The sequence below is a fragment of the Rutidosis leptorrhynchoides genome, chromosome 1 (genome assembly GCF_046630445.1).
Source record: "Rutidosis leptorrhynchoides isolate AG116_Rl617_1_P2 chromosome 1, CSIRO_AGI_Rlap_v1, whole genome shotgun sequence".
In the NCBI taxonomy this organism is placed as follows: Eukaryota; Viridiplantae; Streptophyta; class Magnoliopsida; order Asterales; family Asteraceae; genus Rutidosis; species Rutidosis leptorrhynchoides.
The window spans coordinates 618,681,465-618,753,553 of record NC_092333.1 but is presented as its reverse complement, the minus strand read 5'-3'; the positions used below and the strand labels follow the sequence as shown (position 1 = coordinate 618,753,553).

The 72,089-nt window shown below is 33.8% G+C and overlaps 1 protein-coding gene across 1 annotated transcript; it reads right to left on the bottom strand.

The window, feature by feature from the left end:
* Window positions 1-53,175: 53,175 nt before the first annotated feature.
* Window positions 53,176-57,193, bottom strand: LOC139885543 (uncharacterized). Its single transcript, XM_071869299.1, has 16 exons — window positions 57,034-57,193; window positions 56,905-56,933; window positions 56,663-56,774; window positions 56,478-56,575; window positions 56,222-56,318; window positions 55,873-55,962; window positions 55,712-55,774; window positions 55,252-55,326; window positions 55,102-55,167; window positions 54,959-55,036; window positions 54,419-54,529; window positions 54,249-54,326; window positions 54,032-54,151; window positions 53,736-53,779; window positions 53,615-53,669; window positions 53,176-53,397 (listed from the first exon to the last, which is right to left on the bottom strand). Exons 1-16 carry the CDS (start codon window positions 57,067-57,069, stop codon window positions 53,389-53,391), a joined length of 1,161 nt encoding a protein of 386 aa, XP_071725400.1. The 5' UTR covers window positions 57,070-57,193; the 3' UTR covers window positions 53,176-53,388.
* Window positions 57,194-72,089: the final 14,896 nt, after the last annotated feature.

Here is a 72,089-nt window from a genome sequence, read left to right as displayed (position 1 = left end):
TGCATATCACTCGTTTACTGAGCAACTTCATCTTAATCTCATCATTTCCACATGCCCGATCAAACACCCACTTTCAAATCATCATTCAATCCTCCCCATCATAATATTAGCTAAAACCATTGTTTCTGTTTTCGTGTTGTGATGAAACCACCTTCTTTATCTCGAATACCATCTATAACCATTCAAACCACCACCATCTTCTTTTTTCATCACCACAATTCTTCATCTTCAAACACCTCACAACCTCCATCGATAACCACCACATAGAGCACCACATTAAGCTAATGCTATTGTGCCTACTACTTGTCGTGTTACTGCAGCTACATGCTGTCCAAATAACAGTCACCATACGTCACCCAAACCGTCTCCATCATCACCTTAATCACCACCAGAGAATCATCACAACCCACCATAATAACACCCACTTTAACTAGCTTTTACTTTGCTAAATCTATATAAACCAAACACCATAGAAGCTACTTGTTCTCTCATGTTTTTGTTTACTTCTTTCATGTATCTGTTTCGAACGAACCATTCGATTCACCACCCAAGGACACCTTCGGCTCAAACCCATCTTCTTCCCACAACACCCATGTCCATCACATTGGAACCCATGTGAACCACTTCAAACAGTGATCCATCACCACCTTCACCTTCACCATGACCACCGCTGTCTACCGAGTACCACCATCTTTAACACCACCACTCTTGAACTCTCACCATAAGCTTCCACCAATCGGCTCATCCACCACAACCGTCACCCGTCATCACAACCTCACTATGAACAACCAATAACCCCATAACCACCATGAATCACCCTACACTTACAACCATCACCATACGCTTATTTTTTGTTTGTGAACCCACAACCCATTCAACACCCACAACCACTATACAATTATCACGAACCATCATCTTCACCATCTTGTTTAACCACCTGCGACTCACCTCTCTCTCTCTTGCTCTCTCTTTTCGTGAACCTGTCATCACTAGACCACCATTTGCAACATCACCAACCTTCACAATTTCAAACCCATTTAGAACACCACCCAAAACAGTTTTCTTAGGATATCACTATTTCTGTTTCGAACCCACAACAATCGGCAACCACTGCTCGATATCTTTTTGTTATAATTACCATACCCGCCACCCATTCATCTCTCCTTTTTCTCTCTTAAGTATGATCATGAACCACCTTCTCCTTCAGACACCAACTACCTACATCACCCAACACCACCCTCGGATTTTCACCCATCAACACCATCAGGTTACTTGTTTTTCTTATTTTGGTTCGACAAACCTCAACACATCTGCAACCTTCTGTTCCTGTCTGATCATAACCGCCCTAAACTGCAGCCTGCTGCTATACTTCATTATGTTTTCTGTTCGATATTTACACCGACACCATCAACACCTATTCTCTATTTCCGCCATTGAACTACTTGTTACTGCTATTGTTGTGTTTCCGTTCCGGTTATAAACGATAAGGATATGTTATTATAGCGAAAAGATGTGATCATGATGATTTAATAGCAAATATATTATGATTAATGTTGGTGAGCTGTAAAGATAAAGATGATGTAGACGGATATTTTGTTTATGTTTTCCTGCCGATCGAAGGGTATCCAAAACAAACCCACATACGTTTTATAAATCAAATTTTGGTGGGCTGACTTAATTGGCCGATTATTGTTATTGGGCTGAGAAACCAGACTTGTTAACGAAGTTAGTATCCCAACTTAAAACGCGTTGTATGAGAGTTAAATAAATTACAGTTCTAAATTAGAACAGAAATGTGCAAGTGGTCGAATGGTTAGGAGATGATTCGAGTGAGAGGGAGGTCTAGGGTTCGAGTCCCATCCACAGCAATTCTTTTTACTCAAGGATTTAAAGGGGTATACATATTTATAATTTTATTTTTATTATTATTATTATTATTATTATTATTATTATTATTATTATTATTATTTTTAACATTTTCATTATTATCATTATTACTAAAAGAATCATTATTATTAGAATTACATAAATATTTATTATTAGTATCATTATTTTAAAAATTATTATTATCTTTATCATTAGTAGTAAATTTATTATTTAATTATTACTATCATCATTATTATTGATATTATCATCAAACACAACTTTTATTACTAATGATGTAAAAATATATTTTTAGTAACAATACATATGAATTAGTTATATTAACAATCTTTAAATAAATATTCATACATATATAATCAATTAAGTATTTTAAAAATATATAGATATAAAATTTTACGAATAATAAACATTTTCAAATATATGTATATATACAAATTAAATATATAATATATAAAGTTACGATACTTAAAATTGTTTGGCTACGTGTATGTGATCTAATATCTATATGTATATATATGAACAATATAGGTTCGTGAATTCGAGACCAACCTTTTACGTGTTCAATGATGTTATATGTATTTTTACTACAAAATACATTAGGTGAGTATATAGTCCCTTTTTGAACTTTAAATATTTTTGGGATGAGAATACATGCACTGTTTTTATAAATGATTTACGTTATGGACACAAGTAACTGAAAAATATATTCTACGTTGAGTTGTACCACTGGCATACTTCCCTGTAGCTTGGTAACTATTATTTACAGCGGTATTGTAAACGCGAATCCTGTTGATAGATCTATCGGGCCTGACAACCCCAACCGGACTGGACGACCAGTATTCAACGGTTGCACAGTACTTCGTTTCGTGACTACACTTGGTACAGTGTAGTAAGATTTCATAATAAAGGGAATATGCGACGTGATTAAATGTTAAGTATGGTTACCAAGTGCTCAACCACTTAGAATATTTTTATTAAAATGTTTACATATGAAATCTTGTGGTCCATAGTTATAACGCTGCTAGCATCAAACCTATATATCTCACCAACTTTATGTTGACATTTTAAAGCATGTTTATTCTCAGGTACGAATTAAGTCTTCCGCTGTGCATTAGCTCATACTAAAGGCATTACTTGGAGTCGATCATCGCAATGGAACCAAATGTTGAAGACTTTGTCCAGATGGATAAGGACGGGTCTTTACAGACATCCTCTTAATAACTTTCCAAATCTTGTCCACGCCTCATATAGAGTTTCATTTGGCTTTTGTGTGAACGTAACAATTTCTCCTTGAAGTCTCACGGCTTTAGATGCCGGAAAGAATTGTTTAAGAATTTTTTCAACTAAAACATCTCATGTATCAATCGCCCCTTCGGGTAACGATTCTAACCAATCTTTGGCTTCTCCCTTTAAAGTCCAGGGAAAAAACATGAGATAGATCTGTTCATCCTCAACTTCTCTGATTTTGAATAGAGTACAGATCCTATTAAAGGTTCGAAGATGTTCATTTGGATCTTCTTTTGGCGTACCACTATATTGGCATTGATTAGTTACCATGTGTAGGATTTGTCTTTTGATTTCATAACCTGCTGCATTAATGTCTGGTTTAATAATGGCGTGTCCTTGGCCCGTGCGTGTGGCTCTCATTCGATCTTCCATACTTAGAGGTTCCGTTACTTCCATAATTGAAATTGTTGTATACGAATCACTAGAGGATTCTGATTTAATGGTTTCTTCCTCGACAATCTCTGGATGAGTAATTTGTGGTTTCGGAAGAATGATTATTGGTTCAGGATCTCTGAATTGTCCTTGAATATCCTATGGGTTCTCAATTGTGAGGTCGGGTTCAAAAAATGGATTATCAGAAATTTGAATTGGAGTACTTGGTCGACTAGATAACGATTCTAAAGAAAAATCAACGGCGACAATGTTGGCTAGATGTCTTGATCGAGTTACAGGTGGTGAACGTATGAAAGGTGGTGAACATTTTGCTCGGTGCATTCACTGAATATCCTATTAGTTATAAAAGATAAAAAATTATATAAGCTATCAAATTAATAGACTTTTCTGATTTTGCCCACGTTTCGAATAGCCAATAGATGCAGCAAGTAGCCAGGACCCTTTAAATCGGAAGCCCACAACTCGCCACTAACAAATCCAACTATTACTAAGAATCAGAAAATTTTGGATGTCTATCAATTTAACCGCTTAAAATAATTTTTTGTTTTGAAATTTTAGAGAATAAATAGAAAATTCTATGTCCTAAAAACTAGAGCATCGAGAAATAAGAAAGAAAAAGAGTGCGTCGAAAAACGTCGAAAAATAAAAGGTCGAAAAATAAAAATAAGAAAGAAAAACGTCAAAACTTAAAAGTCTAAAAACTAAATCTAAAAAGTTGCGCCTAAAGGTATTAAAGCTTAAAAGGAAATCAATATCCAAAACGGCAATAACTTAAAAGGCATTAAAATATATAAACGGCGTCGCGAAATTCTAAAGCGTCTAAATCTTAATCTAAAGAAAAAGCACTTAAGGGATTTTACGGCAAATCCTAAAAACTAGAAATATAAAAATAACTACGGCAAAATACTAAGTTTAAAACTAATTACGAACGATAAAAAAATACAAATTACGAAATAAACGATTAAAAGAAAATACAAATTATTACTAAAATGATAAAAATACAAATTTTATAAAAATATTATTTTTATATTATATTTTATAAAAGTATTAAACTATATAATTAATAATAATACTTAAACTTAAAATTACAAATTATTATTAAAACTAAATACTAGTTAATTAATAATAAAAAAAATTAAACCCTAATTATTAAATAATAATAAAAATAATTAAACCCTACTCCGTAATAAATGCGTCCGAGGTATGTGGCCTGCCAAATTATCTCATGCGATCGCATGGAGATATAGTCTTGGTTTCATGCGGTCGCATAAACTAGGAGTCCAGCAATATTTTGGGCTTTTAATAGGCTCGGCTCAATTTTCTATTTATTAATTATTTTATTTCAGTTTTCTCTTCTTTTTTTTAGATTTTAAATTTTATAAAATAATAGATAGCTAAATTTTATAAAAATAAACTTGTATTCTAAAAACTTAAAATAAAAATACTTTTATAAACAAAATCTTTAAAATATAACTCTTTTTTTTAATTTATATATTTAAATTTAAAACTTATATAAAATTATATATTAAAAAAAATAGATTACACACTTAAAAAAAATTATTTTTTTTACGAATATAGTGTTTCGCTCTTGGCTCCCCGGCAGCGGCGCCAAAAATACTTGATGTGTGCAGCAGCGTATACGAAATAATTATATTTTTATTACGAAATACTATTAAATACGATACAATTTTACACAAGTTATTTATTTATTTATTGAATGAGATATACCTAAACCTTGCTACAACACTTATAGGCAGTGTACCTAATCGTAGAGTAGTGTAGTTTTTAGTAAGTCCGGTTGGTTCCACAGGGAGCTAGTGATATGTACTATATTTTTAACAACTATATATAATATATATATATATATATATATATATATATATATATATATATATATATATATATATATATATAAGTAGTAATAATATTATATAAAAGGGGAGTTTTACCGTTTAATGACCGGTTTGTCGATTTTAAATAAAGCGTAAAGATAAATGACGATAATATAAATGACAGAATTTAAATTGCGATAAAGTAAATTGCAGTAATTAAAATGACAGTAAATAAAGGTACGATGAAATATGAAATAAAAGTATTATGCTTATTTAAACTTCCGTAATTATGATGTTTGACGTTTTGATTTTAATTAATTGTTACCCGGGTTAATTGTCCTTTGTCCTAGTTTATTTGATACCTATCTGGTTTTTGTCCATAATAGTCCATCGGTCATAATTATAAAATGCTCGTCAAATTAACCTTATTCCCGAAGTCAAATATTCCAACTAATTAGGGATTCGAACTGTAACAAGGTTTTAATACTTTGTTTAATGATTACACCAGGTTATCGACTGCGCGTAATCCAAGGTTTTAATACTTTGTTAACAATTACACCAATTATCCTTATATGTAATCCACCCCTTTTTTAATGAGATATGAATATTAATTTACCCACTTGATCAGAATGAATAATCAATTATCCAATCCGAATATTTAATTAAATGATCGTAAAAGATGTCGTATAAACGTCACTAAATAGAACATACATAATCATTTTAATAATTATTAGATTAACTAATTTGAAGATAGGTTCGACAGATTCTAATGAGTTGTCATTCGATTAGACAATACCCCCTATCTATTAATAGTCAATAGTCCAATGTCCACAAATGTCGGTCTTTTGTCCAAACCTTAATCATGGTACAAAATCTAATAACCCCGTCTTAATATTTAGTCTAACATCACGATTACTTTGGCTCAAATAAGCATAATAATAACTTAGTTACGAGACATTAAATTAAAAAGGAAGAACATAGCTTACAGTGGTGGTTAATCGCGTAGCGTTACACGGACAGAGTTCCGACTTAAAACTCGTAAAACATTCTTAAAATAACCTTATTATTATTAATTTAAAATTAAAATTATATTATAAATATATATATATATATATATATATATATATATATATATATATATATATATATATATATATATATATATATATATTTACGTTACATAGAAAGGAAAAGAAAAGGATATATATTACTCGTCCAATTCGCTGCCTTTTATAGATGTGAGCTGAGTTTGGGAGCCATGCGATCGCATGGGTTCCCTTTGTTATTTCCATGCGATCGCATGGACAGGCTGTCCAGCTCCAAATGGTTCCAAAACGTGGGCTGCTGCGTATTATTTAATATTTATAATATAATATATATAATTATATATAATTAATTATATATTATATTATATTCTTGTACTCCGTTGACTTATAATTTTAGCTCCGTTGACTCGCGCGTTGATGCTCGGTTCATGTCCCGGTTCTGGATTTTCGAACGTCCTTTCGTACTATTTAATATCTTGTACTTTGCATTTCGCGGCTCGTACTCTTGTAACTTTTAGACGTTTCTTATCAATAAATTGAACCACTTGGATTGTACTTTGTACTTTTTAGCGTTTTGGTCATTTGCGTCTTCAATTCGTCGAATCTGTCTTTTATCTTCGCACTTATTTATTTAAACGAATATTACATAAAAATAGAACAATTATAACTAAAAACTTTACATATTGGAAGGATATTGTGCCTAAATATATGTTCATTTGGAGCACTATCAAATATCCCCACACTTGAACGTTGCTTGTCCTCAAGTAATACAGAACTTGAAATTAAATCACACTTCACTCGAATCACTTTTTTTTATTCTCACACTTTATACATCAGTGATTTTGATACGGCGGTATGAACAATGAAAGTAACGATGTGATTTACAGTCCCACATGACTATAAAAATTTAGATCCTTTAAGGAAATTGGATCTTTATGAAAACATTTGGTCTTTTGAAAATTCATTCTAGCTTTTACCCTAGATAAGTTTTCTGGAATAACCCTTCACCGGTGTTTGCAAAATGTTTTTGTGGGTTTTGTGGGTTTCAGATTTTAAAATTTTAGTTCAAAACTTGCGGTTTTGTGTCATCCACTTGCTAACCTTGTATTAGGAAAGCAACACGTCCAGTATACTTGTTCCGTATATTACCTTTCGATAAACTACCGTCCGGTTGTAAAGGAAAACATTGAACAAGCAACTGTTAAGGCAATGTCCCGTGACATGCTTTTGATTATGGTCTATAACGTGTCAGATGCAATTACTATCCTTTGTAGGAGCAATAGTAAAGATCACCCTTTAGTTTTTCGGTCTGGCACAAGGTCCTGTCTTCGACCATGCTATGCAACCACCGTTCTTACGGTTGACACCCGATTTGGTTCAGGTGACCTAATGAATTTCGGTGAATTCTTAGGATTTTACGTTCAATGGTAATGAACGCATTGAAAATGGGTTTTCAGAAAACAAATCGGTTTTAATTTGATCAAAATATTTTCTCGTTCAAGCTCGAGTTTAGATATCATCGAATTTCATGAGTTTGTAATTCTCAATCTTTAAAGTCAATATCAAGGATTGAGTAATATCAGACTTAAAAGCTGATTTTTGATCTTTAAGGAGATTATCCTTTCTGGAGGTCTGATTCATTAGTCTTATCAAGCTAATTTGCACGCCCTCCCCATTTTACGAGACATATCCTCTCATGGTTAGGATAAGTCTGACCACTTGGAGACCTTGTTTGATGTTGAGGTCCGTGGATTTCCTGCTGATTTTAGAGATGACTTTTCTAGATTTTTCGTCAACCTACAGTTGGTCTGGACGACAACTTCCTGACCTAAATCAAGAAGCGCGTGTCTTTTTCGGAAGACTTTACTTCCTTTTAATGATGGAATTGATTCATCGTGCAGATCCAACTTTCTTTCAAATCTATTACAGTAAATTAGGTAAAACTGATTAAAATCGTCCAAAACAAAAGTACCTATAATAATCTTGTACAAACATATGTGAAATGTGTTTTAAAGAAATTGGTAAATTCTTCCCACACTTAGCTTTTATTTATTTTTTTCTTTGCCTTTTTATTCTCCTCTATTCCATTTTAAATGAATTCTAACGTTTTGGGTTGTTTCTCTATTTATGTTCTCTCCGAGGTAATAATAATTTCTGCATTAACACCTAGTTTTATCGTTCATAAATATGTATAAACATGATTTTGAATTCATTTAGTTGAAATTTTTTCAAATTTTCACAAAATTTGGCAATTAAACTAAGTGTAATCCCTAGAGAATTTATAACCCTTCCCCACACTTGAGATCATGCAATGCCCTCATTTGCATGAAGTCAGACTATAATTATAAATTCATGAGGGTGATTAGTGTAGAAAAGTGATTAAAAATACCCAGTTTGTAATTACTAAGGTCGTCGAATGATAGATGGCGCGCCTCATCGTTCATTCCTTTTGTTGTAATTTCACATATGTTTTGCGTCTTATCGTCAAAATTAGTAGTTTTTGCTGAACTTAATGCCAGTCTTTGAAAGTGCGCTGTTTTACCCCGTTTTGTACATAAGATAAACTACAAACATACATAATATTTTTATTATATATATATATATATATATATATATATATATATATATATATATATATATATATATATATATATATATATATATATATATATATATTTATAAAACCTTTATTTATTAAAACAATTTAAATGAATAATTTTTTAAAATTTTGTTTCCTTTTACTTTTGGTAGTTTCGGTATGTTTACCTAGTCCGTCCCTCGACAAAATTTAAAATTTGTCGTTTTTAAAGCGATTGTTTTAAAAGCAAAGATTTTTGGGTTTTTTAAATTTTTTTTGTATACTTTAGATCAATAATTTAAAAATAATGATAACAAAATTTGTCGCCCCTCCCTCGGGTAAAGCAATTTCGGTTTCATGACCTAGTCTTCAACTTACGATGAATTTTAGAAATCATTTTTTAAACTTAATGAAATAAAGTAAATTTTGTTTTTAAATTCACACAAAACTTAAATTTAAAAATGCATATTAATTTTATTTAAAACCTACAAAACAAAAATAATTCAGAATGGGGGAAGAAAACTAGTTCTTTAGTGTCTGCTAGTGAAAAAGACCAATCGGATTCCATTCTCGGAACTACACGAGAACAGAACAACTAACTCTAGACAGCATTTTCTTTTTAGAACATCTGAATCTCCCCACACTTAGGTAGCTGTGGTGTCGAAATTGTGATTAACCTCATCGTCAATTTCTTTTGGACCATAATCAACTTGCATATCTATGACTTTTGCTTTAAGCCATTGGTCGGATTCCTGTGTAATATCCACAAATTCAACTAGTTTTGCCTTTTTTTTAGGCGATAGATTAGATACTAACCGGTTACATAACTTAACGTTTCCCTTAATTCTAGCATTGCGAATCCGTTTAATAAGTTTCTTCATTGAACTGTTAATAACGGAGTCATTTAATTTAGTATCAACAACGGGGTTCTTTGTTATCAAGTCATCATTAGGTGTTATTTCATTTTCCCCACACTTAGGCGTTTTATTATTGTTAAGCACTGCTGTTGGAGTTGGTAAAACAACATGGTTCTTACCAATTGGTTCAACGGTTTTGGTTGGTGGAGATTTAGACTTTGGACTCACAAAAGTGATCGATTTTTCATCATCACTAAGTGTCATTCTACCCTCTCTTACATTAAATAACGCCCCGGTGGACGCTAAGAATGGTCGACCTAAAATTAGAGGAATGTTTGGGTCCTCTTCTATGTCAATGACAATAAATTCGACTAGAAAGGTTAAATTACCTACTTGAACGGGTAGGTTGTCAGCAATTCCAACTGGGTGCCTAATAGTTTGATCAAAGAGTCGAACACTCATCTCTGTTGGACTTAACTCACCTACTCCTAGTCTCTTATATAATGAAAGAGGCATAACACTCACACTTGCACCTAAATCTGCTAGTGCATCATACATGACACAATCACTAAGTAGACAAGGAACAATAATGTAACGACCCGACTTCGTTTTACCAAAAATACGCCCTAAAAAAAAATCTGGGACAGTACATCTGGACGGCGTCCAGTTATCTGGACGGCGTCCAGCAGAGAAGACCAGGACGGCGTCCAAGCCATTTAGACGGCGTCCAATTGAACTAAAAGTTCCTGATCAGTGTTTCAAATTCACGCGAGCGTAAAACCCGCTTCCCGACACTTTTAAACGAAACAACTTTCACAACACCTCATATTAAGTAAAACTAAGAGATTTCCGCAATGAAAATAAGTTTTACAACACCGGGCCTACAATGACCCGTTTTACAAATAAAGTAGCGATTTCGACCCATTTATTGAAATGTCCCGTTCTTATTGATTAAAAACGTTCCATATTAATTGATTTCGTTGCGAGGTTTTGACCTCTATATGAGACGTTTTTCAAAGACTGCATTCATTTTTAAAACAAACCATAACCTTTATTTCATAAATAAAGGTTTAAAAAGCTTTACGTAGATTATCAAATAATGATAATCTAAAATATCCTGTTTACACACGACCATTACATAATGGTTTACAATACAAATATGTTACATCGAAATCAGTTTCTTGAATGCAGTTTTTACACAATATCATACAAACATGGACTCCAAATCTTGTCCTTATTTTAGTATGCAACAGCGGAAGCTCTTAGTATTCACCTGAGAATAAACATGCTTTAAACGTCAACAAAAATGTTGGTGAGTTATAGGTTTAACCTATATATATCAAATCGTAACAATAGACCACAAGATTTCATATTTCAATACACATCCCATACATAGAGATAAAAATCATTCATATGGTGAACACCTGGTAACCGACATTAACAAGATGCATAAATAAGAATATCCCCATCATTCCGGGACACCCTTCGGATATGATATAAATTTTGAAGTACTAAAGCATCCGGTACTTTGGATGGGGTTTGTTAGGCCCAATAGATCTATCTTTAGGATTCGCTTCAATTAGGGTGTCTGTTCCCTAATTCTTAGATTACCAGAATTAATAAAAAGGGGCATATTCGATTTCGATAATTCAACCATAGAATGTAGTTTCACGTACTTGTGTCTATTTTGTAAATCATTTATAAAACCTGCATGTATTCTCATCCCAAAAATATTAGATTTTAAAAGTGGGACTATAACTCACTTTCACAGATTTTTACTTCGTCAGGAAGTAAGACTTGGCCACTGGTTGATTCACGAACCTATAACAATATATACATATATATCAAAGTATGTTCAAAATATATTTACAACACTTTTAATATATTTTGATGTTTTAAGTTTATTAAGTCAGCTGTCCTCGTTAGTAACCTACAACTAGTTGTCCACAGTTAGATGTACAGAAATAAATCGATAAATATTATCTTGAATCAATCCACGACCCAGTGTATACGTATCTCAGTATTGATCACAACTCAAACTATATATATTTTGGAATCAACCTCAACCCTGTATAGCTAACTCCAACATTCACATATAGAGTGTCTATGGTTGTTCCGAAATATATATAGATGTGTCGACATGATAGGTCGAAACATTGTATACGTGTCTATGGTATCTCAAGATTACATAATATACAATACAAGTTGATTAAGTTATGGTTGGAATATATTTGTTACCAATTTTCACGTAGCTAAAATGAGAAAAATTATCCAATCTTGTTTTACCCATAACTTCTTCATTTTAAATCCGTTTTGAGTGAATCAAATTGCTATGGTTTCATATTGAACTCTATTTTATGAATATAAATAGAAAAAGTATAGGTTTATAGTCGGAAAAATAAGTTACAAGTCATTTTTATAAAGGTAGTCATTTCAGTCGAAAGAACGACGTCTAGATGACTATTTTAGAAAACATACTTCCACTTTGAGTTTAACCATAATTTTTGGATATAGTTTCATATTCATAATAAAAATCATTTTCTCAGAATAACAACTTTTAAATCAAAGTTTATCATAGTTTTTAATTAACTAACCCAAAACAGCCCGCGGTGTTACTACGACGGCGTAAATCCGGTTTTACGGTGTTTTTCGTGTTTCCAGGTTTTAAATCATTAAGTTAGCATATCATATAGATATAGAACATGTGTTTAGTTGATTTTAAAATTCAAGTTAGAAGGATTAACTTTTGTTTGCGAACAAGTTTAGAATTAACTAAACTATGTTCTAGTGATTACAAGTTTAAACCTTCGAATAAGATAGCTTTATATGTATGAATCGAATGATGTTATGAACATCATTACTACCTTAAGTTCCTTGGATAAACCTACTGGAAAATAGAAAAATGGATCTAGCTTCAACGGATCCTTGGATGGCTCGAAGTTCTTGAAGCAGAATCATGACACGAAAACAAGTTCAAGTAAGATCATCACTTGAAATAAGATTGTTATAGTTATAGAAATTGAACCAAAGTTTGAATATGATTATTACCTTGTATTAGAATGATAACCAACTGTAAGAAACAAAGATTTCTTGAGGTTGGATGATCACCTTACAAGATTGGAAGTGAGCTAGCAAACTTGAAAGTATTCTTGATTTTATGTAACTAGAACTTGTAGAATATATGAAGAACACTTAGAACTTGAAGATAGAACTTGAGAGAGATCAATTAGATGAAGAAAATTGAAGAATGAAAGTGTTTGTAGGTGTTTTTGGTCGTTGGTGTATGGATTAGATATAAAGGATATGTAATTTTGTTTTCATGTAAATAAGTCATGAATGATTACTCATATTTTTGTAATTTTATGAGATATTTCATGCTAGTTGCCAAATGATGGTTCCCACATGTGTTAGGTGACTCACATGGGCTGCTAAGAGCTGATCATTGGAGTGTATATACCAATAGTACATACATCTAAAAGCTGTGTATTGTACGAGTACGAATACGGGTAGAATTGTTAATGAAACTGAACGAGGATGTAATTGTAAGAATTTTTGTTAAGTAGAAGTATTTTGATAAGTGTATTGAAGTCTTTCAAAAGTGTATAAATACATATTAAAACACTACATGTATATACATTTTAACTGAGTCGTTAAGTCATCGTTAGTCGTTACATGTAAGTGTTGTTTTGAAACCTTTAGGTTAACGATCTTGTTAAATGTTGTTAACCCAATGTTTATAATATCAAATGAGATTTTAAATTATTATATTAGCATGATATTATCATGTATGAATATCTCTTAATATCTCTTAATGATATGTTTACTTATCATAGTATCATGTTAACTATATATATATATATATCCATATATATGTCATCATATAGTTTTTACAAGTTTTAACGTTCGTGAATCACCGGTCAACTTGGGTGGTCAATTGTCTATATGAAACATATTTCAATTAATCAAGTCTTAACAAGTTTGATTGCTTAACATGTTGGAAACATTTAATCATGTAAATATCAATCTCAATTAATATATATAAACATGGAAAAGTTCGGGTCACTTCAGTACCTACCCGTTAAATAAATTTCGTCCCGAAATTTTAAGCTGTTGAAGGTGTTGACGAATCTTCTGGAAATAGATGCGGGTATTTCTTCTTCATCTGATCTTCACGCTCCCAGGTGAACTCGGGTCCTCTACGAGCATTCCATCGAACCTTAACAATTGGTATCTTGTTTTGCTTAAGTCTTTTAACCTTACGATCCATTATTTCGACGGGTTCTTCGATGAATTGGAGTTTTTCGTTGATTTGGATTTCATCTAACGGAATAGTGAGATCTTCTTTAGCAAAACATTTCTTCAAATTCGAGACGTGGAAAGTGTTATGTACAGCCGCGAGTTGTTGAGGTAACTCAAGTCGGTAAGCTACTGGTCCGACACGATCAATAATCTTGAATGGTCCAATATACCTTGGATTTAATTTCCCTCGTTTACCAAATCGAACAACGCCTTTCCAAGGTGCAACTTTAAGCATGACCATCTCTCCAATTTCAAATTCTATATCTTTTCTTTTAATGTCAGCGTAGCTCTTTTGTCGACTTTGGGCAGTTTTCAACCGTTGTTGAATTTGGATGATCTTCTCGGTAGTTTCTTGTATAATCTCCGGACCCGTAATCTGTCTATCCCCCACTTCACTCCAACAAATCGGAGACCTGCACTTTCTACCATAAAGTGCTTCAAACGGCGCCATCTCAATGCTTGAATGGTAGCTGTTGTTGTAGGAAAATTCTGCTAACGGTAGATGTCGATCCCAACTATTTCCGAAATCAATAACACATGCTCGTAGCATGTCTTCAAGCGTTTGTATCGTCCTTTCGCTCTGCCCATCAGTTTGTGGATGATAGGCAGTACTCATGTCTAGACGAGTTCCTAATGCTTGCTGTAATGTCTGCCAGAATCTTGAAATAAATCTGCAATCCCTATCAGAGATAATAGAGATTGGTATTCCATGTCTGGAGACAACTTCCTTCAAATACAGTCGTGCTAACTTCTCCATCTTGTCATCTTCTCTTATTGGCAAGAAGTGTGCTGATTTGGTGAGACGATCAACTATTACCCAAATAGTATCAAAACCACTTGCAGTCCTTGGCAATTTAGTGATGAAATCCATGGTAATGTTTTCCCATTTCCATTCTGGGATTTCGGGTTGTTGAAGTAGACCTGATGGTTTCTGATGCTCAGCTTTGACCTTAGAACACGTCAAACATTCTCCTACGTATTTAGCAACATCGGCTTTCATACCCGGCCACCAAAAATGTTTCTTGAGATCCTTGTACATCTTCCCCGTTCCAGGATGTATTGAGTATCTGGTTTTATGAGCTTCTCTAAGTACCATTTCTCTCATATCTCCAAATTTTGGTACCCAAATCCTTTCAGCCCTATACCGGGTTCCGTCTTCCCGAATATTAAGATGCTGCTCCGATCCTTTGGGTATTTCATCCTTTAAATTTCCCTCTTTTAAAACTCCTTGTTGCGCCTCCTTTATTTGAGTAGTAAGGTTATTATGAATCATTATATTCATAGATTTTACTCGAATGGGTTCTCTGTCCTTCCTGCTCAAGGCATCGGCTACCACATTTGCCTTCCCCGGGTGGTAACGAATCTCAAAGTCGTAATCATTCAACAATTCAATCCACCTACACTGCCTCATATTCAGTTGTTTCTGATTAAATATGTGTTGAAGACTTTTGTGGTCGGTATATATAATACTTTTGACCCCATATAAGTAGTGCCTCCAAGTCTTTAATGCAAAAACAACCGCGCCTAATTCCAAATCATGCGTCGTATAATTTTGCTCGTGAATCTTTAATTGTCTAGACGCATAAGCAATCACCTTCGTTCGTTGCATTAATACACAACCGAGACCTTGCTTTGATGCGTCACAATAAATCACAAAATCATCATTCCCTTTAGGCAATGACAATATAGGTGCCGTAGTTAGCTTTTTCTTCAATAACTGAAACGCTTTCTCTTGTTCATCCTTCCATTCAAATTTCTTCCCTTTATGCGTTAATGCAGTCAAGGGTTTTGCTATTCTGGAAAAGTCTTGGATGAACCTTCTGTAGTAACCAGCAAGTCCTAAAAACTGGCGTATGTGTTTCGGAGTTTTCGGGATTTCCCACTTTTCAACAGTTTCTATCTTTGCCGGATCCACCTTAATACCTTTTTTGTTCACTATGTGACCGAGGAATTGAACTTCTTCCAACCAAAATTCACAATTTGAAAATTTAGCGTACAATTCTTCCTTCCTCAATACTTCTAACACCTTTCTCAAATGTTCACCGTGTTCTTGGTCATTCTTTGAGTAAATAAGTATGTCATCAATGAAAACAATGACAAACTTGTCAAGGTATGGTCCACACACTCGGTTCATAAGGTCCATGAACACAGCTGGTGCATTAGTTAAACCAAACGGCATGACCATAAACTCGTAATGACCGTAACGTGTTCTGAAAGCAGTCTTTGGAATATCATCTTCTTTCACCCGCATTTGATGATACCCGGAACGTAAGTCAATCTTTGAATAAACAGACGAGCCTTGTAGTTGATCAAATAAGTCGTCGATTCTAGGTAGTGGGTAGCGGTTCTTGATGGTAAGTTTGTTCAACTCTCGGTAGTCGATACACAACCTGAATGTACCATCTTTCTTCTTGACAAACAAAACAGGAGCTCCCCATGGTGATGTGCTTGGTCGAATGAAACCACGCTCTAAAAGTTCTTGTAATTGACTTTGCAGTTCTTTCATCTCGCTGGGTGCGAGTCTGTAAGGATCATGAGCTATTGGTGCAGCTCCTGGTACAAGATCTATTTGAAATTCAACGGATCGATGTGGGGGTAATCCAGGTAATTCTTTCGGAAATACATCTGGAAATTCTTTTGCGACGGGAACATCATTGATGCTCTTTTCTTCAGTTTGTACTTTCTCGACGTGTGCTAGAACAGCATAGCAACCTTTTCTTATTAGTTTTTGTGCCTTCAAATTACTAATAAGATGTAGCTTTGTGTTGCCCTTTTCTCCGTACACCATTAAGGGTTTTCCTTTTTCTCGTATAATGCGAATTTCATTTTTATAACAAACGATCTCTGCTTTCACTTCTTTCAACCAGTCCATACCGATTATCACATCAAAACTCCCTAACTCTACTGGTATCAAATCAATCTTAAATGTTTCGCTAACCAGTTTAATTTCTCGATTCCGACATATATTATCTGCTGAAATTAATTTACCATTTGCTAATTCGAGTAAAAATTTACTATCCAAAGGAGTTAATGGACAACTTAATTTAGCACAAAAATCTCTACTCATATAGCTTCTATCCGCACCCGAATCAAATAAAACGTAAGCAGATTTATTGTCAATAATAAACGTACCCGTAACAAGCTCCGGGTCTTCTTGTGCCTCTGCCGCATTAATATTGAAAACTCTTCCGCGGCCTTGTCCATTCGTGTTCTCCTGGTTCGGGCAATTTCTAATAATGTGGCCCGGTTTTCCACATTTATAACAAACTACATTGGCATAACTTGCTCCGACACTACTTGCTCCGCCATTACTCGTTCCGACACCATTTGTTCCTTTCGTTCTATTAACCCCTGGTCCGTAGACCTCACACTTTGCCGCACTATGTCCATTTCTTTTACACTTGTTGCAAAATTTGGTGCAGAACCCCGAGTGATACTTTTCACACCTTTGGCATAGCTGCTTCTGATTGTTATTGTTGTTGCGGTTATTATTGTTGTTGGGATGATTGTTGTAGTTGTTGTTGTTGTTGTTGTTGTTGTTGTTGTTGTTGGGCCGTTTGTTGTAGTTGCGATTGATGTTGCGATTGTTGGGATAATTGTTGCGATTATTGTTGTAATTGTTGTTGTTGTTGTATTGGTGATTCTTATCACCGTTTTCCTCCCACTTTCTTTTGACTTGCTTCACATTGGCCTCTTCAGCAGTCTGTTCTTTAATTCTTTCTTCAATCTGGTTCACTAGTTTGTGAGCCATTCTACATGCCTGTTGTATGGAGGCGGGCTCGTGTGAACTTATATCTTCTTGGATTCTTTCCGGTAATCCTTTCACAAACACGTCGATCTTCTCTTCCTCATCTTCGAATGCTCCCGGACACAATAGGCACAATTCTGTGAATCGTCTTTCGTACGTGGTAATATCAAATCCTTGGGTTCGTAACCCTCTAAGTTCTGTCTTGAGCTTATTGACCTCGGTTCTGGGACGGTACTTCTCGTTCATCAAGTGCTTGAATGCTGACCACGGTAGTGCGTACGCATCGTCTTGTCCCACTTGCTCTAGATAGGTATTCCACCATGTTAATGCAGAACCTGTGAAGGTATGCGTAGCGTACTTCACTTTGTCCTCTTCAGTACACTTACTTATGGCAAACACCGATTCGACCTTCTCGGTCCACCGTTTCAATCCGATCGGTCCTTCGGTTCCATCAAATTCCAAAGGTTTGCAGGCAGTGAATTCTTTGTAGGTGCATCCTACACGATTTCCTGTACTGCTAGATCCAAGGTTATTGTTGGTATGTAGCGCAACCTGTACTGCGGCTATGTTTGAAGCTAGAAAAGTACGGAATTCCTCTTCATTCATATTCACAGTGTGTCGAGTAGTCGGTGCCATTTCCTTCAAAATAGTCAAATGGAACAAGTTAATCATACAGAATATTAAGAGTAGTTAATAGTATTTCGTAGCATAATATGAACTCATTTATAAAAGCTTTTTCTTCATATTAGCGTTTTATAAGTTTAAATTCGGGTAGTACCTACCCGTTAAGTTCATACTTAGTAGCTAATATACAATTCAACTACTACAATTCTATATGAAAAACTGATTATAATAATAATTCGCGTTCAAACTTTTACACAATATTTTACAAACTTACAATACCGCTTATTTTACATATAGCATGAAATATAGCACACAATAAATTTGATACAAGATGGTTGTGAAGATAACTCTAGCTAGTACACAAGTCGTTCAGCAAAGGCAATAAAGACACGTAATTCATACGTCCAGAAACAAGTCATGCATTCTGGTTTTACTAGGATTACTTCCCATCCTTGGTCTTGTGGAACATAACCGTTATGGCCGTTGATAAGACAGCGTGTTGTAACGTTGTCAAAAGGACGAGGGTTACGTAATGTCCAACAGTCCCGTAACAATCTAAAAACCTCATTTCTTACCCCAATTACCGACTCCGTCACTTGTGGGAACGTTTTGTTTAATAGTTGTAGGCCGATGTTCTTGTTCTCACTTTGGTGAGAAGCGAACATTACTAATCCGTAAGCATAACATGCTTCTTTATGTTGCATGTTAGCCGCTTTTTCTAAATCACGAAGTCCAATATTCGGATGTATTGAGTCAAAATAATTTCTTAACCCATTGCGTAAAATAGCATTTGGGTTCCCCGCAATATATGCGTCAAAGTAAACACATCGTAACTTATGGATTTCCCAATGTGATATCCCCCATCTTTCGAACGAAAGCCTTTTATAAACCAAGGCATTCTTGGAACGTTCTTTTAATGTCTTACAAACTGATCTCGCCTTAAATAGTTGTGCCGAAGAATTCTGACCGACTCTAGACAAGATTTCATCAATCATGTCTCCGGGTAGGTCTCTTAAAATATTGGGTTGTCTATTCATTTTGTGTTTTTATACTGTAAAATAGACAAGAGTTAGATTCATAAAAAAAAAATACTTATTAATACAAGCAATTTTTACATATATCATAAAGCATAAGCACACTATATTACATATATTACACCACACGAATACAACTATCTTATTCCGACTCGCTTGTTTCTTCTTCTTCGGTTTTGGTTCGTTTTGCCATGTTTCTAGGGATATATGATGTTCCCCTAATACGAGCCGTCTTTTTCCACATTGGTTTAGAAAAACCTGGTGGTTTAGAGGTTCCCGGGTTATTGTTACAACTTAAGGACTTCGGGGGTTGACGATACATATAAAGTTCATCGGGGTTGGAATTAGATTTCTCTATTTTTATGCCCTTTCCCTTATTATTTTCTTTTGCCTTTTTAAATTCAGTTGGGGTAATTTCTATAACATCATCGGAATTCTCGTCGGAATCCGATTCATCGGAGAATTGGTAATCCTCCCAATATTTTGCTTCCTTGGCGGAAACACCATTGACCATAATTAGCCTTGGTCGGTTGGTTGAGGATTTTCTTTTACTTAACCGTTTTATTATTTCCCCCACCGGTTCTATTTCTTCATCCGGTTCCGATTCTTCTTCAGGTTCCGATTCTTCTTCCGGTTCCGACTCTTCTTCCGGTTCCTCTTCGGGAACTTGTGAATCAGTCCACGAATCATTCCAATTTACATTTGACTCTTCATTATTATTAGGTGAGTCAATGGGACTTGTTCTAGAGGTAGACATCTATCACATAATATCAAACGCGTTAAGAGATTAATATATCACATAATATTCACATGTTAAAAATATATAGTTTCCAACAAAATTTGTTAAGCAATCATTTTTTAAGTAAACACGGTCGAAGTCCAGACTCACTAATGCATCCTAACAAACTCGATAAGACACACTAATGCAAAATTCTGGTTCTCTAAGACCAACGCTCGGATACCAACTGAAATGTCCCGTTCTTATTGATTAAAAACGTTCCATATTAATTGATTTCGTTGCGAGGTTTTGACCTCTATATGAGACGTTTTTCAAAGACTGCATTCATTTTTAAAACAAACCATAACCTTTATTTCATAAATAAAGGTTTAAAAAGCTTTACGTAGATTATCAAATAATGATAATCTAAAATATCCTGTTTACACACGACCATTACATAATGGTTTACAATACAAATATGTTACATCGAAATCAGTTTCTTGAATGCAGTTTTTACACAATATTATACAAACATGGACTCCAAATCTTGTCCTTAATTTAGTATGCAACAGCGGAAGCTCTTAGTATTCACCTGAGAATAAACATGCTTTAAACGTCAACAAAAATGTTGGTGAGTTATAGGTTTAACCTATATATATCAAATCGTAACAATAGACCACAAGATTTCATATTTCAATACACATCCCATACATAGAGATAAAAATCATTCATATGGTGAACACCTGGTAACCGACATTAACAAGATGCATAAATAAGAATATCCCCATCATTCCGGGACACCCTTCGGATATGATATAAATTTCGAAGTACTAAAGCATCCAGTACTTTGGATGGGGTTTGTTAGGCCCAATAGATCTATCTTTGGGATTCGCGTCAATTAGGGTGTCTGTTCCCTAATTCTTAGATTACCAGACTTAATAAAAAGGGGCATATTCGATTTCGATAATTCAACCATAGAATGTAGTTTCATGTACTTGTGTCTATTTTGTAAATCATTTATAAAACCTGCATGTATTCTCATCCCAAAAATATTAGATTTTAAAAGTGGGACTATAACTCACTTTCACAGATTTTTACTTCGTCGGGAAGTAAGACTTGGCCACTGGTTGATTCACGAACCTATAACAATATATACATATATATCAAAGTATGTTCAAAATATATTTACAACACTTTTAATATATTTTGATGTTTTAAGTTTATTAAGTCAGCTGTCCTCGTTAGTAACCTACAACTAGTTGTCCACAGTTAGATGTACAGAAATAAATCGATAAATATTATCTTGAATCAATCCACGACCCAATGTATACGTATCTCAGTATTGATCACAACTCAAACTATATATATTTTGGAATCAACCTCAACCCTGTATAGCTAACTCCAACATTCACATATAGAGTGTCTATGGTTGTTCCGAAATATATATAGATGTGTCGACATGATAGGTCGAAACATTGTATACGTGTCTATGGTATCTCAAGATTACATAATATACAATACAAGTTGATTAAGTTATGGTTGGAATATATTTGTTACCAATTTTCACGTAGCTAAAATGAGAAAAATTATCCAATCTTGTTTTACCCATAACTTCTTCATTTTAAATCCGTTTTGAGTGAATCAAATTGCTATGGTTTCATATTGAACTCTATTTTATGAATATAAATAGAAAAAGTATAGGTTTATAGTCGGAAAAATAAGTTACAAGTCATTTTTATAAAGGTAGTCATTTCAGTCGAAAGAACGACGTCTAGATGACTATTTTAGAAAACATACTTCCACTTTGAGTTTAACCATAATTTTTGGATATAGTTTCATATTCATAATAAAAATCATTTTCTCAGAATAACAACTTTTAAATCAAAGTTTATCATAGTTTTTAATTAACTAACCCAAAACAGCCCGCGGTGTTACTACGACGGCGTAAATCCGGTTTTACGGTGTTTTTCGTGTTTCCAGGTTTTAAATCATTAAGTTAGCATATCATATAGATATAGAACATGTGTTTAGTTGATTTTAAAATTCAAGTTAGAAGGATTAACTTTTGTTTGCGAACAAGTTTAGAATTAACTAAACTATGTTCTAGTGATTACAAGTTTAAACCTTCGAATAAGATAGCTTTATATGTATGAATCGAATGATGTTATGAACATCATTACTACCTTAAGTTCCTTGGATAAACCTACTGGAAAATAGAAAAATGGATCTAGCTTCAACGGATCCTTGGATGGCTCGAAGTTCTTGAAGCAGAATCATGACACGAAAACAAGTTCAAGTAAGATCATCACTTGAAATAAGATTGTTATAGTTATAGAAATTGAACCAAAGTTTGAATATGATTATTACCTTGTATTAGAATGATAACCAACTGTAAGAAACAAAGATTTCTTGAGGTTGGATGATCACCTTACAAGATTGGAAGTGAGCTAGCAAACTTGAAAGTATTCTTGATTTTATGTAACTAGAACTTGTAGAATATATGAAGAACACTTAGAACTTGAAGATAGAACTTGAGAGAGATCAATTAGATGAAGAAAATTGAAGAATGAAAGTGTTTGTAGGTGTTTTTGGTCGTTGGTGTATGGATTAGATATAAAGGATATGTAATTTTGTTTTCATGTAAATAAGTCATGAATGATTACTCATATTTTTGTAATTTTATGAGATATTTCATGCTAGTTGCCAAATGATGGTTCCCACATGTGTTAGGTGACTCACATGGGCTGCTAAGAGCTGATCATTGGAGTGTATATACCAATAGTACATACATCTAAAAGCTGTGTATTGTACGAGTACGAATACGGGTAGAATTGTTAATGAAACTGAACGAGGATGTAATTGTAAGAATTTTTGTTAAGTAGAAGTATTTTGATAAGTGTATTGAAGTCTTTCAAAAGTGTATAAATACATATTAAAACACTACATGTATATACATTTTAACTGAGTCGTTAAGTCATCGTTAGTCGTTACATGTAAGTGTTGTTTTGAAACCTTTAGGTTAACGATCTTGTTAAATGTTGTTAACCCAATGTTTATAATATCAAATGAGATTTTAAATTATTATATTAGCATGATATTATCATGTATGAATATCTCTTAATATCTCTTAATGATATGTTTACTTATCATAGTATCATGTTAACTATATATATATATATCCATATATATGTCATCATATAGTTTTTACAAGTTTTAACGTTCGTGAATCACCGGTCAACTTGGGTGGTCAATTGTCTATATGAAACATATTTCAATTAATCAAGTCTTAACAAGTTTGATTGCTTAACATGTTGGAAACATTTAATCATGTAAATATCAATCTCAATTAATATATATAAACATGGAAAAGTTCGGGTCACTTCAGTACCTACCCGTTAAATAAATTTCGTCCCGAAATTTTAAGCTGTTGAAGGTGTTGACGAATCTTCTGGAAATAGATGCGGGTATTTCTTCTTCATCTGATCTTCATGCTCCCAGGTGAACTCGGGTCCTCTACGAGCATTCCATCGAACCTTAACAATTGGTATCTTGTTTTGCTTAAGTCTTTTAACCTCACGATCCATTATTTCGACGGGTTCTTCGATGAATTGGAGTTTTTCGTTGATTTGGATTTCATCTAACAGAATAGTGAGATCTTCTTTAGCAAAACATTTCTTCAAATTCGAGACGTGGAAAGTGTTATGTACAGCCGCGAGTTGTTGAGGTAACTCAAGTCGGTAAGCTACTGGTCCAACACGATCAATAATCTTGAATGGTCCAATATACCTTGGATTTAATTTCCCTCGTTTACCAAATCGAACAACGCCTTTCCAAGGTGCAACTTTAAGCATGACCATCTCTCCAATTTCAAATTCTATATCTTTTCTTTTAATGTCAGCGTAGCTCTTTTGTCGACTTTGGGCAGTTTTCAACCGTTGTTGAATTTGGATGATCTCCTCGGTAGTTTCTTGTATAATCTCCGGACCCGTAAAAGGTACACGTCGCGTAACGTAAAAGGCTAGTTTTCTAAACGTACGAAAGTGCGGTCGAAAAATCGAAAGTGGTACATGAGTCGTGAGACCACGACCGTGTCATTTTTGTAAAAATTATATTTTTACCATGAGCGTAAATATAATATAATATTTAATTAATTCTAAAGATTAAATATATTATATATTAAATAATATAAATAATTACAATGTGTGTCAATTACGTTACAAAGTGTTTTACAAAGTGTCGGTAAGGGAAAGTCAAGCATGGTGAGCTGGTCATAATGTTCGCATAACCGGGGTTGGTGACAAATGTTTATAAAGCTAGCTCGTTCATTCTGTGTCTGATTCATTCATATAACTCTCGATCTTTCTCTAACTCTCTCTATATAAATTTATATTAGTATTATTATTATTAATAAGATCATTATTATTATTAGTCTTAATATTAATATTAGTAGTATTAGTGTTAGTATTATTGTATTATACATAAAATACTACGACGGAGTGTTGCTCGAGTGATCCAAAATGAGTTTTCAAAACTGAGTTTCGAGTGGGATAAAGCTAAGGAAATTATGGGTTATAGCTATGGAGGTTATGGGTATGGTTCGGGGATATAGATCGTGAGGTCAACCTAGTGTTTATCGTCTCCGTTGCGTCTACGTACCTTTCCTGCAATATTGAACCTCAATATTGATACGTGAGCACTCATAACTTAACTTTTATTTACTAATAGTGTATCCCTGACTAGTGCTCGAGAATATAGGATTGTGCATGCTTGTATATTTGATATTGCCCTTAGCTAAGTTATGTTGAATCTTAAAGGTTGTTATACTAGGGATGAGATAAGGTATAAGATATGCATGTCATTGGAAAGCTAGGGAAAAATTAATAACTTTTCCTTTAGATGCCAAAGGGATCTGATGAACGGATTAGAAATTATAGCCAATTGAAATTTTGTAAAAATGATTATTATTATCGTCGTTAATATCGTTGTTCCAATTTTTTTATCCAATTGTTAATATTATTATTATTATAATTATTATTATTATCATCATTATCATTATCATTATCATTATTATTATTATTATTATTATTATTATTATTATTATTATTATTATTATTATTATTATTATTATTATTATTAGCAATAAAAGTATTATCATTAAGAATTGTTATTTTTATATTTATTATCGTTCTTATTATTTTTAACATTACTAGTATTATTAAAAATATCGTTAAAACTATCATTTTATCAAAAACTATCATTTTAATAGAAATCTCATTATTACTATAAATAATATTATTACTATCATTTTAAATAAAAATTATTACTTTAAAGTAATAATAAAAATTATCGTAAATATTAAAGATATCTTAAATTGAATTATCATTTTACCATATTATTATTTGTTTTCTATTAATAAAATAATAATAATTACTATTACAAAATAATATGACTTTTAATGCTATTTAATCAAATAAAATGTAATACGAATATTATAATTACCTCAATAGAATCTATTACAATATTTTTATAATATTAAATGAACTTTATAAATTTTATTACTTAAGATATATAAAAGTATACTTTAATATAAAATTGCATTTATTAAATAAATAAATTATTTACTCTATTAAATCTTTTAAAAATATTTTAAAAATATAAAACGACGATATTTAAAAATTATATAATAATCATTTTTAAAATTTTGGAAATCATTTTGAGTCAAACTAATTTTTGTCGAACTTTGCATATTAGACTCGAGCATTAGGATTGTGGTACACTATGGCTTAACTTAATGTATTAGACAAATATTGACAAATACTTAAATATATATAAATAATTTAGGTTCGTGAATCCAAGGCCAACCTTACACCTGTTCAATGATGTTATATGTATTTTTACTACAAAATACAGTATGGTGAGTTTCATTTGCCTTTTTACCCTTTATATATTTTTGGGCTGAGAATACATGCGCAACTTTTATAACTGTTTTACGGAATAGACACAAGTAATCGAAACTACATTCGATGGTTGAATGATCGAATTTGGATATACCCCGTTTAGTTTGGTAGCCTAAGAATTAGGGAACGTACACCCTAATTGACGCGAATCCTAAAGATAGATCTATCGGGCCCAACAAGCCCCATCCAAAGTACCGGATGCTTTAGTACTTCGAAATTATATCATGTCCGAAGGAGGATCCCGGAATGATGGGGATATTCTTATATACAAATTGTGAATGTCGGTTACCAGGTGTTCAATCCATATGAATGATATTTTTGTCTCTATGCATGGGACGTATGTTTATGAGAAATGGAAATATGAAATCTTGTGGTCTATTAAAATTATGAAATGATTATTTATGTTAAACTAATGAACTCACCAACCTTTTGGTTGACACTTGAAAACATGTTTATTCTCAGGTTTGAAAGAGATCTTCCGCTGTGCATTAGCTCATTTTAAAGATATTACTTGGAGTCATTCATGACATATTTCAAAAGACGTTGCATTCGAGTCGTTGAAGTTCATTAAAGATTATTATTAAGTAAATGACAGATTAGGTCATTTATAGTTTGGATATTATGAAATGGTATGCATACATGTCAACTTTCGATGTAATGAAAGATTGTCTTTTAAAAATGAATGCAATGTTTGTAAAATGTATCATTTAGAGGTCAAGTACCTCGCGATGAAATCATATGTTATTGTATTCGTCCCTATGGATTGGGTCGGGTCGTCTCATGTGGTATCAGAGCGGTGGTCTTAGCGAACCAGGTCTTGCATTAGTGTGTCTTACTGTTAGTTGTTAAGATGCATTAGTGAGTCTGGACTTCGACCGTGTCTGCATGTCAAAAGTTTTGCTTATCATTTTGTGTCGGAAATCATCTACTTATCATCCTTAGGAAATTATCTGCTTATCATCTTAAGTCTAGACGCGTTTTCCTGCATTTATTGCATAACAGCGTATAGACGAAATTCACATCTTAGCATATCTGCTAATTAATATCTTAGCGTATTTATTATTGTGAAATTTGACTGGCATTTTTCAAAGATTCTCCGAAATCTATGGGATTTTGGTATTATATATACATATGTAAATTATGTATTGAGGAATACCAAATCTAAATTCTACAATCTATTTTATACCAAAATTCTTTCTCTGATCATACGAGATGGATTCCGCATCTAGTTCGAACTCCTCAGATTTCGACAGCTATGTCGATATGGATTTCCATTCGAGTTCCGAAAATAGTGTGACCGGAATGGATCAACCAATCAGTCATCATCTATTCTGGATGAAATGGGGATGGGTTTGTAGCCTCCTCAATTATTGGAGACAAGAAGAAGGTGATCGTTTCCATCCACCAAATTGCCCTATTGGCGATGAACCTGAAGCACTTACCGGCGAACCTGTTCGTGAAACCATTTTATCTCTCATTTCCAGAGTATCTCGTCACGATTATATATTACATAAAATTCTAAATTTTATTTACCCGCTTGTCCCAACCGACAATCATCCCGGTATACTAGCAGAAGTTAACGAACTTCGTGCTCGCGTGACAGCTTTAGAGCTTATGGTGCAAGGATTACAAACACCATCAGCAGCACCAGCAGCATAATCAGTACCACCAGTAGCATCAACATCGCAAACCCCGATACCCTAAACATCAGCAGCATCACACGCCTCAACATCATAATCTGTATCTCGGATATCAACATCACACGCACCATAGATACCAAGGAGTACTAACAACAACAAACGATGAAGTATTGATTCATAACTTCATCGGAAGAACATTCTACGGCGATTATGTAATCTCTAAAGTCTTAGAGATTATCTATTTCCACCCTAACCCTAAATTAGATGAGTGAACCAAAATGATTCAAGGAAGAATCAAAACCCTAACAAGGATGGTGCGCGATTTACAAATTAGACTTGTTATACAAGCATCGCTAGCAGTTACCGGAAGTATCATCAGCAGCAACAGTACCGTTAGCATCACCGGTATAGTCAGTAACGTCAGCATCGTCAGAATCAACAACACTTATGACATCACATATTCCGTCAGTTCAAGAATCACTGTGGAAACCATTACGAATTAATAACGAGGATATTGTATCAACGAGTCATGAAGTATTACCTCAGTTCCTCCAAAGAATTTATATGTATATCCTATATATACATATATAAAATTTTTTTTTACCATAAGAAATCTTTTCGTACTAAGCTATTTTGTATGGAACTTAACTATCCGGTTAATTCATATTACTAATATGCTATGATGTACATTCTTCGTTAACAATTTAATCATTGCTAACCACAATCTCTGCTTCAGCTCAATGAATTTTATTTCATAATAAATCAAGTGTATCATTCAATAACATGTTTGATTTTACACTTTCATCTTCGATGCACTCGAAACTTCCTAGAAAACATCAATCGTACATTGCAAAGTTAGCAAGAATTATCCCAGCGTCAACATCATTCACTGAGGAATATCAATAAAAATAAATATTAAAGTATTGATTACATTAGTGAAATACTCCGCAAAGATTATGTAATCTCTAATGTTTTAGAGAAACATTCATTTCTAATTCAATCTGAAAATCAAATGAGCTTAGTATGATATTAACTCATTGAATCTGTACTACATCTGAAGAAAATATACCCACATATATTTTCATAAAGATTGTAATGAGAATTCTTGTTCAAAATATTATTTGTGAAAATTTTTTAACGGGTAGGTAATACCCGAGAGATATATAAAATCACAATTAATCATCAACTAAACCAATATACATTCTTCTATAGAAATCAAAACAACCATACTCATTCGAATCTAATTACATATTCTGATTTTGGGAATTTCAGAATTCAACTCGAGATACAACCAAAATCATCACTCTTAGATCTTTACATTTTTCAAAGCTATACTTTGACTTCAAAAATGTGATAGCACATCACTTTTAATCGTAACACACAAGATGGATATGAAAAATCATTCGGGATTTAGGACGATTTCATCATTTGGATATTGACTATGACAATCTGCAATTAAAACCCTTCAAAATTCTAGAAGACACTTCAAATAATAAACAATTGAGATGATGATCCAACCACACGTTACCCGAAGTTTTGTACCTGAAAAACTCTCGAAACCAAAGTTATAATCTAACATGTACATGCGTCGAATTCTTTATCATTTATTAGCAAAAACAACATTTCGATTTCTTTTCAAAGTAGCCAATTTTGTCACAGCTCCAGCAAGTCAACTACAATTTTTCAGTCGGACCAGTCTTATTATAACCCCGATAGATACGTTGCCCTTTCGTCATTATTACTGGGGAACCTTTCATATTCCACCATATTACCACCAGCGTTTAATCATCTAAAACATGATTCTTCTGAACCCACCTCGGATTGATAACTAGAGATTCATATATTATAGCATTAAATGCAGAGGAAACATAAAAATGGTAGATGGTTTAAACGGTCAAAAGTTTGATGATAAAAGATAGTGAGTTGGTAAAGCTCAGAAAAAGAAAGGATTTGGTACTGAAAAACGGATTGAGCAAAGTATGAAGGAAGCCGTGGACAAATCACAGAGACTGAATCTGCCTTCAAAGGATCCAAATGATTCAGTGCCTGCTGAACTCGTTAGCATACGCCTTACTTCTTATTCTAAACCTTCACAGACAGATATTCTTCATCATCATCATATCTTAAATATTATAAGATATCTTCGTATCTTCCATTATACATATTCTCCATATCTTTGGAGATATTTTCACAACTATTCTTATCAAGTATCATTTATCTCTCCGTAATATCTACAACATAAAAGAAACTGTGTTAGTTTCTAAATTCTTAAAAATTTGAATATGAATGTTTTTGAAGTAGTGTTGGGAACTGGTGCATGGGTTAGTATAATATAATGACACTTGATCAACGTCATTATATTACAGTAATTCATGCTGAGTTTCTAATGGACGTGATGATTCACAGGACATACCGTCATCGTGTGTCATTTACACGACTCTTACATTCTATCTAACCTCTAAATATATCAAGAAAATATTTCTTGATGATTCGGTCTTTTCCAGGGTATTCTGGTAATTTAACAAATCAATATTTTACCATTACCATTTCCTTCTTAGAACAATTACTATGTTCATTTTGAAATCTATACCTACGAATTCCGGACCATTACAAGAGATGTTAAATCGCAAGAAGAAGAAACGAAAGGACAAAGCTCCGGAACAGAAATTGGAGTATAGATCGCAACAAATAGAAGGGAGCATTAACTATGGATGACAATGATTATAGAAGACAGAAGCAGGGACATCGAAGTATAAGGGAAGATATAAAACCCAACAACCACCCATAAATTATAAACCGTAGATGTCAATGCAAATAGCAATATAAAGACACGGGAGGACTAGAAAAACTATAAACCCAAGAGTATAGTAGAAGTAAATAGATTCTTCCGGTGGCAGATTTAAAAGAAGAATGACAGATATGAAAGTTAAGAGGATATCAAGGATCAGGATGGGATGGAGCATATTAATGAATACTTTAAAGTATGAATTGAGGAAGAAAGAATAGTAGGTGTGAGTTGTAAGGAAATGAAGGGGGTGGATTTATAGACAGAGCAATCAAAGCAGATTATCGCGTATAACCAAAGAGAATCCTAATCTCCTTAATTACCGATGAATCAAATCTTATTATGGAGATCTTCTTCTAAATTCCTTAAATTTCGGAAATCAATCTTGACTACGCCACCTGTTAGGTCAAACCTGCATTTATTCATTTTCACTCTTAGGTGATAGCTTCATTCGTGCTCTTCACAAAAACAAATCGTTTTATCTATATCACTCAATTATGATAAAACTCTAATATCGATTCATATTCGTCATGAAAACATTTTATTAGTGAGCCATGATGACCTCGATCAAATTTCGGGACGAAATTTCTTTTAACGTGTAGGTAATGTGATGACCCGGAAATTTCCGATCAAATTTTAAACTTTAATCTTTATATATATCCGACACGATAAGCAAAATCTGTAATGTTGAGTCTCGAAAGTTTTGAAACTATATTCATGTAATCAAATACCCTTTGACCATGCTTGATGATTCACGAACAATTATGTGTAAATAAATATATATACATATACATATATGTGATTTTAAATTAAGAAATATTAATTGAACGGATTAGTTGATATGAAAATAAGCTATGAGATCTATTTAGTGAACTTGAAAATGATATCAAGGTATTGAATGAATAATACGTTACAGAAACGTACTTGTTCGATGTAAGTTTATCAACGAGATTAAAAGATAATATCAAATGATTGAATTATCAGATACATTGAATTATGATTACGAGTCTCTGTTATGAGGTCCACTTTGAATTAGGAAACCCTTACTTTTAACGGTATTCGGAATAAATGGTAAAGTGATTTACAAGTAAGAACAAAGTATCACTTATTGGGAGTTAGACAAAAGTTAGTGGAGAATCGAATTTCATAATACTCGATTTATCATATAGAAGGAATAATTGGGATAAGATTCGTTGACTAGATAAACCCATTTGATATGTTATATTAAGATATATTATTTAGAAAGTTAAAGAAATTAAACTAAACATTTACGCATAAAAGAATGAAATCAAATTAAGTTTTAAAGCATAAACGTTATAGGATTTTTCGATTTTGTAAAGGATCCTAAATTATATAATTAGTTTTGAAAGGATAACTAGTATGTTATTAGATAAATATTTCAAAAATATGTATAAGATTATAAATTTTAATTTAAATTAGTCATAAAACGTTTTGATATTAAACTAATATTAATAAATAGGCTTTGATAAATAACAAGATTATGAATTATAAAAGTAAATGACCAAAACACTCAAAAGATTAAGTTACACTTTGAGTGGGTTAATTTTTCATTTATTTAAGTCTATATTTTGATAAAGGTACGAGTCATAAAATGTCCTAATTTAAAATAAAATACTTTGACAAACAACGAGCCACTGATTTATAGAAGTAAATGACCACAACGCTCAATTTTATAAGTTATATTTTTATAAAGGAAATTTATTAATGAGTAAGTCTAATTTTTGTAAAAGGTACACGTCGCGTAACGTAAAAGGCTAGTTTTCTAAACGTACGAAAGTGCGGTCGAAAAATCGAAAGTGGTACATGAGTCGTGAGACCACGACCGTGTCATTTTTGTAAAAATTATATTTTTACCATGAGCGTAAATATAATATAATATTTAATTAATTCTAAAGATTAAATATATTATATATTAAATAATATAAATAATTACAATGTGTGTCAATTACGTTACAAAGTGTTTTACAAAGTGTCGTTAAGGGAAAGTCAAGCATGGTGAGCTGGTCATAATGTTCGCATAACCGGGGTTGGTGACAAATGTTTATAAAGCTAGCTCGTTCATTCTGTGTCTGATTCATTCATATAACTCTCGATCTTTCTCTAACTCTCTCTATATAAATTTATATTAGTATTATTATTATTAATAAGATCATTATTATTATTAGTCTTAATATTAATATTAGTAGTATTAGTGTTAGTATTATTGTATTATACATAAAATACTACGACGGAGTGTTGCTCGAGTGATCCAAAATGAGTTTTCAAAACTGAGTTTCGAGTGGGATAAAGCTAAGGAAATTATGGGTTATAGCTATGGAGGTTATGGGTATGGTTCGGGGATATAGATCGTGAGGTCAACCTAGTGTTTATCGTCTCCGTTGCGTCTACGTACCTTTCCTGCAATATTGAACCTCAATATTGATACGTGAGCACTCATAACTTAACTTTTATTTACTAATAGTGTATCCCTGACTAGTGCTCGAGAATATAGGATTGTGCATGCTTGTATATTTGATATAGCCCTTAGCTAAGTTATGTTGAATCTTAAAGGTTGTTATACTAGGGATGAGATAAGGTATAAGATATGCATGTCATTGGAAAGCTAGTGAAAAATTAATAACTTTTCCTTTAGATGCCAAAGGGATCTGATGAACGGATTAGAAATTATAGCCAATTGAAATTTTGTAAAAATGATTATTATTATCGTCGTTAATATCGTTGTTCCAATTTTTTATCCAATTGTTAATATTATTATTATTATTATAATTATTATTATTATCATCATTATCATTATCATTATCATTATTATTATTATTATTATTATTATTATTAGCAATAAAAGTATTATCATTAAGAATTGTTATTTTTATAGTTATTATCGTTCTTATTATTTTTAACATTACTAGTATTATTAAAAATATCGTTAAAACTATCATTTTATCAAAAACTATCATTTTAATAGAAATCTCATTATTACTATAAATAATATTATTACTATCATTTTAAATAAAAATTATTACTTTAAAGTAATAATAAAAATTATCGTAAATATTAAAGATATCTTAAATTGAATTATCATTTTACCATATTATTATTTGTTTTCTATTAATAAAATAATAATAATTACTATTACAAAATAATATGACTTTTAATGCTATTTAATCAAATAAAATGTAATACGAATATTATAATTACCTCAATAGAATCTATTACAATATTTTTATAATATTAAATGAACTTTATAAATTTTATTACTTAAGATATATAAAAGTATACTTTAATATAAAATTGCTATTATTAAATAAATAAATTATTTACTCTATTAAATCTTTTAAAAATATTTTAAAAATATAAAACGACGATATTTAAAAATTATATAATAATCATTTTTAAAATTTTGGAAATCATTTTGAGTCAAACTAATTTTTGTCGACCTTTGCATATTAGACTCGAGCATTAGGATTGTGGTACACTATGACTTAACTTAATGTATTAGACAAATATTGACAAATACTTAAATATATATAAATAATTTAGGTTCGTGAATCCAAGGCCAACCTTACACCTGTTCAATGATGTTATATGTATTTTTACTACAAAATACAGTATGGTGAGTTTCATTTGCCTTTTTACCCTTTATATATTTTTGGGCTGAGAATACATGCGCAACTTTTATAACTGTTTTACGGAATAGACACAAGTAATCGAAACTACATTCGATGGTTGAATGATCGAATTTGGATATACCCCGTTTAGTTTGGTAGCCTAAGAATTAGGGAACGTACACCCTAATTGACGCGAATCCTAAAGATAGATCTATCGGGCCCAACAAGCCCCATTCAAAGTACCGGATGCTTTAGTACTTCGAAATTATATCATGTCCGAAGGAGGATCCCGGAATGATGGGGATATTCTTATATACAAATTGTGAATGTCGGTTACCAGGTGTTCAATCCATATGAATGATATTTTTGTCTCTATGCATGGGACGTATGTTTATGAGAAATGGAAATATGAAATCTTGTGGTCTATTAAAATTATGAAATGATTATTTATGTTAAACTAATGAACTCACCAACCTTTTGGTTGACACTTGAAAACATGTTTATTCTCAGGTTTGAAAGAGATCTTCCGCTGTGTATTAGCTCATTTTAAAGATATTACTTGGAGTCATTCATGACGTATTTCAAAAGACGTTGCATTCGAGTCGTTGAAGTTCATTAAAGATTATTATTAAGTAAATGACAGATTAGGTCATTTATAGTTTGGATATTATGAAATGGTATGCATACATGTCAACTTTCGATGTAATGAAAGATTGTCTTTTAAAAATGAATGCAATGTTTGTAAAATGTATCATTTAGAGGTCAAGTACCTCGCGATGAAATCATATGTTATTGTATTCGTCCCTATGGATTGGGTCGGGTCGTCTCAAAACCCGCCCATTTAACACCTAATGGACATAAACCGATTACCACTTCGGGTGGTAATTCATACTCAATCTACAAAGTACAATTTAACTCAAATTATACTTAACACCAATTAGACCAACCTAGGTCCCGACACTAAGTTACTACTTAGGTAGTGACCATTTCAAATGCCTTTTACATCAAAAAACATAACACGTGCAATATCGACCCATATTGCATTTGACTACCTTTGACTTATGTTAAAATATCACTTTAACCCATAATTACTTCTCGCGAGTAATTACATCCAAAAACATCATTTAACACCTAACAAAATCGTTTAACATTCATTTAATCCAAAATTAGTGTCATCATCAATTTTTACCCAAAATCAAAGTCAACCCATTTGACATAAGTCTCAAAACGCCCAAAATCACTAACGACTAGTGATTCTACTTCCAAAACACCAATTAACACTTAAATCAAGTATTTACATACTTGATTCACCAAAACTTAACTCGAATCTTAGTTTGACACTAAATCAAAGTCAACACCCATTTTGACCAACTAACATGTTCTTATGAATATCTATACACTTTTATGAACTAGTGATTTACACCCAAAACCATGACCAAAATCGTCATCAAACCCTAACCCACCAATAACGGGTCAAAACCCATCTATTAACCACAACAAACCCATTTCACAACCATTAAAGGGTTTCTAACAAAATCAAGCTCAAACCCTAATTTGAATATCAAAATCAAATAATGAAAATCGGAGTTAGAACATACCAACACTACCAAGACGTAGCCGTTAACGAGATGAACAACTTTAAAACTCGCGACTCGACCCGACTCACCCTTCTTCTTCCCCAAACCAATTCTCTCGCTCTAAAATGGTCCATCTCTCTCTAGGAATGGATGAGAGTGTTTTGTGTGAATGAGAATGAGCTACAATGGAGCTCTAGATCAGTTTTGATGATCCTAAACCGACCCCAAGTGAAAAGACCAAAGTACCCCTTTTAAAATGAGAAAAATAGAGCTACTGGCCCGTCAGGCCTTTTGGACGGCGTCCAAAAAGGTTGGACGGCGTCCAGATTAACTGAATCAGTTTTCTGAACTTGTTTTGGTCGTAACTTTCAAACCGTAACTCCGTTTTCGATGAATCAAATATCGTTGGAAACGTAATGAGATTTCCTATCCAATGGTAAGGTTTTAGAACATCAAATACAACTTTATTTAGGATCCAAATATACGCTTACATGCCTCGTATTTCGAATGTCGTTCGAAATAACACGTAACTGAAAACGGGTGTTACAACTCTCCCCCACTTACATTGGATCACGTCCTCATGATCCGCACCAACACTAGAAGTTAAGCACTTCTCCCTCGAACATTTTTGCTTCCAACGCGGAGTCACACAAGTAGTAAACTCATCCGAATTCTCGCTTCGTGAACTAACGCATCATATTACAACAAAATCGGGCAATCAACCCACGAGTCAAAACAACCGTAACCGTTGCTCCTACGCCGAGTATCCAAACTCGTACCATAGACCTCACAATCGTCCTAAGAGTAGAACAATTTACCGACAATCACCGTTGTCACGCCTCCCGATCCTACGAAACACAACCAAGCCCGTCATCCATAACATCATACGGCAATTCTAAGATCTCACCACACGCTAATGATTACTAGCGCGTATTACCGCAACAAACGGTATCTCATACACTCAACATTCAGAATTCCCACTTAGGAAAATACGGGAAACACCATTATCCCTTCAAATAATCTCGGCTACAACTCGTAATAAGCTATATCCATAACTATATCACCCAACGCGATCTACTAAATCCACCATGTCGTGAACCATGTCTTGCATTAATCCCAATCGAGAAGGATTCACGCTTCCTTGAAACTCCGTGCTCCGTCGGTTCATAAACGTACTACTCAACCGGTCATTCATGAATATTCTCTGGACCGAGAACCAACTTCCTCCGGCTCCACAACTGGGTCATTCCTTCAACGAAGAAATTTCGGTAACCCCAAAATAATCACTTAGGAGCACCACTTTCCCACCAATCGATCCGCACACGACCATCCGTCACTGGATTAATCCAGGACGACAATAATACACCACGAGTTAGACGAAATATCAACACTCGACACAAGGTTTCTCCCTTAAACCCTACAACACATCCATACACTATGGCTTCCTAGTACTATCATGGAAACTATTCGTGTACTAGAATCCCGTCAGCAGCGAATTATCAACATAACAATTCGAAATTCGCCACACGACCCACAAAATATTCACCAACGCCGGGTGAATCCTCCTACCTAGACCGTCCATTGAGGATGGATTTGACATTTTGATACAACCAACAGGTCACATCACTAGGGAAAACACTCTCGCAAACAAACAACATCCGCGTGTCTCGATGTGAGACAATCAGAATCGATACTTTCCTCTTCACAATCATCCGTAAAGTGGAATAATCCACTGACAATCTCCACGATTGCGTTTACCAACAGGGAAAATAAGATATTCGCCACGATATCGAACTCGTTCTCATTCAATTATACTGTCCGGGTTTCACGACAACCCAGATTTTTCACTACAAGAGCACCCGCAACGACAACTTCATTCTCTCACTCCGGGATCTCAAACTTCACATTTGGTCTCATACCGCACATTGGTACTACACGACCACCTTACATAGGAAGTCTTACACTTCCTTCGATCCCATCATCACAAACTTCACTCATAACATTCCAGAGTTGTAACTCACAATCGTAAAGCACGATCTCGAGTCGACATTAACAACCCGTCACTCTTCCTTGTTAGGAACTTTGATACCTATTGAGGCTTAGCACGGTACACTCCGACACTTTGCTATATATAACACCACTGGAGCTTCCTCGGGCGGCAGTAAAAACTCCCCCACTTAGAATTTGGCTCCACATTCTCACCGCCAAGATGATAACATCCTGAGGAATTAGCATTCCACGAAACACATGACCATTCTCGTCACTGGTCATACACTCCAAATCACCACGAATTCAATTCGGGCTCTCAGAGCCGACATACACATTCGCTTGAAGTGACGTACACGCGATAACATCGCATCCTCATACCATAAATACAATTAATAGTCCTTCATCGTTCGCAAAGCGAACTCCATCAAAGTGTCACATACGCCTCTACGACTAGGCATATGCCACTCCACTTAACCAGTCGTGCATCTCAGTCGAGATCACCCGCCCTTCCACGCAACGAACCTTTATCGAAAATTGCTCACTCTCATGGAGAAGAGTGACCAATTCCGACACCCTAATTGTGCCCACCACAATATCAACACTTCATCATACCCTTCGGACTAACCGACCATTAAGTCCGTCACCGGCTCACCGGTCATCTTTACCCGTCTATCACTTAAGAGCAACAAGATTCGCTCACCCGTCACTTCATAAGAAGTATTCATCACAATGCTCTTAAACTTCGACTTTTGCAACCGTCGAATTACTATTACCCGTCGATCACTATTATAATCTCCGATGATTCCAAGGGTATCTCAAGGACACCCTAAGCACAAAGTGATCACACCATCACCGGAGTGAACATTACACTAGCAGGTATAAAAAGGTACCTGCCGCAGTGTCATGCAGACTCCCACCACAATCAACCGAATTTTAGAAACTCGATCTTTAGGTTCCGTACACTCGATGTCACCCATCTCTCTATAATAATGACCCGAAGTCATACCTACCTGACAACCTTACGGTTTATTGTCTTATCGAAAGTTCCAAGCGATCACACACTACCCGCAATTTTCACAAGGCCAAACAATTTGGCCTAATGAAGCCCTTCACCTAACACTAAGGAGATGCTCGGGAACACCAAGTCTTACACCCTTCTACATCTCGATAAAACCACTACTACAAGGGATATTCCATTAGGAATGTTACCTTATAAGCCACAACACACTAACACAATCATCATTATACGGGTCCCACTCCCATGAGTTTAACGACCCGAAGACTCCTCGATTCGCCAATTCCAAGTCGACTCACAACTAGAATCCTAACATGATTCTCTAACCACACACTCTACCGAATGTAAATCAAACTATAATCATTAGACTTGTCGCATTCCATTACGGAATTCAAGTCCTCAGCGCACACACGCAAGTGTAAATCGGTCATCCTAGTTACGATGGGTAACTAAAACCAATAACAATCTCAACAGTGCAGCCACTACTTAGGGTGACTAAACACGCACCAAACTCGTGAGTTGGCTCGCTCACTTAACTAACCTAATCCATCGTACACTTCCCGACTCACAAAGAACCTGATGTGATAACAAGCACATCACCGAGACCACTATAAACTAGGAACCAATAAAAGTTTCCTAACTCGTCCCGTTCTACACCAACCATGCCACGTTTCCTCCGTTCGGTACTTGTCATGTCATGCTTAGTGTCAAGATACACGGTTGTAATAATGGTGATCGGTCACTATTACAATTGCGTACCTTACCATTTCCACATGGTCATGCAAAGTACTTTACCCGAACTGACGCAACATTCACACAAAATAACAAGCGATAACTCCTAGTACCCGAGTGACCAAAGTCTTTACAGTGAACATGATCACTCAAACCGCCAAACATGAAAATCTCTCCAATAGATTCGTCTCTAGGACACCGCACCAATAGATACCTGTATATATATACCAATATACAATATAGTAATAACGTACACAAGTACACCACAACAACAAGTCAACCTACATCCTAGGTGACTATCACTAAAATAACGTCCAAGTTCGCCTACTTACATTAGGCACTAGCTATCCAAGGCACTAATTTACACACGAAATAAGGCCCCACATAATCACACTTTGGACAAACACAAGTCCTAGTTAGTCACCTACTCTAAGGCACTAACAAATCTCAATCCGCCCCGTATTCCTACAAGTCCCGCAAATAACGCACAACGGCCAATAAGTCTAAGACTAGGCACCTATTCCAAGGTCACCTAATTCCCTTAGAATATGCTCTGATACCACTTGTAATGACCCGACTTCGTTTTACCAAAAACACGCCCTAAGAAAAAAAATTCTGGGACAGTACATCTGGACGGCGTCCAGTTATCTGGACGACGTCCAGCAGAGAAGACCAGGACGGCGTCCAAGCCATTTGGACGGCATCCAATTGAACTAAAAGTTCCTGATCAGTGTTTCAAATTCACGCGAGCGGAAAACCTGCTTCCCGACACTTTTAAACGAAACAACTTTCACAACACCTCATATTAAGTAAAACTAAGAGATTTCCGCAATGAAAATAAGTTGTACAACACCGGGCCCACAAAGACCCGTTTTACAAATAAAGTAGCGATTTTGACTCATTTATCTCTTTAGACGGATTAGGACTCTACAACCCAACCCAATACCAAGAGCATAATCCCGGGGACTACCAAATCCTCAATCAGCGTCCAAACATCCAAAAGCTACTCCATCGAGCCCAAGTGCTCCTACGCATCTAGTCTAACAACTAGCTAGCTTCATAACACAATACCTGTAAAAAAGTAAACAACGAGAGGGGTAAGCATAAAGCTTAGTGAATGCAATAATTATACAAATACATATATAATCTACTTACTTGCAATCACTTACACAATTACCGCATACAAGCTAGCAATATAATTAGCATACCATCGCAAAGTATAACGCTAAATCTCCAATACGCAAGCTAGCACAAACAATGGCATATATCTCGAACAATATAATATGCTACACTACAACACATAACCATGGTTAACCAATCGTACAAGGGAATGGCGCATGCGAAAGGCCATCGGAGTTCACAACATCCATTAGTGTACTTAGCACCTCGTATCACTAACCCCCAGGTGGCATCTTAACACCTCGATACTTCACCCTCGGGTGGCGTCTTAACACCTCAACACTTCACCCTTTATTACTGAGTGGCGTCTTAACACCTCGACACTTCACTCCTAGGTGGCATCTTAACACCTCGATGCTTCACCTCGAGTGACATCTTAACACCTCGATGCTTCACTCATCACGTGAAACGTGGTGTCTTAGCACCTCGACACTTCACACCTCACGCTACAACAAATAAATACATTATATACCTACGCATATAATTATTCCACTCACCTTCGAATGCCCGCACAAGTCATGTACAACATGATCTCCGTCCTCAAATCCGAGCTAGTAATCACCTATATTACACATAGGCAAAAATATACACATAAATAGTCATTCTCTAAAAGAGAACCCGACCCAAACATCCCTTAGCCGAGGGATCACACCTTGCTGGCCAAAACCCGCCCATTTAACACCTAATGGACATAAACCGATTACCACTTCGGGTGGTAATTCATACTCAATCTACAAAGTACAATTTAACTCAAATTATACTTAACACCAATTAGACCAACCTAGGTCCCGATACTATGTTACTACTTAGGTAGCGACCATTTCAAACGCCTTTTACATCAAAAAACATAACACGTGCAATATCGACCCATATTGCATTTGACTACCTTTGACTTATGTTAAAATATCACTTTAACCCATAATTACTTCTCGCGAGTAATTACATCCAAAAACATCATTTAACACCTAACAAAATCGTTTAACATTCATTTAATCCAAAATTAGTGTCATCATCAATTTTGACCCAAAATCAAAGTCAACCCATTTGACATAAGTCTCAAAACGCCCAAAATCTCTAACGACTAGTGATTCTACTTCCAAAACACCAATTAACACTTAAATCAAGTATTTACATACTTGATTCACCAAAACTTAACTCGAATCTTAGTTTGACACTAAATCAAAGTCAACACCCATTTTGACCAACTAACATGTTCTTATGAACATCTATACACTAACATATTTATGAACTAGTGATTTACACCCAAAACCATGACCAAAATCGTCATCAAACCCTAACCCACCAATAACGGGTCAAAACCCATCTATTAACCACAACAAACCCATTTCACAACCATTAAAGGGTTTCTAACAAAATCAAGCTCAAACCCTAATTTGAATATCAAAATCAAATAATGAAAATCGGAGTTAGAACTTACCAACACTACCAAGACGTAGCCGTTAACGAGATGAACAACTTTAAAACTCGCGACTCAACCCGACTCACCCTTCTTCTTCCTCAAACCAATTCTCTCACTCTAAAATGGTCCCTCTCTCTCTAGGAATGGATGAGAGTGTTTTGTGTGAGTGAGAATGAGCTCCAATGGAGCTCTAGTTCAGTTTTGATGATCCCAAACCGACCCCAAGTGAAAAGACCAAAGTACCCCTTTTAAAATGAGAAAAATAGAGCTGCTGGCCCGTCATGCCTTTTGGACGGCGTCCATAAAGGTTGGACGGCGTCCAGATTAACTGAATCAGTTTTCTGAACTTGTTTTGGTCGTAACTTTCAAACCGTAACTCCATTTTCGATGAATCAAATATCATTGGAAACGTAATGAGATTTCCTATCCAATGGTAAGGTTTTAGAACATCAAATACAACTTTATTTGGGATCCAAATATACGCTTACATGCCTCGTATTTCGAATGTCGTTCGAAATAACACGTAACTGAAAACGGGTGTTACAAATAAATTCAGCCGGATCACCCAACCTTGGTGTAAGTTTTGGTGGAACTGTCTTCACCAGGTTTATCTTTACAGTTTTTGTTTCTTGTACTTTCTTATTCTTCTTCTTCTTTCCAGAGGTATCACAAACTTTATTACCTATTACTTGCTCATACTCAACTCCTTTTCTTGGAAACGGGATGGGTGGTCTGTATGGTGCCACCACTGGCTTTACATACTCGGGTAGTGGTGGTGTTGTAACTTCTTCATTGTTACTCACATCAAAAACCTTCCCATCTTTTGATGCTGGTTTTTCAGAATTTGTTGACACCATATTAACATTCTCATTCCGAGGATTTACTTCAGTATTACTCGGTAGCTTTCCTTGTTCCCTCTCACTCATCATGTTAGCAAGAGTACCTATGTGTTTTTCTAGATTCAAAATGGAAGCTTGTTGAGTTCTTAATGACTGATCAAACCTCTCATTTGTTTGGGTTTGAGATGTAATAAATTGTGTTTGAGATTCCATTAGCTTTGCCATCATTTCTTCCAGATTTGGCTTTTTCTCTTCGATTTGTTGTGGTGGTTTATAAAAGTTAGGTCTTTGTTGATTGAAAGTGTTGTTTTGAGTTGATTGGTTATTCGGACCTTGTTGGTTATACGAGTTATTGTTGGGTCCATTTGGATTGTAAAGAATGTTTTGATTTCGATTGAAGTTTGGTCTTGGCGGTTGATAATTATTTTGATAATTATTTCCTGGCCTTTGGTTCATGTAGGAAACATTCTCACGTTGTTCCATCGTTTGTTCAATGTGACAATCTTTCATTAAGTGTGGTCCACCGCATTGCTCACAACTGATTCGTATTGCGTGAATATCTTTATTCATCTTTTTCATTCGTCTCTCGAAAGCATCTATTTTTGCAGAAACGGAACCAAAGTCATGGCTAGAATCAGCTCTAGCAGCTTTAGATGAACGAAAGATATCTTTTTCCTGGTGCCACTCATGTGAGTGGGAGGCTGTGTTATCAATGATTTTGTAAGCTTCAGTTGCGGTTTTCTTCATAATGGAACCACCAGCTGCTATGTCGATGTTTTTTCGTGTAGCAACGTCGACACCTTGGTAGAATATTTGTACTATTTGATAAGTGTCTAAATCATGTTGCAGACATCCTCTTAATAACTTTCCAAATCTTGTCCACGCCTCATATAGAGTTTCATTTGGCTTTTGTGTGAACGTAACAATTTCTCCTTGAAGTCTCACGGCTTTAGATGCCGGAAAGAATTGTTTAAGAATTTTTTCAACTAAAACATCTCATGTATCAATCGCCCCTTCAGGTAACGATTCTAACCAATCTTTGGCTTCTCCCTTTAAAGTCCAGGGAAAAAACATGAGATAGATCTGTTCATCCTCAACTTCTCTGATTTTTAATAGAGTACAGATCCTATTAAAGGTTCGAAGATGTTCATTTGGATCTTCTTTTGGCGTACCACTAAATTGGCATTGATTAGTTACCATGTGTAGGATTTGTCTTTTGATTTCATAACCTGCTGCATTAATGTCTGGTTTAATAATGGCGTGTCCTTGGCCCGTGCGTGTGGCTCTCATTCGATCTTCCATACTTAGAGGTTCCGTTACTTTCATAATTGAAATTGTTGAATACGAATCACTAGAGGATTCTGATTTAATGGTTTCTTCCTCGACAATCTCTGGATGAGTAATTTGTAGTTTCGGAAGAATGATTATTGGTTCAGGATCTCTGAATTGTCCTTGAATATCCTCTGGGTTCTCAATTGTGAGGTCGGGTTCAAAAAATGGATTATCAGAAATTTGAATTGGAGTACTTGGTCGACTAGATAACGATTCTAAAGAAAAATCAACGGCGACAATGTTGGCTAGATGTCTTGATCGAGTTACAGGTGGTGAACGTATGAAAGGTGGTGAACATTTTGCTCGGTGCATTCACTGAATATCCTATTAGTTATAAAAGATAAAAAATTATATAAGCTATCAAATTAATAGACTTTTCTGATTTTGCCCACGTTTCGAATAGCCAATAGATGCAGCAAGTAGCCAGGACCCTTTAAATCGAAAGCCCACAACTCGCCACTAACAAATCCAACTATTACTACGAATCAGAAAATTTTGGATGTCTATCAATTTAACCGCTTAAAATAATTTTTCGTTTTGAAATTTTAGAGAATAAATAGAAAATTCTATGTCCTAAAAACTAGAGCATCGAGAAATAAGAAAGAAAAAGAGTGCGTCGAAAAACGTCGAAAAATAAAAGGTCGAAAAATAAAAATAAGAAAGAAAAACGTCAAAACTTAAAAGTCTAAAAACTAAATCTAAAAAGTTGCGCCTAAAGGTATTAAAGCTTAAAAGGAAATCAATATCCAAAACGGCAATAACTTAAAAGGCATTAAAATATATAAACGGCGTCCCAAAATTCTAAAGCGTCTAAATCTTAATCTAAAGAAAAAGCACTTAAGGGATTTTACGGCAAAGCCTAAAAACTAGAAATATAAAAATAACTACGGCGAAATACTAAGTTTAAAACTAGTTACGAACGATAAAAAAATACAAATTACGAAATAAACGATTAAAAGAAAATACAAATTATAACTAAAATGATAAAAATACAAATTTTATAAAAATATTATTTTTATATTATATTTTATAAAAGTATTAAACTATATAATTAATAATAATACTTAAACTTAAAATTACAAATTATTATTAAAACTAAATACTAGTTAATTAATAATAAAAAAAATTAAACCCTAATTATTAAATAATAATAAAAATAATTAAACCCTACTCCGTAATAAATGCATCCGAGGTATGTGGCCTGTCAAATTATCTCATGCGATCGCATGGAGATATAGTTTTGGTTTCATGCGGTCGCATGAACTAGGAGTCCAGCAATATTTTGGGCTTTTAATCGGCTCGGCCCAATTTTCTATTTATTAATTATTTTATTTCAGTTTTCTCTTTTTTTTTAGATTTTAAATTTTATAAAATAATAGATAGCTAAATTTTATAAAAATAAACTTGTATTCTAAAATTTTAAAATAAAAATACTTTTATAAACAAAATCTTAAAAATATAACTTTTTTTTTAATTTATATATTTAAATTTAAAACTTATATAAAATTATATATTTAAAAAAAATAGATTACACACTTAAAAAAAATTATTTTTTTTACGAATATAGTGTTTCGCTCTTGGCTACCCTGCAGCGGCGCCAAAAATACTTGATGTGTGCAGCAGCGTATACGAAATAGTTATATTTTTATTATGAAATACTATTAAATACGATACAATTTTACACAAGTTATTTATTTATTTATTGAATGGGATATACCTAAACCTTGCTACAACACTTATAGGCAGTGTACCTAATCGTAGAGTAGTGTAGTTTTTAGTAAGTCCGGTTCGTTCCACAGGGAGCTAGTGATATGTACTATATTTTTAACAACTATATATATATATATATATATATATATATATATATATATATATATATATATATATATATATATAAGTAGTAATAATATTATATAAAAGAGGGGTTTTATCGTTTAATGACCGGTTTGTCGATTTTAAATAAAGCTTAAAGATAAATGACGATAATATAAATGACAGAATTTAAATTGCGATAAAGTAAATTGCAGTATTTAAAATGACAGTAAATAAAGGTACGATGAAATATGAAATAAAAGTATTATGCTTATTTAAACTTCCGTAATCATGATGTTTGACGTTTTGATTTTAATTAATTGTTACCCGGGTTAATTGTCCTTTGTCCTGGTTTATTTGATACCTATATGGTTTTTGTCCATAATAGTCCATCGGTCATAATTATAAAATGCTCGTCAAATTAACCTTATTCCCGAAGTCAAATATTCCAACTAATTAGGGATTCGAACTGTAACAAGGTTTTAATACTTTGTTTAATGATTACACCAGGTTATCGACTGCGCGTAATCCAATGTTTTAATACTTTGTTAACAATTACACCAATTATCCTTGTATGTAATCCACCCCTGTTTTAATGAGATATGAATATTAATTTACCCACTTGATCAGAATGAATAATCAATTACCCAATCCGAACAATTAATTAAATGATCGTAAAAGATGTCGTATAAACGTCACTAAATAGAACATACATAATCATTTTAATAATTATTAGATTAACTAATTTGAAGATAGGTTCGACAGATTCTAATGTGTTGTCATTCGATTAGACAATACCCCCTATCTATTAATAATCAATAGTCCAATGTCCACAAGTGTCGGTCTTTTGTCCAAACCTTAATTATGGTACAAAATCTAATAACCCCGTCTTAATATTTAGTCTAACCTCACGATTAATTTGGCTCAAATAAGAATAATAATAACTTAGTTACGAGACATTAAATTAAAAAGGAAGAACATAGCTTACAGTGGTGATTAATCGCGTAGCGTTACACGGACAGAGTTCCGACTTAAAACCCGTAAAACATTCTTACAATAACCTTATTATTATTAATTTAAAATTAAAATTATATTATAAATATATATATATATTTACGTTACATAGAAAGGAAAATAAAAGGATATATATTACTCGTCCAATTCGCTGCCTTTTATAGATGTGAGCTGAGTTTGGGAGCCATGCGATCGCATGGGTTCCCTTTGTTATTTCCATGCGATCGCATAGACAGGCTGTCCAGCTCCAAATGGTTCCAAAACGTGGGCTGCTGCGTATTATTTAATATTTATAATATAATATATATAATTATATATAATTAATTATATATTATATTATCTTCTTGTACTCCGTTGACTTGTAATTTTAGCTCCGTTGACTCGCGCATTGATGCTCGGTTCATGTCCCGATTCCGAATTTTCGAACGTCCTTTCGTACTATTTAGACGTGTCTTATCAATAAATTGAACCACTTGGATTGTAATTTGTACTTTTTAGCGTTTTAGTCATTTGCGTCTTCAATTCGTCGAATCTGTCTTTTGTCTTCGCACTTATTTATTTAAACGAATATTACATAAAAATAGAACAATTACAACTAAAAGCTTTACATATTGGAAAGATATTGTGCCTAAATATATGTTCATTTGGAGCACTATCAAGGATATCTAGATCTTTGCGCTTCTTTTTCTGGAGAATATCGTTTTGGTGGGACACCTCTATTAGCTCTTTGAGGTAGAATATATCGTTGGGTTGTTTCACCGAAATTTGAGTCACGTTGTTCCTCCTGAGTTTGATGCTCATTGTTCGAGGAGGTTTCAGTGGTCTCATGGTTTGGTGGGATGGTTTCTGTAGGCTCGGGTTTTAGTATTGGTTCGAGGTCTATTGGCTCATGGTTTGGTATTGGCTCAGGGATTGGTATTGGTTCGGGGTCTACCGGTTCAGGGTTTGGTATTGGTTCGGGATCTTGTGTTTGAGGTGGTACCCATGTCATCCAACTAAGAGTGTCATTACCCTCGTTCTCCCCCTCACTCGTGAGTTGGGTATTTTTGTAAAAATATTAAGTTTCAACAAAATCACAGTTCATAGTAGTAAAAACATGACGTATTTTGGGACTGTAACACCGATATCCTTTTTAGTTTATTCCATAGCCAACCATGACACATTTTTCCGCACATGGATCTAGTTTAGTACGCTCATGTTTTGGAATATGGACGAAGACCGAGCACCCAAATATCCGAGGTTCAATGCTAAATGAAGTCAGAAGGGTATGGAATTGGGAAAGCGTATCTTTAGGGGTTTTTGTGCCCAAAACCTTAGTAGGTAACCGATTGATAAGATAGGTAGCGGAAGCAAGGGCTTCGGGCCAAAAACTTTTCAGAGCCTTGGATTCAATTAATAAAGTTCTTGTCATTTCTAAAAGTAGTCGATTCTTACGTTCGGCTACGCCATTTTGCTCGGGGGTATGAGCACACGAGGTTTGATGAATAATCCCATTATTTTCGCAAAAAGATTTCATTGATGAGTTTACAAACTCACCCCATTATCGGATCTTAACATTTATATGTTTTTATTAAATTGGGTTTGAATTATTTTATAAAGGTGAGAAAATTTCTCAAAAACTTCTGATTTGTGGGTTAGAAAATAAATCCAAGTCATTCGGGTATGATCGTCAATAAATAAGACAAAATATCGAAAAAATCTTCCCCCAACAACCGGTTCAGGACCCCACACATCAGAATGAATTAAAGCAAAAGGAATTTCTTTCCTAGTGTTACTAGGTTTAAACGTATTTCGGTGACTTTTAGCCAAAATACATGTTTCACACTTTAACGTAACATTGGATGGAAAAAGACTTGGAAATAAAGAGTGTAAGTATCCGGCAGATGGGTAACCTAACCTCCTATGCCATAACCAAACTTCTCTCGCAGGTGTTCCTTGAGCAAGCATCACGGTACCTTGTTAGGTTACTTCGTTCACATAGTACAACCCACCCCGTTCGGTACCACGCCCAATAATCTCCCCAGTTCTAATATCTTGAAGGATACAAAAGGTAGGGTGTAATGAGACAGAACAATTTAGTTCCTTTGTAACGTGGCTAACGGACAACAACTTATGGTACAGGGTTGGAATATATAAGCAATCAGATAATTTCATAGTCGGAGTAATTTCAATTTTTCCACCTCCTTCAACTTGTACAACACCGCTATTGGCCGTTTGAATTATACTAAACCGAGGTTTAGATTGAGCATAAATCAGATTTTTCAGAACTTATGGTGTGAGTAGCACCACAATCAAAAATCCATTCGTTATTCTTAGCGTTATTTGAAACGATATTGGCTTTTCCGACCAAACATAAATTATTTGTCGAATTTTTATTTTCAAAATTTTGGACCTAAAAAAGGTTAGACTTTTGGGCTCGATTTTGTTGGGCCTGATCAGTTTGGGTATTATCATACACTAAATTAGCCTTTTTAACAAAATGTGTAGGAACTTGGGCCTGCCCTTCCCTTTATTGTTTTGGCCCATTTTTTATATGGTTTATTAGTCCAGACACATTGTGTATTTGGTCACCCGTGACTCATTTTGTTCTATCCCATACGTGACAGGTTGTCTTCCCCAGATGTGGTTTCTCAGATTTACTGTTCCCACCCATTTGATTCTTTTTTCTGGTCACGCGTGGGTTATCTCTCCCAGATGTATTCTTCCCAAATTGGTCCTTGTTTCCATCAATCGATTGAAGAAAGGATGTTAATCTTTCTTCTTTTTCTTCAATAATTTGAAGACATGAAAATCGGTTGTGGTTTTCTTTGGATTTGAGATTTTTTCTTTTCAAATTTGTCGATTGATGGGGATAAGTGGCTGTCGATTTATGGGAATCAGTGGCTTTAGGGTTCGAGGGTTTAACCCTCACCCATTTTCCAGAATCAATCGATTTGGGATTTTTACTTTCTAATTGAGGTACGTAATTAAAGTTTGATATACCTTTTGTCAGATTATGAGATGTTTTGGAGATGCCGTTGCCGGTAACCCCATGGTGGCCGCCGGTGGTCTCTGTTATCATCACTATTCTGCCACGTTTCTTCTTGTTCCACCATTTAGGGTATCCGATTAGCCTGAAGCACTGGATTATTGTATGGTATTTCATACCACAATAAACACAGCTTAATGGTTTTTCGGTTTATGATGATGCTGTTTTTTCATACCACAATAAACCAGATGCTGCTGCTTCTGTTTTGACACCAGTTTCTGGGGTGGTTGATGAACGACATAGGGCATCCATGTACGTCCTTTCATTTTGTGGGTTAATGAGCCTGCTACCGTCCATAATCGACATGGCAGCTTGGTTCAATCCTGAGCTACCGTCAACTATGGACATGGTAGCTTGATTCTTGGTAGATGATTGAGCCATTGAAGTGTCTTGGTCACTGATTTGATACCTTCAGCTCTGATACCATGTTTCGATTGATAAAATGTTTGTATGAAAGAATATGATCGACTGAAATATTGATTGTTTGATTGATATTATTGATCTGAATTGAATTCATGTTTACAAAGAAATATATAGACAAGTATGCTAATAGCTAATTCCTTGGGTAGGCTCCAATAAACATTTTGGAACCCCCATTACATTTGAGGAAATGTGAGGTTATACCCGTTAACCTTGGCTGCTAGTTTGAACACTTTTGCTTTTATACTAAAAGGGAAGTGATGAAAAAAGAATCTGATCCCAAATAAGTCAAATAACCAAATTTGGTTATTTGACTTTGTCTTGTTGTTGTTATATATTTGATCATATAGTTAAAATATAAGTTTTTTCAAACTATTATATGTTCATTCTTATTATCCATCAACATTTATGGGTGATCCAAATATCCAATATACTCGCATGTGAAAATCTTTGTAAATTAATAGTTCTCACAGTTCTCGCTCTTTTTGTGATTCTCGTTTGAACTTTTGACTAAGGGGTATATAAAAAATGAAAAGTATTATGTATCCAAAGGTACCAATGTATGTTAAAGAGAAATAGTGATAAATTCGTCCAATAAACTTGAAGCACATATCGTCATATAAGCTACATTTAGTTAGGATATCTATCAAATAATGTGAAGGTCTGTCAACTAAAATATATAAATTTGCCTTTCTATGGGCATTTATATCACGATGTTGTTACTAAGAAGGTTATTAACTTGTTATTCGATGTTAATGATCCATTATTTTTCATAAACGTTATAAAGTAACAATAATACTCAATCTCGTCAAGAGCGAGAAATATCTAATAAGCGTTCTCATACATATAATTTGGTGATAAGGGATTACGAAATTTAAAGGTTACATATGAAGTGGTACATGTTGCAATTGCTATAGCCTCAAGAAATGGAAGGATTGACCCTTTTCTTATAATCTACTGCTACTTTTTCACGTTTAAAAATGATAATAAGATTAGGTGATAGTAAATAATTATTGGTGGAAGGGAACATTGAATATATGTGGTTGACTTTTTGGATGGATGTATTGACTAAGCAAACGAATATGACTAGAATAAGTCTCGATTACTCGGTAAGATTATTTGATTGGTGTATTTTTTGTTATATGAATAATAATAATAATAAGTAGGTGTTTCACCCGGCTTCAAGAATTAAAAAAACGTATCCCCGCATCATATGCACTTGCCGACTTATATATCTACCAGTTTGACTTTCATGGTCAAACCATTTCCAACTTATAAATTAAATCAGGTTGCACGAACAAACGCAACTCGCAACAAAATCCAAATAAAATATGACAGAATGATATCAAGTAACATTTGGAAACTTCTAATTCATGTCAAAATTAAGACAAACCCATGTGTTATTCGATTCATAGTTTTTGGAACAGATTATTATGTTTAGTAGTGTTGCAAAAGTCGACCGACTTTAACTGACGCGTCGATTTTTAGGCATGGCCGATGCGTCGTCGCTAAAAAGTTGGTCAAAGGGAAAAAGTCGGTCAAAGTCGGAAAAGTCGGTCAAATTCGGAAAAAGTCAATCAAAGCCGGTCAAAATCGATCAATTTTTTATTTTTATTTTTGTAATATTGTTAACAATTGTTAATTATTCATGTTTATGGTAAATATAGTTTATATTTTAAGATTCGATCTATATAATATTATATATAAATATATATTTAATAAAATATTTTAAAAAGTCAACGTTAGTCAACGCCCGTTGCGTCCAACACGTCGTTTTTTAGGCATGGCCGATGCGTCCCCGACTCGTGTCTTTTACAACCTTGATGTTTAGACTTTAGAGCTTAAATCATAACGAAAAACTAGTACTGGAGAAGTTTATTGGTTCCATTTTTCGGATCCATTGTGTTTACTTTTGAGGCCAAAACTAAATGATTTAGCGTTAAATGGTCTATAATCTAAATGATTTGGACTCTCTGAATAAACTTGCTACTGAATGAAAACTAAGCTATTCATTTTGAATGAACAATATGAAATAAGTTACCTTATTAACGTTTTAATTACACGAATAAAAAATTCAATATATTTGTTTATTAAATAAAATATATAGGGAAAGGATTGTCTACATCTCACATCCCCATACATCACTTATGTAGTATTGAGTTTTGTTGTTGTTGTTTATTAAATGTTTTATACATGATTTGAGGAGAATATTATAGAAAATTCGTGTGCATAATGATTAAGAAAGTGTTTCAACTATGAATGGTTCACCACTGAATACAGAACCATTCAACATCACATGTCATCATTCATTCAGTGGTCAGAAACAAACGCGTTAAATGTTGAATGGTTCAGCATTCAACGTTGAACCATCACTTAAAGGTAAACAAACGCACCGTTAGTTTTAGTGTGATACGATTACGACAACATGCACATACCAATGCCATAGAAAAATGAAATGTACTCTAGACACTAGCATGGATAACAGGGTAGAATAAAAAAACACTTTCACTCGATAATTGTAACCATAATTTTAGATAATCATGTATTCATAATACATAACGATATATAGCACATACTAATCATCGATAGAAACAAAATGAATACAAGGGCTTAATACATGTTAGATAATTCGACTTGCTGGAAATATTAGTGAAACTCTAGGGTCATCTACACATCGGTGTTGAATTTCTAGTTCAACTTCTAGACACTTGTAATGAGTGATTTCATACGCCCTGAAAAGTGAAAGGAAAACACACACACACACACAGAGTCAGATGAATTTAGGGAACATTAAGAACACGTTCATAAAACGAACACATAAGATCAATCATATGGGACATTACCAAGTAGGGTTCTTGTTACTTGTTTAGAAAAACACATAAATTTTCAGTAACAGTTAATCAATTTTCAAGAAAAAATTGAGGTGAAAAAGCTAATGCTAATGCATACCTCAGCAGCTGTTAACATGTTATCCCTTTCAGAATTAAATTGACCGCTCAACCTCCTGCAAAAAAAATTGAAATATTAAGATGTATTTTCTACTAAATAATTAAAAACAGTAGAACGGTACCTTGGATTATCAGAACTTGCCACACGTTTTGATAAGATAGATGTCTGCAAATGAAAACCTCACATCATTACATTACAATTACAGCTACAGAAATCACAAGCTAATAATAATTATAATTACGCTCATTATAACAAACATTAAACTCTGTCAAACTGTCAATGGTAGCGTTATGTGACAACCCTATATCAAATAAAGTAACCAAATGTTAACAGGTTTAGAATAAACCTAACCCAGAATGACGTACTGAAAGGATTGCAGTTATGTTTATCATTCATAATTAATAAACTAATTAATACCTGCTCCTGGATTATGCTCCTTGCTTCAACAAGTTGAGCTTCTAACTCAAGCTCTCTTTCAGTTGCTTCACAAGTGACTTCAGTTTCTTTTTGTGCATCTTGCAGCTGACCCATGCGTTCCTAACGGTGGAAAGTATAAACGTGCAATAGTTAAGTTAATCACCTGATTATAATACAAACATATGGTAACAAAAACAAAAGGAATAGTTAATAATACCTTTATTGAAGCCACTTTGTTTCGAAGAAATGCTTCTATTTGGTCTCGACCCATAAAAGATGGTAGATCAAAGATATCCTATAAATAACGAATTCTCTTATTATATTTCTCATTTAATGTCAGAGTAAACACGTAACCAATTTGAAATTTTTTTAAGCATAATTTCTCACCGTCCTTCCACCCAGCGGGGATTGATACGGATCAGCATCCATCTTTTCATTAGCAAGGGTTGTATGTTTGGAAGTACCGTTAGGGGCATTCAAGATGTCACGCATTTCCAACTGAAAAAATGAAAATATGTATATGCTAATATAACATAAAAATTTACTTTTACAATTTTAATACAAGTCATGTTTTCATGATATGCATAGCATGCCTACAAATAATAATACAAACTGTTTTATGTTCATAGTCAAGGTCATTACTTTTCAACAACATAAATGGGAGTACTAATTATTATCTTGAAAATCTATGTTTAAGCCTTACTACAAAGGTAATGATTTGAGCTCCAAGAAATGTCTAAGTTAAAACTTAGAAGAAGCTCAACTGCATTCAGCTGTAATAAGTATATATAGCTGTGATAGGGATATGACCAGACAAATTTTAAATACTGAAGTACATTCCAAAAATTTGCAGATTTAACAAAATGTATACTGTAACTGTATAAATGACATTAATATTAATATTAGACTAGGGTTTACGAAACATACCTGCATTGATCGTAACAATGCCCTCAAGTCAGTGTTCTCATCAACCAATTCTTGATTTTTTGCTTCATATGCATCCACCTATAATAGTTTATAATTGGTTATATCTAGTTTATATCAAATTATTAAAAATAAACACTACCTACAATTTTTTTATAAAAATCCTTGTCAGTCGTTTTTCCATTCCAAGTCCCACGTTGTCTCCCTTCTTTCTGTTGGCAGGATGAATACAAGTAAGAAACAGACAACTTGGTTCCTAAATATCTTTAAAAATGTCAAAAGTATTCATCAATTACCTTAAGTAAGTTCATGATTTCCATGCCTGATCTCGATTCTTTCTTTTTTTCCATCGTAACTTGGTTTAGCCTCTCCTGAAATAATCATTAATACTCGCATGATCTACACTATCATACAGAAAAGGGCGGGTCCTAGAGGTTTAAGTAGTCGGGTTCGTCTTGTGTTGTTCTTTTGGTGTGTTTCCTTTTCATCGTTTTGTAATCGGTTTTGTTTTGTTATTTTGTCTTTATGGTTTTTGGGTTGTTAGGGAGGATCGGTTATAGATATTTCTCGTTTAGGTAGTTGCTTTCTAGGTGTGAGCTTCCCCGTTTCATCCATCTTTTTGTAGCCTATGTTGAGGGCGTTTTCCTTTGGAAAACGGCCTCGGTTTCAATATGAGTTTTCGTAATTTTCGCAGAAAAAAAAAATACAGAAGAACATAAGAATGCCCTGCTCAGCAAAAGTGAAACATATTCATACCTGCAACTTAATGTACTCCTTTTCTTTTTTCTTCATCTCATGTATCTGTTGGGTTCTCACTTGCTTTCATTACACATGTGAACATTATAAGCGTTTACAAAATACACATTATCAAGGAATAAAAAAGAGTAATTACAAAGCAGATGACGAGTATATGACACCTGATTTCCTATGACCATCTTTTGAAACTCGTCTCTTTCTTGTTGTAACTTATCAATTTGCGCCTTCAAACCTGCTTTCGCTTTTGCTTCCTAATCGAACATAATGCAAGAAACTTCCATCAAAAGTGGTTTTTCATCAAAGACATAAGCAAAGATGTATAGGGATGGGTTCATTTGAAAACACTAGCAAACTTAAGACCATTTGTAAATACGTTTTAAACCATTGTGACTAAATATATGGAATTTCCATTCATTTGATCTTCCAATGGTACAACATTTTCGAGCTTTTACGAAGTCTATAATGAACTTTGCCCTGTATATGTTTGTATGATATATACAAACGTGTTACCGTCCGAGTAATAGTTGCTATTTCCCTGTCTTTTGCAGTCAACTGTGACTCCAATCTCTCTACTTTTGCCTCTAGCCTAGACATATCCGACAAAAGTCTGCAAAACCACTCAAATATAGAAACATTAACCCTAACCTTAGTCTCACACTATAACTTGTAACGCTTAACAAATACCATAAAAGTAGTTTAAAGTACAATTCACACGTTTCTAGATATATAAGCAAATCCGCGAACATCAACACACATAAATGCTTACCGTTGGCGCTGGTCACTAGAAGACTCTCGAAATTCGATATCTCGTTGCCTTTGTTGTAACAATGAGTACATACAATTGCAAGTCCGTGCAACCGAAACCTACACCACATGAATAAATATAAATCAAATACACAAAAAAGCAAATGCTAAGCACAGATCCACACATTTGAAACACGAATTCCGAACCGGATCAGTTGCGAACAGATCAAGAGAAGCCGGAAATCCAAATGTCACTAGAGTCTGGTTCAAATACTTGATACAATGATCTAAATTTCCAGTATCAGCAAATGTATGCTCACTGTAATCACATTCATACAGTAGATTTAACATCATTACACATCACACGTACGAAACCCTAAGTGATACGGAATAGTAATTAAACTAAACTAGTGAATAAATAACGGAATTAGGAATAGAATATAAATTACCTGGTTCCGAAGGTTGATTGTGCTGATAACTGATTACAGAACAACGATTATTATTATTATTTTATTATCAGTGTGAAATAAACAACAACAAAAAAAATCGAAAAAAAAATAGAATGAATAGATTTGTACAGTAAGATCGAAGTTTGGGGCGTCAATTGATGCCATTGTTGAGATTCACTTCACCGGCGATGGAGCGTAGTAGAGGAGATAATAATCAAGAAGATAAAAAATAAATAAATATAAATATGTTTTTTATGTTTAAATTGTGGAGAGGTTTTTAAAAAGTGATGATCTGAGTGAAAGACATTCCTGGATGGTAGTTTGAAATATACTTATATTGTATGTACACGCGGTCAGGAGATTTGAAATATAGGGTAGTTTTTTTTAGAATTTGACTGCTAAATTTGATTAATGGTGTAACGTATTATTTCGGTTGTATTTGGTTCCGGTTGGAATTTAGGTGAAACCAATTAATACGTAGTATGTTTTAATTATTGCGTTATATGTGCAAACGAAGTTATATCTTTACTTTCTAAAAGAACCTATTTCGCACCGATATATCGATATCATATCATCATTATCATATCAATATCAATTATCAATTAATTAATATCCATCAATATCAATATAAGTATAAGAAAATAAATTAATTGAGTCCTTATGAATCACTCGCATTTAGGATGTAAATGAGTCCAGGTGAACTCAAGCTCGACTATATATGAGCTCGAGTTTGGCTTGACATGAACTTGACTCATTGAAATTTAAAGAGCTCGAGTTGGGCTCGTTTCGAACTTTAAATAAAGTTCGAGCTCGGTTCATTTATATTATAAAAAATCGAAGTTGTTCGAGTGTAACTCGTATATATATATATATATATATATATATATATATATATATATATATATATATATATATATAATACTCTGTGAAGGAAAAAAAATGATTGTCAAAGTATCGAAAGTTCACGACATAGTACCCAACGACCACGATACTACTTTTCAAAGGATCGGGAATTATGTTGCACAAGGGTGGTTGTTTCATACGGAGTACACAAGATCGTGTTTGAAGTATTGTTTCATATGACATGTAACTATTATGTTGCGTTCAAACAATGACATAAAATTTTAAAGCAAACCCCGTTATTCGATTCAATCAAAAATAACATATGTCCGCGTGCATGTTGAAGGTCATCACTAGGGATGAAAATGGATATATGATTCATCGAATATCCTTTCGATCCGATCCATTTAAATGGATATGAATGATCTAAATAGATGAAATGGACATAGATATGGATATGGACGATGTGAAAAATTAGTGGATCGGGTATGGATGATGATTTATAATCCATGGATATATCCATTTACCACCCAAAATACATAAATACATATAAATATACATATTTACTTAAATATGTGTGTTTACATTTATATACATATATATATATATATATATATATATATATATATATATATATATATATATATATATATATATATATATATATATATATATATATATATATATATATATATTATTCATTATAAACTATTAAAATGTTATCGAAAATATAGATTCTGAAGATACAACTACGTGAATAGTATTAAATTTGTGTATGTTGCATATATTACATATTTTTGTTAAAAATACTTTGACGATTTCATTTCATAATATGAATATTTTTAGAATAACTTAGCATCCAACGGACACCCGTTTACCCGCTTCATCCAACGGATATGGATATGAATGGATGAATTATATTTAAATGGATATGGATATGGATATGAATTTTAAAAATTAAATGTTTATGGATATGGATATAGGCTCACCCGATCCATATCCAATCCATTGTCATCTATCACTACCCTCACATTTCCATACTTGAATTGACTAATTTGCCCATAGGGTTGTTATCCATACTTAATATATGATTAAATTCGACGTTGATTAAATATTTATTTTTTGTCGACACATTTTGTTAACTAAAGTTTATACTAATTATATAAAATAACTTTAGTTAATATTAATATTAATGTGTATTATATATAAAACTATATGCAACATAATTATTAATTAAATGATAAGTTATTTTAATCATTATTTATATTTTTAGCTTATAAAAAAAAGAAATAAGATTTTTTTTATAAATTAAATAATGAGCCCATGAATTTTGACTAAATATTTTTAAAGACAAAACATATTAAAAGCATTTTTAACATGTTTTCTTTTTTTGTTAAAATTGACTCCTTTATTTTATTTATATTTTTTCTTTTCACCAACCATTTTTTTCTATAAATACCCACTTCTATTTCATAAAAACTTGTATCAAATCTTTGGAAAAACTCTCTCACAAACTTGGGAAACTACTTGAGGTATTTTCTATATTTTTTTATCGAATTGCTTTTATTTTTTGTATATTCTTTATAAATTCGAAATTAATATATATAAATTATGTTTATATGTTATAATTAGTATTATAAGTATTATGATGTATAAAAATAATTTTAATAATTTATGGAATTTTATTTATAATTAAATACGAATTATGTAGTATTTAAACGTAAAAACAATGTAAACTTTGCATTAAATATTTTTAACCAAAAATAAAATATATATAATTTTTTCTGATTTTATAAAACTTATATAGATCTGAAAAAATTATAAAAATAATTACTTGGGTCGAATTGGTAATTATTATATAATTAAACTCTATTATTCGAAGGTAAATTAAGAATAAATATAAAATAATAAAAATATTTTTTTTAAATATTTTTTCTACAGGTTATTAGACTGATAGAAACTTATAAAAATTATAAAAATAATTGTTTAGGTTTATTTAGTAATTATGTAGAATTAAATTTATTTTGTGAATAAATTAAGAGCAAAAACAAAAATAAATACAAAATATAATAAAAATGTTTTCTTAAATTTTTTTTACTGATTTATATGATTAACTAAGACTATAAAAATTATGTATATAATTTTTAGATATTTAATTAAGTGTTTAGACATTTTTGGATAATATTTGATTAATAAAACACTATTATCTGTGACGACCCGGAAATTTCTGATCAAATTTAAACTTAATCCTTATATGATTTCGACATGATAAGAAAAATCTATTAAACCGAGTCTCAAAAAGTTGGAACTATTATTCATGAATGCATTTGACCTTGATTATTCCCGATGATTCACGAACAATTGTGTGTAAATAAAAATGTATATATTATGTAAATGTAAATATATATATACAGCAATCTGAAATTACAAAATATAATTGAAACATTAGAATCAAATACGTAATGTATGATACAAAATAATTAAACTGTTATGAAGAATGAATCCATGTATATATATATATATATATATATATATATATATATATATATATATATATATATATATATATATATATATATATATATATATATACAATTTTTGTACACAATTAATATACTATGTATATTGTATTAAAAATTCGAATATGTTATATGAAGGTTACCTAATAAATAATATGTAATGTTAATATATAAAATATAATTACAGAATAGTTATTATATTAATGAATATTACTTTCATTATTAATATTGATATCAGTATTATTAATAATATTAATTTAATACCTAATATATAGATATGAGTTTGGATAAGCATAATTTGTTATATCAATATCGTTATTAGTATTACTATTAACATTAGTATTATTATTTGTATTATTAATATTATCAATTTTAATATAAATAAAATAGGATATGTATAAGTTGTTATTAATATCAATAATATTCATATTATTATAAGTAGAGTTATTAATAAAGTTAATAATAGTATTATCGTTATCATTGTTAATATCAGTATAACTGATAATAAAATTTCAATTTTAGTTATTATGATTAATATTAGTATTATTATTATTAGATGTTAATGTTATTGTTATCATAATTATTAATAATTATTAGTATTATTATTATAAATTATTACTATCATTGTTATTGTTATTAGAAAATAATACATTTTAATATTAATAATTTTATTAATACTATTTTTATTATTAGCTGTATCATTATTACATATTATTATTATTAATATAATTATTATTATTATTTATATAATTACTAAATCATTAATCATTAAATTTAATTATATAAAATATAAAGTTAAGAAGCTCGTACAAATTGGTTACCAATTGCAATCAAAACTGTAGTCCATTTTTTTGTTTTTGTCCCTAAACTGAATCACAAATCAAATCCCATCACAGGAGCTTGACAAAATCAGTTAGAGGTCGGAATCACTTTTATTTTTTTTATTATTTCATCTTCTGAATTATGATTGCTGTCGAGGAAGTTCTGTTATAAAGCTCGAATGTGATGCCCCGTACAAAACCATCGTGTACGAATCATCAACAACAGGATCATTACAAGGTCAAATACTATATGCTGTTTCAAAATAAGTTGCATTCATAAAATAAAGTGACGTTTTAACTAACGTCAAATGTTTAACAACCAAAAGTATGCTTCTACGAATAGCAAGCAATAATAGTACGTGACCCATAGGTCGTTACAAATACATCATTTCAAAAGTAATTTAGTTTGAATGTAAAATAAACGTTTCATGCGGTGACATCCCTAATAAGCGCAGCGGGTGTCTACAAAGCATGACAACTACAGCGGAAGCAAGCAAACCTTAAGCACCTGAGAAAAAACATGCTTAAAAATGTCAACACAAAGGTTGGTGAGCTATAGTTTAAGTATAACAGTAATGTAAGGTAGGCCACGAGATTTCAGTGCTTCAACAGTGTTTCAAAACAGTATGAAAAGTATATGTATAACCGTGGGCACTTGGTAACTAACTTAACGTTTATCACCCCCTAAAAGTACACTTGATGAGTGCGTATGTTTACGAAGTATTAAATACCCGTTAAATGATAGTGCTACTAGCCCGAGTGGGGATGTCAAACCCTATGGATCCATATCTAAGATTCACGTTCACCGGTTCAAAGACCAATGACTAAACGTTACCGAGCTAAGGGGAGAGTTTATGCCGTTGTATAACCCACACATATATAAGGTTTAAGTACTCGTGCCTAGTATGTAAAATGTAAAATGCACATGTATTCTCAGTTCCCAAAATAGTTAAAGTAAAAAGGGATGCTATAACTCACAGTGAAAAGTAGTAAAAGTCGATACGCGGGAATAGTAAGCAAGTGGTTGGTCCGAAAGATCCTCAACCTAAGTCAAAAGTTACTAAGTCATTAAATTGTTCCCAAAGGTTTAAAAGTATGTAAATTAGGTCTTAAGTATCATCATCATTCATCATTAAACAAAAAGTGTAAAGTAAGTTTTAAGTCAAGACTAGGGTTTGAAATAAAGGCTGACTTCGTTCAGTTGCCACGACCTCTATACAAACTGAAATGAGGTGGGACCAGTGACCATGGCTCCGTATATGAGTCCCCTAGGTACTGACCAATTTCAAGAACCAAACTCGTCTTCGTTTGACCGTAGTGACGGTTTAAGTGCGAGTAGGTCAGAAATTTTAGCACAACGTTAATAGAGTGTAGTGACTTTCGGGAGGCCATAGATCCTAAACCGTAACTCGGATTAAGACGAGGTCTAAACGTAAAATCATCTACTCGAACCGAAATAACTGAAAATCAAATTTCCAGTAGCCCAAGTAGTCTGATAAGTTCCAGAAACAGTAATAAATGTGTTCCGGTGGGTTCTTGGTGCTTGATGCTCATCACGGTTCTCATCCTTGATGCGTATAGCTTCAAGTGTACAACTCGTTGATGGGTTTGCATCATCTTAACCTAGTTTTGACCATCATAACACTTGTGTAGGTCTAAGATAAGTTGCACAACTCACTTAAGAGTTGTATGTAGTTTGATGAACCAAAGTTACATCAAGATCTTAGATCCGACACATACATGAGTTACAAAAGTAATATTAGGCTACAAACTTGAAAGTAAACTAAATAATCAAGATCCTAAGTTGTAGAACTTAGATCTTAGCTAGATCTTAAAGATCCTAGACTAGAAAGTCTAGATCTAGTGTTCTTAAGTTAGATCCTAAGTTATAAGACTTGGATCTTCACTTTAATGAAACCATAAGTTATGAAACTTAGATTTTCAACTTGAAAAATGTATGTAAGCTTGTAAGCTCTTATTTACAACAAAATTAGAAGACCATAAGCTATAGAAACTTATATCCAACATAAGTATATGAAGTTATAACTAAAAAGTTATACTTCCATGTTCTAGAACTTATAAAGTTAACTTTTAGTTTCAAGAAATATTAGATCAAGATTAACTAGTAATACTTGACCAATTTAACAACATCACAACTTTAAAGTACTAATAAAAGGAAGAAATAAACTAAATATACAAGTAAAAGTTCATGGTTGTTCATACTTTGAAAGATTCAAGCCAAGGCTTTGATCTTTAAGAAAGTAAACCTTAAATTTACAAACATGAACAAAAGTATGATTTTTAAAACTCATGAACTTTATATCTTTTAAAACATTAAGTGTAGAACCATAAACTAGAAAGTTTAGGTTCTTGTTCTTGGTTCTTTACAATAAAAGATGAAAGTAACCAAGATTACATGAAGATACAAGTTAGAAAACTTGATCTTTAACAACAACAACAAACAACAAGTAATTAAACAACAACAAAGAACAAGTATTGATGATGATGATATGTTTATGGTTTGGTTTTTAAAGAAAAGAAAGAAGAAGAAATAGTTCATGTTACTTACAAGAATTGAGAGAAAAGATGAGAGAAAGTTGTAAGTATTTTTGTGTGTGTGTGAAATGAAAGGATACAAGCAAATAAGTATACAAAAAAATGAAAAAAGAACTCCTCCACACCTTTTGATCCCTTGATCGCTTACAACGTGACCCAGAAATTGGACTTCCTTCAACCAAAATTCACACTTGGAGAATTTTGCATAAAGTTGCTCTTGTCTCAAGAGTTCCAACACTAGACGAAGATGTTGCTCATGTTCTTCTTCGCTTTTGGAGTAGATGAGGATATCATCTATGAAGACGATAACGAACTTATCCAGGTATGGCTTGCATACACGATTCATGAGGTCCATAAACACGACAGGTGCGTTGGTTAAACCGAATGGCATCACGAAAAACTCATAATGACCATAACGGGTTCTGAATGCAGTCTTCATCACGTCGCTCTCTTTCACCCTCAACTGGTGATAACCGGATCGCAAATTGATCTTAGAGTAAACGCTCGATCCTTGTAGTTGATCAAAAAGATCGTTAATTCGGGGAAGAGGATGCCGATTCTTGATCATAAATTTGTTGAGTTCAAGGTAGTCAATACACATGCGGAATGATACGTCCTTCTTCTTTACAAATAAAACAGGTGCGCCCCAAGGCAAGAAACTTGGTTGGATAAATCCACGGTCTAACAGTTCTTGTAGTTGGCTCTGCAACTCTTGTATTTCGGAAGGTGCGAGTCGATAAGGTGCGCGAGCTACAGGTGCAGCCCCTGGCACTAAATCGATCTGAAACTCCACTGCTCTTGGTGACGCCAATCCAGGCAATTCTTCTGGAAAGACATCGGAAAATTCGTTCACAATTCTTACATCCTCCACGCTCTTCATCTCAGTTTCTAACGTTTTCACATGTGCTAAAACAGCAAGACGTCCTTTCTTCATGATCTTTTGCACTTTCATGCAACTAATGAGATTCAGTTTCGAGCTACATCTCTCTCCGTAAATAATCAGTGGTTCACCATTTCCATGCGGTATACGAAGAGCTTTATCTCCACAGATAATGTCGGCCCTTATCTTGGTCAACCAGTCCATACCTACAATAACATCAAAGCTTCCCAATTTAATGGGTATCAAGTCAATCTCGAAATCCACACCAGCTATGTTGATAATAGCTCCTCGGCTAATTTGGTCAACTTTCTCAAGTTTTCCATTGGCTACCTATACAAGCATACTCTCCTTTAAAGGAACTAACGACCAATTTATCTTAGAGCAAAAGTGTCTACATACATAACTTCTATCGGCACCAGTATCAAATAGGACAGAAGCTAATAGATTGTTGATAGTGAATATACCTGTGACCAAGTCGGGGTTCTCACGGGCATCCCTTGCATTTACGTTGAAAGCTCTGCCACGCGGTGGTCCGCCGTCCTTTCGCTTGTTGGGACACTCATTTCTGAAGTGGCCCGTTTGTCCGCATTCATAGCACTTTCTCGGTCCATTGGGGTTCGGCTTCCCAGTCATGGTGGTGATCTTGCAGTCTCTGCCAATATGCCCGGTCTTTTTGCATTTTTCATAAACAACGTTGCAGTACCCGGTATGGTGCTTTTAGCACCTCTTGCACTGTGGTAGAGTACCCTTGTAGTTGGGGTTTGATCTAGTGTTCGGGTTGGGGTTCCTCCCATCGTTGTGCCTCTTTGCGGGAGTTTGATCATAGGCTCTCCCCTTGTTGTTGTCCCACTTACGCTTAATGCTACTACCCGCTTCGGATTTTGCCTTCTCCGGTTCATCGCTGATAATTTGGTTCATTAAGGTGTGCGCCATGCGCATTGCTTCCGGGACATTTGGTGGCTTAGATGAGGTGACATTTCCCTTAATGGACTTAGGAAGTCCCCACAAGTACCTTTCCATGCGCTTAAACTCCGGGGTAACCATGGTAGGACACATCAGGGCTAATTCCAGATACCTACGGTTGTAACCATCGAGATCGTTTCGCACAACCTTCAACTGCCCAAACTCAATCTCCATTTTATGTATCTCAGTTCTCGGGCAATACTCTTCAATCATGGCCCCCTTGAATTCTTCCCACGGCGTAGCATACGCCTCGTCAATACCCTTTGCTTGAGCCAGTGTGTTCCACCAGGTTAGTGCGCCGTCTGACAGCGTACACGAGGCATACTTGGTTTTGTCCGTCTCTGAGCAGTTACTAACACGGAACACAGATTCTAATTTCTCAAATCACCTAGTGAGACCAACCGGCCCCTCAGTACCACTAAAGTTGTGGGGCTTGCAGCTTTAAAACTCTTTGTATGTGCACCCATTACGAATGGGCTGGTTAACTGGTGGAGCTTGGGGGTTCCTTTCCGCTAAAGCTGCGGCCACACGTTCAACGATCATTTCCTCGATCTGTGCTGCGGTTGACGTTGATCTTCCGTTGGCCATTGATGTTCTAAACAAAAATTTTGACTCAAGTCAAAATCCAGTATTCAAATAGTAATACAGTATATGGTAACCAACATGGAATCAACACATCACATGTTAATTAAGTAACGCAAATAGATTCAGATACCACAAATTCATCACACTGTAATGTAAATAGAACACTGTGCAAGAATTAAACAACACAAAGTTCCATTCATAAATAATAAGTTGCATACATCCGCATATGTTCGTACAGTACATAAGTAATACATGAAACTACAAATGAGATTACATAATGAAATCTAATACAAATGTCCTATGGTGATGGTGGGTGTAGGATGTCCATTACGTGGGACATCTAGTCCTCGAGCTCAGTGACCCGAGCACGGAGGATCTCCACTTCCCTCGTCAGTTCCTCGACAGAGGGAGATGGTGGGGCAGGCGGTGCAGTTGGTACAGGTGGTGCTGGTGGTGCAGATGGTCCGGCTCCAGAAGTAGATGGTGCATAGCAGTAAGGCTTACGAATGAAGGGATCAGCAGGATACGGCACAAGCCGCTTACGGGAGATAACTCTAGTCCTCAATCCATGTGCGTTAACGGACGATCTCCCTCCATTAACCCCAGGAATAACAGTACCATCGAAACGATACCGCTTCTTCGGTGGGGTAGAGGGTGGCTGCACGGGTGCTTCCTCGGGATCCTCGTCGGAATCCTCGTCACTGGAGTCATCAAAGGATGAGTCTTCGGAATCATATGGGGGTGGCTGCATGGGTGGCTCTGCTCGGTCGACTATCATCAGTCGGTATCTGAAAGGCGGGATCGGCACGAGACGTCCATCAGGAAGGCATCAGCACCAATGGTTATGCTCATTACAGACCGAACCTTCCCCAAGTTCTGCGGGAATCACAGCACCACCGGGATGGTGCTGTGGCTCCGAGGGTCCTGGGGCAAGTGGAGCTGGAATATCCTGTAGGTCCTCTGCTCTGTCAGAGGTGACCACTGGGTCGGGTGCATGGCTACTGGCTCCAGAGGATGAATCTCCAGCGTCACTGGAAGGCGTCGACGACGGGATCTGAGAATCGGCAACAATGGCAGGTGAGGTGGCGAATGTGTCTGAGTCGCTCCCCAAAATAATAACAGGTGGAATATCCGACATCTGAACAAGGAAAAATAACTTTTTCCATGTCAGTAAGTCATAAAGTAAGCACGTATTAGGCAAAGTAACTACGACAGTCTAGATCATCTATAACAGTAAGTAGCATGGCAATAACGACAAGTATCATGCAATCGAAAACAGATAATAGCATGCAGTAGTGAAATCATGTAGTATCATACGGCATATAGCAGTAAAAGTAAGCAGCAGCATGCAGCAAGTTCCGCAGAAACAAGTAAACTAGCAAGTTGTAGATTAGTCCTATTAGTGAATCCTACTCGGGTCGGTCCAGACTCACTAATGCAACCTAATTCCCTACAACCAATGCTCTGATACCAAATGTGATGCCCCGTACAAAACCATCGTGTACGAATCATCAACAACAGGATCATTACAAGGTCAAATACTATATGCTGTTTCAAAATAAGTTGCATTCAATAAATGAAGTGACGTTTTAACCAACGTCAAATGTTTAACAACCAAAAGTATGCTTCTACAATAGCAAGCAATAATAGTACGTGATGAAATGTCCCGTTCTTATTGATTAAAAACGTTCCATAATAATTGATTTCGTTGCGAGGTTTTGACCTCTATATGAGACGTTTTTCAAAGACTGCATTCATTTTAAAACAAACCATAACCTTTATTTCATCAATAAAGGTTTAAAAAGCTTTACGTAGATTATCAAATAATGATAATCTAAAATATCCCGTTTACACACGACCATTACATAATGGTTTACAATACAAATATGTTACAACAAAATAAGTTTCTTGAATGCAGTTTTTACACAATATCATACAAGCATGGACTCCAAATCTCGTCCTTATTTAAATATGCGACAGCGGAAGCTCTTAATAATCACCTGAGAATAAACATGCTTAAAACGTCAACAAAAAATGTTGGTGAGTTATAGGTTTAACCTATATATATCAAATCGTAACAATAGACCACAAGATTTCATATTTCAATACACATCCCATACATAGAGATAAAAATCATTCATATGGTGAACACCTGGTAACCGACATTAACAATATGCATATAAGAATATCCCCTATCATTCCGGGATCCTCCTTCGGACATGATATAAATTTCGAAGTACTAAAGCATCCGGTACTTTGGATGGGGTTTGTTAGGCCCAATAGATCTATCTTTAGGATTCGCGTCAATTAGGGTGTCTGTTCCCTAATTCTTAGATTACCAGACTTAATAAAAAGGGGCATATTCGATTTCGATAATTCAACCATAGAATGTAGTTTCACGTACTTGTGTCTATTTTGTAAATCATTTATAAAACCTGCATGTATTCTCATCCCAAAAATATTAGATTTTAAAAGTGGGACTATAACTCACTTTCACAGATTTTTACTTCGTCGGGAAGTAAAACTTGGCCACTGGTTGATTCACGAACCTATAACAATATATACATATATATCAAAGTATGTTCAAAATATATTTACAACACTTTTAATATATTTTGATGTTTTAAGTTTATTAAGTCAGCTGTCCTCGTTAGTAACCTACAACTAGTTGTCCACAGTTAGATGTACAGAAATAAATCGATAAATATTATCTTGAATCAATCCACGACCCAGTGTATACGTATCTCAGTATTGATCACAACTCAAACTATATATATTTTGGAATCAACCTCAACCCTGTATAGCTAACTCCAACATTCACATATAGAGTGTCTATGGTTGTTCCGAAATATATATAGATGTGTCGACATGATAGGTCGAAACATTGTATACGTGTCTATGGTATCTCAAGATTACATAATATACAATACAAGTTGATTAAGTTATGGTTGGAATAGATTTGTTACCAATTTTCACGTAGCTAAAATGAGAAAAATTATCCAATCTTGTTTTACCCATAACTTCTTCATTTTAAATCCGTTTTGAGTGAATCAAATTGCTATGGTTTCATATTGAACTCTATTTTATGAATCTAAATATAAAAAGTATAGGTTTATAGTCGGAAAAATAAGTTACAAGTCGTTTTTTGTAAAGGTAGTCATTTCAGTCGAAAGAACGACGTCTAGATGACCATTTTAGAAAACATACTTCCACTTTGAGTTTAACCATAATTTTTGGATATAGTTTCATGTTCATAATAACAATCATTTTCTCAGAATAACAACTTTTAAATCAAAGTTTATCATAGTTTTTAATTAACTAACCCAAAACAGCCCGCGGTGTTACTACGACGGCGTAAATCCGGTTTTACGGTGTTTTTCGTGTTTCCAGGTTTTAAATCATTAAGTTAGCATATCATATAGATATAGAACATGTGTTTAGTTGATTTTAAAAGTCAAGTTAGAAGGATTAACTTTTGTTTGCGAACAAGTTTAGAATTAACTAAACTATGTTCTAGTGATTACAAGTTTAAACCTTCGAATAAGATAGCTTTATATGTATGAATCGAATGATGTTATGAACATCATTACTACCTTAAGTTCCTTGGATAAACCTACTGGAAAATAGAAAAATGGATCTAGCTTCAACGGATTCTTGGATGGCTCGAAGTTCTTGAAGCAGAATCATGACACGAAAACAAGTTCAAGTAAGATCATCACTTGAAATAAGATTGTTATAGTTATAGAAATTGAACCAAAGTTTGAATATGATTATTACCTTGTATTAGAATGATAACCTAATGTAAGAAACAAAGATTTCTTGAGGTTGGATGATCACCTTACAAGATTGGAAGTGAGCTAGCAAACTTGAAAGTATTCTTGATTTTATGAAACTAGAACTTTTGGAATTTATGAAGAACACTTAGAACTTGAAGATAGAACTTGAGAGAGATCAATTAGATGAAGAAAATTGAAGAATGAAAGTGTTTGTAGGTGTTTTTGGTCGTTGGTGTATGGATTAGATATAAAGGATATGTAATTTTGTTTTCATGTAAATAAGTCATGAATGATTACTCATATTTTTGTAATTTTATGAGATATTTCTTGCTAGTTGCCAAATGATGGTTCCCACATGTGTTAGGTGACTCACATGGGTTGCTAAGAGCTAATCATTGGAGTGTATATACCAATAGTACATACATCTAAAAGCTGTGTATTGTACGAGTACGAATACGGGTGCATACGAGTAGAATTGTTGATGAAACTGAACGAGGATGTAATTGTAAGCATTTTTGTTAAGTAGAAGTATTTTGATAAGTGTATTGAAGTCTTCCAAAAGTGTATAAATACATATTAAAACACTACATGTATATACATTTTAACTGATTCGTTAAGTCATCGTTAGTCGTTACATGTAAGTGTTGTTTTGAAACCTTTAGGTTAACGATCTTGTTAAATGTTGTTAACCCAATGTTTATAATATCAAATGAGATTTTAAATTATTATATTATCATGATATTATCATGTATGAATATCTCTTAATATGATATATATACATTAAACGTCTTTACAACGATAATCATTACATATATGTCTCGTTTAAAAATCATTAAGTTAGTAGTCTTGTTTTTACATATGTAGTTCATTGTTAATATACTTAATGATATGTTTACTTATCATAGTATCATGTTAACTATATATATATCCATATATATGTCATCATATAGTTTTTACAAGTTTTAACGTTCGTGAATCACCGGTCAACTTGGGTGGTCAATTGTCTATATGAAACATATTTCAATTAATCAAGTCTTAACAAGTTTGATTGCTTAACATGTTGGAAACATTTAATCATGTAAATATCAATCTCAATTAATATATATAAACATGGAAAAGTTCGTTAACAATTGGTTGAAGGTGTTGACGAATCTTCTGGAAATAGATGCGGGTATTTCTTCTTCATCTGATCTTCACGCTCCCAGGTGAACTCGGGTCCTCTACGAGCATTCCATCGAACCTTAACAATTGGTATCTTGTTTTGCTTAAGTCTTTTAACCTCACGATCCATTATTTCGACGGGTTCTTCGATGAATTGAAGTTTTTCGTTGATTTGGATTTCATCTAACGGAATAGTGAGATCTTCTTTAGCAAAACATTTCTTCAAATTCGAGACGTGGAAAGTGTTATGTACAGCTGTGAGTTGTTGAGGTAACTCTAGTCGGTAAGCTACTGGTCCGACACGATCAATAATCTTGAATGGTCCAATATACCTTGGATTTAATTTCCCTCGTTTACCAAATCGAACAACGCCTTTCCAAGGTGCAACTTTAAGCATGACCATCTCTCCAATTTCAAATTCTATATCTTTTCTTTTAATGTCAGCGTAGCTCTTTTGTCGACTTTGGGCGGTTTTCAACCGTTGTTGAATTTGGATGATCTTCTCGGTAGTTTCTTGTATAATCTCTGGACCCGTAATCTGTCTATCCCCCACTTCAATCCAACAAATCGGAGACCTGCACTTTCTACCATAAAGTGCTTCAAACGGCGCCATCTCAATGCTTGAATGGTAGCTGTTGTTGTAGGAAAATTCTGCTAATGGTAGATGTCGATCCCAACTGTTTCCGAAATCAATAACACATGCTCGTAGCATGTCTTCAAGCGTTTGTATCGTCCTTTCGCTCTGCCCATCAGTTTGTGGATGATAGGCAGTACTTATGTCTAGACGAGTTCCTAATGCTTGCTGTAATGTCTGCCAGAATCTTGAAATAAATCTGCCATCCCTATCAGAGATAATAGAGATTGGTATTCCATGTCTGGAGACGACTTCCTTCAAATACAGTCGTGCTAACTTCTCTATCTTGTCATCTTCTCTTATTGGCAGGAAGTGTGCTGATTTGGTGAGACGATCAACTATTACCCAAATAGTATCAAAACCACTTGCAGTCCTTGGCAATTTAGTGATGAAATCCATGGTAATGTTTTCCCATTTCCATTCTGGGATTTCGGGTTGTTGAAGTAGACC

Bases quoted from the DNA above. Each gene is read 5' to 3' on its own strand.
- LOC139885543 (XM_071869299.1), bottom strand. From the start codon at position 57,069: ATGGCATCAATTGACGCCCCAAACTTCGATCTTACT. The intron at 55,327-55,711 runs GTATGAATATGT...TGATTATTTCAG, and splicing joins AGGAGTACATTAAGTTGCAG to GAGAGGCTAAACCAAGTTAC. The intron at 55,037-55,101 runs GTAGGTAGTGTT...AAACTATTATAG, and splicing joins AGGATTTTTATAAAAAAATT to GTGGATGCATATGAAGCAAA.